We start from the raw sequence: 71,026 nt of genomic DNA on the forward strand, positions 1-71,026 counted from the left end.
TTCATAATCACACCCGTGATCTCATAACACACAGAAACACATGGCCTTTACTATTGGCTTATCTGTACCCTCAAAATACAAGATTTCATGAGAATCCAAGACAAACTCTTATAATCCAATGAACTACTCAATATTTTAATTTCCCAATTTTTTTTTTATACTTATACATATATATAAATTTGGGAAAAAAGATATTTAATACTAAAAGGCTAGTGGTGCCTGATCTTAATATTTTGCTATTTTCAATGTTTAGGTAGATTTATGACAAAGAAGAGCATAAAGGGCCAAAATGAAACAGTGCAAGGGAAAGAGGAGTACTCATGAAAGATAGGAAGATATGATACTACTTTTGGCAGGACTTTCTTTGTAAAGTTATGAAAATATTTGTGGCTGATGAAGATTCTCTAGTTTAGAACAGAGCATTTATTCATCAACAAAATATCCTTATATATCTTTGGTCTTTAACACTAAAAAGATTAATTGATGATGCGCCACTTGCTGTACAAAATGTACTAGCATTACTGCCTTATCTTAATGTACTATCTAGACAGTGACAATCTCATAAGGATATTAGAAAAGAAAAAATCAAATATCATACCTAATATTTAAACTTGCAACCTAAAGCTTAAATCACTTTTACCAATATAGTACAAACTTTTCAATTCAAGATCATTCAGCAACACAAGTAAATTTTATTCTATTCTTACTGTTAAATTTGTTGACGAAGAATCAGCTTTCAAAAACTATGACTTAGGCATGTCCTGCGTGCACTAAAAAATGACATATCCTTACTAGTATATGTGGCTATAGCCCTATATACCAATCCTATGCAATCCACAAACTATTGAAAAAACTAAAATATTGAGCTATGATTATTAGCTTTATTACTAGCTATATAGGTGATATCTGAATATCCACTAAGAATTGAACCACGCCAAGTAACGAGCTAAGGTCTTATTCTTTGTTTTTGCTACTACATAATGTTTCATTTGTTTTTTTTTTTATATCTAGTCATTTTGTTGTCGTTATTTTTTTTCAATCCTGCTTTATTTTCGTACACTTCCTTAGAACTGAGGGTCTATTAATAACAATCTCTCTACTCTACAAAGGTAGAAGTAATATCTGCGTACATTCTACCCTACCTAGCCCCCACCACAATAATATCTACATACATTCTACCCTACCTAGCTCCCACCACAATAACATCTGCGTATATTCTACCCTACCTATCCCCCACCGCATAACTACAATGATTTGTTGTTGCTGTTGTTGTAAGTAACAAGCTAAGGTCAAGTTGGAAATAACAATAGTCATGTTTTGAATTATGAAACACCAAAAGCGGTCAGAATTAATAGTATGCACCATATAAGTAATCTCATATTGGTTGTACTATATATGTGATGATGCCCATTGTTTTTGATTGAAAAGAAAAAAGCAAGGGGGAGATGGGACCAAGTGACAGGAAGGGTGAGCGCGGGGGGGATAGGGCGTGGCTCAGCCTTTTAGTAAACCCAAAAGGACCCTACCAGCCCCCCATACTTGTGCACCTTCTTGAACCGGCAACGCGTGCTTCAATGTCCCTCTCTGCTCTCTCTCTCTCTAATGTTCCATCTGATTGCTATCATGTTGTTTTGATTTTATTATATGGTCACACACACATTCTTTGCATCTTTCTTTTTCTTTTTTAATTTGGATTCTACTACAATCATGATGTTACTATTTTATCATACCACGTACAGTAATAGAGTCAAAATTTTTACTAAAAAATAATAATTTTAAAATTTATATTATGTAAACACAAGAATTAATTGGAGAGATTCAATATTTATTATATATATATAAAAATAATTTTAATTATATATAAATAATATAATTTTTTGACGAAAGAAATTTGAATGGACCTCTGACCACAAGCTAGCTCCACCCCTGGTATCAAATACCAATACCCTAAAATTTTATTTTCGTCTACATTAACTAAACCGCAGTTAAGAGAATGACTTCTTCACGCACTGACTTATATATAACATATCTAACGAATTTATTACCACAAATAGTTTTTTTTTAGCGAAACCTATTTAACAAGAAAGTATAAAAAATGCAAAAATTAGAAGCTTTCCCCTGCGTTAGGGGGATTTGACAATTTTTATTAATACATATAATTTATAGTTTTATTTTATTTTACTTTAATTGTGTGATTTTCTGTCGAAAAGGATTCAATTGAACTTTTTTTTACCATTACCACTCTGGCACTGAAACTTTACATAATTTAAACATATATCCAATGAAAATGGTTAAGAATCTAATTAAATCCATCGATCTCCCTTCCATATATTCTTGGTGTATGTATTGGAATATTATCTTTGGCTTCTTAGTTCTATAATCATCCATCTGTACCAATTGATACAGCTAAAAACACAACAAAGACAGAACCAGCTCTACTATTCTTTTCTCTAAATAATTTAATTGGAGTCTATCCATCCAATCAAGTTTGCCATATCAATGTGCACATGCTTTTATATATTCGAGACCGTATAGTATACGTGACTTTAAACTAAAGTCGTTAATAATATATAAACAATCAAATGGAAAAATCAATGAATCTAAGCCCTTGTTTCCAATTATCACGTAGTTGTAATTTAGTTAAGATGCTCATCACATGGTCGTATTCAATGTCCATAACATTAGATGGTGGGGAGTTGAGGGATCAGATCCAGTTAATTAGAATCAATGGACAATATTTTATATTTGTAATTAATACTAATCCTGGAGATTAAGAATACTATTAAACTAATACTTAGTATGTTTATATTTATGTCATCAAGTTAAATTAAATTTACAATAATAAGTAACTTCATAATACGTTGGCTATATAATCAACATAAAAAATAGTGCAATAGCCTAATATAGTATAAATAATCATGAACTAAGAATGCATATACATAATTTGACAATTGTTTGTTAATCTATAATAATCGGTGGCAAGCCTAATTAATATGGTAATAACTTGGTATTGATAACATAAAGAAAAGGTTTCTACATCCTAATCATAAGTTAAAGAAGACATTATTGGATTTGTTTAATAATATTCGATGGTATGCGTACAATAATTGAGGCGTAGCATGATGTGGGTAAAATGTTGAAGATAAGTTGATAAAACTTTTGGAGTATACGAAAGGGTACCCACAAAAATGTACGGCCAAGATGAGATCTATTGTCGGCGGGCCAGGTGATTGACACCTATATTTCTCTATCTTTGAAGCACACAAGAATGGATGGGGATTGGGGACAATATCAGATACGACTATATATTATTCTTTTACGAGTAGAATATAAGGTAAAGTTTGAGACAACTGTGTATATAACAAAATAAGGTTATATTGTATTCTAGTACTAGTAGTATAGTGCATGTGATTCCTTCCTAAGCTGTTATATTGATGATTGCATTTAATCCCTCCCTCACCCCGAGCCCAACGACCTCCATTTACTAGCGTAGTCACGTATAATGAAGGGTAATTAATCAAAAAATATTTTTTATCAAAAAATTATATGAGATATATAGGTCAAATTATTTTTTATATGCATATATTAAATTTTAAATATTTTTTTGTAAAATTTCTGATTTTATCATCAAGTCCAGACTCAGCTTTGTGGTGTGATCTATAGAGAGAGGGAGGGGTATATATTAATCTTCCCCCTTAGTTTGCATTATATGACAGTACAACTATATATTATTAAGTTAATATGTTATCGTGATTAGAAAATGTTTAAATATGGTGTGCACTGCTGGACTTGTCTGGGGGCATCTCTTTCACAAAACTCAAACCACATTGGCTAAGAGGACTGGATTTGTTTGGCATGCTTCCTCCCTACTACCCTCCCCTCCCCCCTAGATAGTTAGCTAGCTAGTCTCTATCTCTATTTCTCCTTTTCTTCCAAACTCCAAAAATGCAACAACATTTGCTTTGATTTCTGTGTGATAAATGAGAATCTTAAATTCTTCCTCATCAGTCCTAATAATACTATTTTATTCTTTTCTCTTTTAATATATTTTTTTTCCTTATATATATCTTTCGGGGTGGTCACTTTGGCAGTATATACTGGGGAATGTGAAGGCAAAATAAAGAGAGTTTGGTTTTTGCAAGCTCCACAAAAAGTTCCTCTCTTCTCTTCATAAAAGTACTACGTACATAATACGTCGTTACAGGTAATTAAAGCCGCTCAATATAATCAATCTCTACTTATTATCTTACTTGTGTTGGGTGTTTAATTTTGCTAATCATACTTTAAGAGAAACATAATTTTCTTGTTCGCTTTTTCTTCCTTGATACCATGCATAATTTACTTATCATGATAAACAATCAATTTCTTTAGTTGTTAATTTGTTAATGTTATGATCTATCTAATAACAAACTTTGATTTAGATTCTAAAATATTTTATCTGATAACTAATAGCCAGCAATTTCTTTTTAATTTGTTAGGTTTCCTAATAACCTAACACATGAAAATTAAAATGAAATAACGAAAAGGGATAGAAAAAAGTAGTGAAGATCCAGTCAAGGATAAGCATTGTGTTGGCAGAGATGCATGTGGCATGATGTAAACTACTTACTTATAACATAGAACCGGCAAAAGAGAATAGTTTAATTTGTCGAAAAAAATCTGTATTTTCTTGGAATATATGCAGTACTTAATTAATTTTACAAGAATATTAATTGCTGTTCTTATGACAGTGATACATATATCGATCATGGGATGCTCAATATAATAGGACATATCTAGTTGATTTATATATATAATTCTAGTATTATTATTGTTGGTGTGGCCCAAATTGACAGTAATTTGTATGGAAAAGAACGAACAATAAAAACAAACAAAATCATACATGCCAAAAAAGGGGTACTGCATTAATCTCCTTCAGTCATGAGAAATTTGTGCAACAAATTAGGAAGCCTGATATTTTCTTAGCTGGTAGCGTTTGACGTCTATCAACTTATTTGTATTATTATCACAATTAAATGGCTACTGTTTCTTTATTCATTTTTCAATAAATAACTTACCCTAATTTCTGCTTCTTTTAGGTAACAATACGTTCCAATTACGCAGATATTGAGTCTAATTGAAGAAACATCTCCTCCTCTTCTTCCTCTTCCTCGTCGTCTTTTTATCAGAATTTCTTCAGTTTTAAAAAATGGAGAAGCTCATCAATCCATATGATAAGGAATACATGAAGATGGCGATGATAAAGCACGAAGAGATCTTTAGAGAGCAGGTAAATTATTATTTATTAGCACTACTAAGTCTCACATCTCCCATAATTCTGAATCAACTGACTCTGAATTTTGTATGATGCATGAATGTTAATTAGTTACTACATGTTTTTGTCAGGTCTACGAACTTCATCGTCTATATCAAACCCAAAAATTACTGATGAAAAACATGTCGAGTACTAGCCGGCAGCCGCAGCAAGTCACAAAAGATCATCAAGTGGTCAACCATCAACTTAATTTCGACTCAAACCAGGAGGCCAACCATCAATGCATTAACTTGGAAATAAAGCCAAGTGGTGAAGAGCACATTGCAGAATCTGTTGGTGAAGATGAGACTGAACTGGAGTTGACTTTAGGCTTGTCAAGTTATAACAACCGCAGGAGAAAAAAAACTATTAATAATTCTGATTCAGCACCAAGTTTTTCTTCTTCCAATTCAACGGGATCAGCTAATTCAAGCCAAATAAAACACACTACGACAAATTTAGCAAGAAATTATCCGAGGAATGTCGATCTAAATGGAGGCCATAAATGGGGAGTTGAGAATTTACCCGTTGCCAGTAATTTCCAGCTTGGTGGAAGAACGTCGTCACAAAGCAATCAAAATGTTGAAGATCAGCAATATAGATCACAAGATTCATTGAATAATCCTCCTTGGCTTTTTCAAGTTTTGAGTTTGAATATGACTTGAGAAAAAAAGTACTACTAGCTAGTACTAGTAAATCATAAAAGAAACGATTATTTATCGATCATGAGCTGATGATCAGTGGGGTGTGATAAGATTTTAGACTTTCATCCTACTGATGACTACTGTGATTTAATTTGTGTGAATGTTTAGTATGATTATATTTTGTTTCTCCGTTATGGTATCATTGCTCCTCTTTCCTTAATTCGCTAACGGCATTTTTGGGATTCAAGAGCCATCTAAAGTTGTTTTGATTTGAGTTCTTGGATACGTAGATAATTATCTACTTGTATCTGTACTTATTAGCTCATAAAATATCTAGATGTATGGGGAATCTCTCTCTGTTTGTCCTACAAAAGAATTCTGTGTCACGTCAATTCTTTGAAGGTTTCTTTGTTAGAATCATACCTTGTTGACCCAGCTTTGTGTGGATAAAAAAAAAAAAAAAAAAAAAAAAAAAAAGAGAGGGAGATTTAAATTGTTTGGTCAATGATAGAAACAGAAGTAAAGAGCTACAAATTACTGCTTCTACTTATAATTATTGAAAAGATTGGTTAAAACACAATCTACATATCAAATATTGAAATATTCTTTTTAAATAAATTAATCAAATAGAAACAATACGATCTTCAAAAGTGTTATTTCTATTTTGACAAATGCTTTTCAAAATAAGCAATTTCCAAATAACATGGGCAAATTGCAAATATGCTCTAAATTCAACGATGGTTTCACTCGATACCTTTTTTCTTCTAATAATCGACTCTAACTTGATCCTGCAGATTGCAAGTTTCATCAGGTCCCTAAAAATTCCCCTATATCCTTGTGCATGATATGACAGTGATTGGGTAAGTAATCTTATTATATTTACGAAAAAGAGTCAAAAATATCCTGAACTATTTGAAATAGATTAAAAATATGCTTCGTTTATTTTTTGGCTCAAAAATGTCCTTCTGTTTATTTTTTGGGCTCAAAAATTACCCCCGTTAAATTTTTGATTCAAAAATACCCCTCCATTAATTTTTTGACTCAAAAATATCCTTCTCTCTAACGGAATGCCACCAAACACACCACGTAGATAAAAAAAGTCACTTAATCAGTCCACGTCAGCATACACGTAAAAATCACTCCATTTAATCTACCTAAAAATCAACCCATTTTATTCTATTTAAAAATTCAATCCGATCCATATTCAAAAAACCCGAACCAAGAGGCAAAATTCAATTCTTTAATTTTTTTCCTCATATCATCCCTTTCACCGCCTTATATTTTATTATTTTACATTTTCAAAGTTACGAGACTCACTTGAGAAATTCTTGATCTCATTAACTTGTGGTTGTCCTGCATTGCCACTAAACTTTCACTCTTCAAATTCCAATTTCGTCTCGGAATTATCATTTCTCTCACTACAATCAGGTTACTTATTAGGCAAATTCAGATAGGATATCCAGTAGCAATCCGAGCTCTTGAAAATCGGATCAACTATTTGAGGATCCAATTGTTTAGGGTCGACCCTATTAAAATCTGATTCTTTCGGATCAACAATTTAAGGACCTAATTGCTTCCTCATCTTTCGCCTTGATCAATCCACTATATTTGAACCCATCACCTGAAAAATAAGCAATCAAATTCTTCAATATTTTTCCCCTTAAGCCGCATTTTTTTTCAATATGAGTGGGGTTGGGTCTTTAAATAAAAAAAATGGGTTGATGGTTAGATAGAGTAAATGAAGCAATTTTTTGTTTGTATATGTTGACGTTAACTGATCAAGTGACTTTTTTTATTCACGTGACGTATTTGGTAGCATTCCGTTAGAGAGAAGGGTCTTTTCAGGACTAAAACATAATGGAGGGGCATTTTTGAGCCAAAAAATCAAACAGAAAGGTATTTTTTAGCCAAAAAATAAATGAAGGGTATTTTTGATCCATTTCAAATAGTTCAGGGGTATTTTTGATCCTTTTTCGTTATATTTATGTGCTTAGTAAATATCACAAAGCCGGGATCTATCGGAAACAACCTCTCTACTTTTTCGGAGGTAGCGATATGAACTCTGTATATTTTAACCTCCCCAGACCCCAATTTGTGAGAATACACTAAGTTTGTTGTTGTTGTAAATATCACAATGCTGGTAAAATTAGTCAACAACAAATTTATCAGCCTGGCTTATAATTTCTAGACTGATAAACACTTACTCCCTCCGTTTCGTTTTAGCTGATCCTCTTTCTAAAAGTATTTGTTTCAATTTAGTTGTCCCTTTTGATGAAATCAAGAGTATTTTGTTATGTTCTTTCAATACTACCCTCAATATTAAATGACTAAACAAATTATATTTACTCAAATTTATATTTTCAAAGCATAATTAATAAGACTAATTTGGTAAAATACATCCTTAAGGGACGTGTCAAGGGAGCAGTAAATATCTAAATTCCTTTCCATTGAATCTCTTTTCCTTTCAAAAATGATTTTACCTTTATATTTCTCAGAAAACTTTAGGAGGATTTGAGTCATTTAATAGAAACTACTTCAGTTACGCATTGTTAATTTCGTCATTAATAATTTCAGCGTTTTCATTTGTAAAATCAAATTTAAGGTATTTTCAACCCTTGACATTTATCAACTACTTTCAAGAAGTAAGACAACCAGACTTGTATGTCAAAATGGAAAACCACAGCAAAAGGAATCTCAGAAATGCATTATTAAATAAACAAATAGAAGAAGATAAATATTATTGATGATCAATTATTTAGGTTCATTGTACTAATAAAGCTCTTCATCTATGACATAATCTCCAACTTGGATGTGATTTAACAAACATAAAAAGGTTGGAGAGCTAGCTAGATTTGTGATAATATATTTAAGGAATCTGATCTAAACAGACTTTGTTAATTATTTCCACTTAAATGGGACGATGTGATGGGAAAAAAAGAAAGAAGAAAAAGCAAATAAGATGATTCTTAAAATTATGTAATTAATCGTAAGTCGTTTTCCACCAACCACATGGAAACTACTCCTACCAAACAGTTTGAGTAGGAATTGCTATAGTTTTGTCTGCCACCAAATGAACATGAGATTCTCAATCCAAATAAATAAAGGCTTCTCTCTATGCAATAATATACTGAGATGATCATGATCAATATCCCCTTTTCTGGAATATTTTCTGATCTCAAAAGTTAACGGAACATCTGTTATTTCAAAAGCATACCCATTGTACTAGTTTGTTTTTTGGTCATGATGAAAAAAGGTTAATCATTTGCCTTCTCAGTTATCTGTCTAATTACCCGGACCCGCGAGCACGTATTACTCCAATTCCACGGACGGAGCTACCCTGTTCGACGCAAGTGAAACCGTTGCTTTAGGCCCCAAATATTGGTATTATTTTCTTATTGGAATATTGTTTTAAAAAAATGGTACGTTTCTATATTTTCTTGATGACAAGTTTTTATAACCACACAAATGCGAATGCGATGACATGTTTAACACCACTAGCTAGTTTCACAAGTTTTCTTTAATAGTCACGTAACCTTATACGGCATATTTATTAGCTTAGTGGATACATTTATCTAAAAATAATGACGAAATTTAGCATGTTGGGCTAACGAATGACAACATTTGATGAGCTCTCAGAAAATGTCATACGATGCAAATAATGCAATGCAAGCTTGTGATCTAGTCCATGTGTACATATGCAAATAAATTTTAAGATCATCTACATGTGTACATGCAAATAAATAACTCACTAACTCTAGATCATGAATTTTGCCTCCATCCAAAAACTTATGTTAATTTTGAGGAACTGCTGAAACACAAAATATAGTACCTTCGGCTGAAACTATCCAGCATTGAATTAATTAATTAATTTCCATAATCTGTACAAATGTTGGATCCTGAAAGCCTTGTGTTCAACTTCAAGGGGACGTATTAAATTCTACCAAAATCTTCCGTATAAATCTATAAGTATTCAATTGTTATTTGTCAGTCATTAGTTAAGTAACTTTTTTCACTTTTTCCACACAGATGAAACCAAATCTAATCTTGATTTAAATCATGCCCACGTTTCTTGATACTTGCCATTGGAAAATGGCAGAAGCTAAATTACCTAATAGCTATGGATGATCACAACTACTTTTTCAGTGAGACTAGAATATATTTTATTGCTTGTACATCTCAAGACTGCAAACCTTTCTTCATGGTACATTAGACAAATCAAGATTACAAATCTTTCATAGATAACATTTCTGGAAAATATATACTTTGCCATACAAACTTGCATGATTAAATTAAAAACTAGAATTTCGAATCCAGTACCATATTTAGACAATCATGCAAATATAGCTAGCTCGGATCACGATATGGAATGACGTCTATCTTTACTTGGTTTATTTCGGGCTTTGCCTTGCGTGAGTCCATCAGCTCGAATAAATCTTCCCAGTTTTTTCGATACTGAGCTCATGAAGTTCGTGGATTTTCTTGGCAAAGGAGGTTTACCAGCTGATGGATGAGTGATGACCAAAGGGCTGCTTGTAGTTGAGCTGTTTGAATTCGTTTTCTCAATTTCTTTCAGTTTTGTCTTCATTTTCAGCAGCTCGAATTTCAGCTCCTGATTTTCTCGTTTTAGACTAGAGACCTCGTCTGAAACAGGGCGGATATCAGTGGAGAACTGATGATTCATTTTGGAAGGAACAAGAGCTGGAGATTCAGTTGCTACAAGCTGGCTACCATCCATGACATCGCGAAGGCGCTGCTGCTCGTAGTAGAGTACTTGCACAACTGTCTGAACAGGAAGCCTATCATTTTGAGCAGCATGAGCACAAGCTTCCCGAGATAGCCTTTGACAGTCCATAACACCGCAAACCTTTTTTCTTTCCATGTCGCTTAGAGCTGGATGTGCCTTCAGATTGCAACAACAATAACATATTAAACACTCTTCCACAGTTCAATTGATATGTGGTGAAGACATAATTAAGCAAATACAAGTGTGCTCACGTGCTCTATAGTAGTTCACATTTTACCTTAAGATGGCCACACCATTCGACAATAAGATCATGTTTGCTTGGATTAAGGGTTATACACCTTTTATTTTGCGTTTTGAAAAGCTTAAACATTTTTAATCAAGTTCAACACATTGCTAAGGAATATCTATATGATATGTGAAGATCGTCAAATGGGGTACGTGGTTTATAGCTTGTTATTATGTAGCTCGGCAGCAATAAGATTTGGAGCTTCTGCACTGAAAACCTGTTGATTCCACCCTCGTCCTTAGAAAGAGTAACGAAGCCCAGGGGAGGTGCAGGTTGCACATATACAAGCTTCTCCTTTAGGATGGGATACCCTCAATGAACATGTATGGATTCAAGTTTAATAACATCCGTCAGTGCGTAGAACTAAGACTAGTTTTTACACTCAATATCTTATATACCAAGCCTATACAAAGATTAGGATGCAGAGAACTTAATATGTACAGGCATGTCAGTCCTAAAGAATTTGTCAATTTGGCATATGCCTATGCATAGAGTTTAATTTACTATACCATGCCTATACAAAGACTAGTTTTTACACTGTCAATGCATAGAATTTAATATGTATAGGCATGCCAAATTCTTTAGGAAGTTATTTCTCCCTGGTTAACATACAAGTTTGAAATAATAGAGGAAGATCTCAAGTATGAACACGCGGCAAAGCCTGCAACATACAGGATAAAACAAAGCCGTAGAGATGATCCTCTGCAGAAGGGATGGTCCATGATCATTGGAGAGTTAAGATTGTTGTAGGGTAAAGGGGTATAAGACATGGGTGACTGGGTCAAAGTCGTGAGAATGTCTTCGGAGAGTAAAGATGATTGGTTTTCACTGGTGAAAATATTTTCTGGTTTTGTTTATTCTCAAAAATGTTCTCTCAGTCTGAATTAGGCCCATGAGTTTATTGATCAAAGAATACAGAAGGGTGTAAATGTCCCTTTGGACAGTCTATTAGAACATCAGAAGCTTCAGAGTTCCAGATGAATTTACCTAATGAAGGGAGACTATCATGCTAGCACCAGAAGGTACATTGACAAGGAAATTATCTAAATCAAGATTATTAAATTTAGCATCGCAATCACCATGTAGCAGTCAAGACCAAAAGTCTTTTTCCATTACAAAACATGGCCTAAAATTCTAAATCGACAAATATGCTGCTTGTATGCATAAATATGCACAGATAAACTTAGAACTAATCAGGTAATTTCATCGTGCATACCTTCAAGTAAATGTCAATGGCCCTGTATGTTCCATCTTCAGTGATCCTTGCTTGCTCTGGAATGATTTCAGCAAGATTAATGAATTTTATAACGGATAGATTGCGGTCAGAGGCTATTTCAGCAAGGTAATTTTCCATAAGTTTCCCAACCCTCTCCATGTCGCTTAATGAAGGAGACATATGATACTCTTCATCTCCCAATCGATTTCCCTCTATTTCATTGTCAAGGAAATTCATCATAATACGCTGCACGGTTTCAACATCAAACAATGTGTCCCCAGTGAAGGAATATGAGGGAATTAACAGATCATCCAATACAGCCTGTCCAAGCTGCAATGCCATCCTCTTCTCCAAGTCAAGCCTGCAAGCAATCGTTGTCTCTAGATATATTGCAGCTCGGAGAAGCATTGACAGAAAGCTAACCGACAATGCATTTTTCTCCCTTGGCAGAAGACTAACAATGGTTTCTAAAACAACCCTCTTTTCATGTTCTTGTTTTGGTTCAATCTTTTTCCTTCCCTTTCCAAATATTTCCTGTAATAAGCAAAAATTACTACATGCATAAAGATTTCATTTTAACCAATTCATCAAGATTTTATAGTACAAGGCCTCACCAAACCTCGAAGAGACTTCTGTGCATAGATCATTAATATTGGTCCAAGTGCATATTGCTTGAATCCCCTTCCCATCATTGCAATCAGAACCCTTTGGAAAAAATCAATTCTAAGGACGGTTAAATCCTCAGACCACCAGTCAACTATAGGCTTCGGGGTTGAAAATGTGGTGGGATTCAATCCGTTGACACCAGCTTCTGCTCTACTCGATGTGGAGAACTGGTTATCCTTGCAGGCTATATATGCAATTGTGTCTATGCATCGGCTCACCAGTTTTACTTTCTCTGCCATGGGAAGAAGGTTTTCTGATGAATGCAAAATTGTAACTGCACCAGCAAGGCTCTTTATTGCTACTTCAGTAAAATAGGCCTCAGTTCTTCCCACCAAATTTCCAACTGCACAATCTTCTGTCATCTCAAGATATTCCGCTGCGCATCTCAGCAAGGCAATGTTTTCTGTGCTTATCTCAAAATTTATTCCATAACAAAACTTTGCTGCAAGTTCAAATGCCTCTCCTCCACCTGGTATATCAGGGATTTCGATCGTAGAAGCATCAGCATCATTTGATTCTGAAACCAGTTTCCTTATGTATCCACTCTTTGAAACTAATGGAAACTGCATGGAACACAATTAATACATTATATAACCTATTGATTCAATCATCATAAAGAAAATCAAGGTGTGATCAAGGCCTTAACTCCCCCTGTGCGAGCTCGTTCACATTACCAGTCCCAAGCCCAGATAAAGGAGGATGCGTCAAGGGTCAATCGGAAACAGCTTCTCTACCCCATAAAGGTAGGGGTAAGGCGCATACATCTCACCCTCTCCAGACTCCACTAGTGAGATTACACTGAGTTTGTTGGTGTCATTATAGGATGTGACCAAGGCCGATAATTTCAATCCAATTAGGAACTAATTAAACTAAAACCAACAACAATCTTGATTGTGCGCGGAGTTTAGTTGTAACGAACAACTCACCTTGTGCAGTGCAAAGGAGGTTCCTCCTGCATTAACAGTTACATCACTTGGGATCTCTTGGGAGAAAATCCTGTTAAGATTATTATAAAGGTGACTCGTTTATCAGTAACTTGAAAAAACAACAACAGAATGACAGTTCAATAATATTACTAAGCAAAGATGCTACTTTTAGAAAGCACAAAACAAATAACTCAAAATAGAGCATACCATTCCGAGGTCCTCTTCATAGCAGAGGACAGAAGCTCCTTCTTTTTAGTGAACATATTATTAACACTAGAGGGTTGTTCAATCCCCTCTGAATTATGAAGATCAACATCCACCATCGTCTATCGAATCTTTAAAGAACCTTAACCATGTTCATTCGTTTTCCCTTGAGCTATTTCCTAATGAAGCGAAATAAAACAGAAAGAAATGTTCTTTTAGTTCAATTTCTTCTCCAAGAAGAGCAAATAATCAACAGTATCTGGCCCGTAATAATTGCATTATTATTATCAGCTCTCACTATCAAACATGGAATTGTTACAATTCCCATTTTAGGCCTTAATTTAACACAGAAGAAAGTAGACATGCTAGTGGTATAACAGGTATTATGCGAAGGATAGGGGTTAATTATAGTTGAAAAGGATTTAGTTTCAATGTGTGGACGTAGAGCACAGGCAAAATTTCAAAGGAAATATGAGAGAATGGCGCCAAAAGACATTGTAGCAATTTCAATATGGGTGGGGACTAATCTCATCCACAGAGTTGACAATACCTGATTTTTTTTAATTATTTTTTATTTTCATCAATTCTCTTCTTGCCTTTTTAAGTAGTAACAAATTGCATGTGAGGACAGTGAGGTTATGGTGACATTCACCAATTTGTCTAGTCAGTACTAGTTTTTTCAGGCCTTCCACCTCTGCACATGACCATCCAATGTAAATGTTCAAAATCCATTTAAGATTTATACATAATTTAGTGTCTTTAGTCAATTAATTAGAGCTTGGATTTATTTAAGGCAGGACAGTTTTCGAGGCACACATTGGACAAGTTGATATCGAATTCTGTTTCTTGATTGAACACAACGGATTTCGTTTACGAAATTACATATTTATGTTCTTTGCAGAGAATCATTGTCCTAAGGTCTCTCGTTTGAGGTCAGGCGATGGTCATCAACTCAACCAGACTTGCCAAGTTTCAAATCTCAAGTCCCTTTTCCACAAACCACCTCTAGTATTTGAAATTACTGAGTTCAAAGTGGATACAATTTGTGTTAGATAAATACACTCCTTAATTATTTTTTTTCCACATAAATGTGATTTTACAATGTGGACCAAAGTAGGTAGTGATTGCACCTGTTCTATAACCTAAATTCACCAGTAGAAGGGGTTACAAGTATTTGCAACATGTACTACTAAGGTAATTGGACCCTAAACCTGACCTGACTAGGGGAAATGGGGAATAGTCCCGATTGGGATACGCAAATCCACTGAAATTTGTCCTACGAATGATTGCTGCGGCAATTGTTGATAATAAGTAGCTGGTGTAGGACATCAATGGGCTCCTCCAGGAATGTTATTTCACATCATAGAGTTTAAGATCAATCATACATAATTAAATTACTCTGACTGATACATCTCTATCACAAACTTCTTTTGCTGTGTGTGGGATCTTATTTACAGAAAATAATGAGCGGCGGCCATTAGCGTCTCTGGCACCTTGTATTGTCTTCTTCAGCCTTCAATGAGTTCGATTAAAGCAGCATCAGAGACCAAAACAGGAGCGTAAACGTATGAATTCTCCTACGAAATGTTTTGTGTGTCTGGCTAGACAAAAATGATCAAGACCTACACCAAATATGTCTGCAGCAAGATATACAAAGCAACATGAGACATTAAGTGTCAACACAAAATAAGAAGGCATATATATTAATGTTGTCAACCTTGGTTAACCTTCAAGGGCTAAGGAACATCATACTTGGGGTCTCAGAGTAAAAGTTCTAATGCCATATCAGGTTGTTTTAAGCATAACTTGATGCATTCTCAAAGAAATTTCAGAAATATTTTTGATAACAAAAAAAAAAAAATGTTTCTGAAATTTCTTTGAGAATGCATCAAGTCATGCATAAAACAACCTGATTTGGCATTTTAACTTTTATTCCGAAATATTTGGCATCCAATATTACCTTTTTAAATTATTCAGCAGTATACGCATACAACCAGATTATAGAGTGCAGACAGCAGATATATGAAAGAGCTTTCACTTTCATGTCATTTAACGGAAAAGTTAAAAGAGATGATTTAATCTTCAAAATGAATAAAAATGACACAAAGAAAAATTTCTACTGAACACTACTACCAAATCCAGCCAGTGAATCACTCAGTTACAGTTGCGCAAAGACAATTAACAAGGAGCTGAAAACTTTCAAATTAGAAAATTTATGCCACATCTTATCTTCTGTTAGTTTTTTTTCTTTTTGGACAAAACTCGCCTCATCTTGGCTTATTTAATGGACTACAAAGAGTTTACACAAATGTAATCTTAGCATGATTTTGCTTTTTTTACTTGCTGGGTATCAGAAATAATCTTTCTTGTATCTAATATTCGATAAGCAGCACCCATGTGGTGACTAGGAGACAGAGAAGGATGAACAAGGTCCACTACTGCACCAATAATTTTTGGAATGGTCCAGTACAGATTTTTGATGTGGTGGAATCCATATAAGATAAAGTCCAGCACAAAAATGTTCAACACTTACTTCAGACACCTTTAGACCATAGATAAACTGTAATATACTGTAGTCTACACATTGACAAGTCCTGAGTCACTTAAATCTCCAGCTATAAGGATAGCGGAAGCTGCATCGTGGGCCTCCTTTAAGCTAGATGCTACTTTCCTTTGTCCAAACATATAAAAGAGACGCCTAAGTTCGCCATAAAATGTACTACTTATCCATGGACAGAGTCTTCAACTCTTAATTCTCTCAGAAAAATATGCATCATGAAGTGTACTACTTCCCAACACAAGAATGAAAATTGTAAACTATGCTCTTTTAAGTGCAAAATTATAACTTTCCACATCCAACCCAAATTAAAAATAGCTTCTATGATCAGAATGTTCTCCCATTGTGATGTAGAAGAAAGCAAAATAAAACCATCAAACTCTAACATCAGGCAACAAATCAACAAACAAAAGCAAATATCTACCTTATTGAAGTATGCCAGCATATCTGTAAAGAGCTGTTGCTGGGAAGTGTGGACATGTGATTCCTAAGGAAAAAGAGCTAAGCATTCAACTGTTCTCCAGAAAACGAAAAACAAAAATATCACAGGAAATGAAATCTATGAAGTTAAAACATGCATGGAGGTAAGAGAGCGGATGTTGAATAAGAACCATGGGGATTACTGAGTGGCTAAGGTATAGGAGCAATAACCTGGAGACAGTGGCAGATCCAAGATTAAGGGGGAGTGGGTGCTTGTGAGGTTCGAACACATATATTGACGCCCAAAGCTTTAAGATTTCTCCTGAAAACCAAAGCACCTAGCTATCTTCTTGGTTTTTTTGGGTGTTTTTTGGAAGCTTATACCAATTTTTATACTTCTTTTATATAATTATACCTAGTTTGCATGGCCAGGTCTCAAATTTGAATTCCAGTTACAGAACTCAATGAGTGTCCATCTGGTCTAATCTAGTGCACAGATTTTCTGGAAACTGTGCTTTTTAAATGAAGCTAGCTTCCCAGTTTATTAATTGATGTACATAAAGGTTGCTCTGAGTGCCACTCCATTAAAAAAAAAACACAAAAAATCATGTCAAAGCGGCAGAGACATAATCTTCCATCATAGCTCAATACAATTAGCCAAAAAATTAGACAGTCATTTTTATTATATCTCCCTGCATATATATCAACTAAGCCTTTCTCGATCACTTCAATAAAATTAAGACAAAATCTCCATCTCAGCTTCCACCTATATATCAATATTTGCATCTTGAGATCTACCTGTAAAAGCACTTGCTTACAACATTACTATTTGTACTTAAGCACTTAGCTTTGAATAACCAATTTTCAAAAACTTCCCCATAGTATCATCTCCCTCTTCCTCCACAAAGTACCAGGAGCGATCCCCCAGAGCCAAGATTCCTCATTGACAAGTCTGATGTTCACTAATCACTAGCACCATAATTAAGTGAATAACAATCTAAAGCCATTACAGGGAATGTAATACAACAAATGAGTTTGGAGCAATTCATATACTAGAGCAAGCCCTTTCGGAGTGATGAATTCTATTTAACTTGATAACATAGGATGTGTCGTTTTTGTCCAAGAGACTGCACGTGCAACTTCACCTGATAAACAACAGATTGAAGAAGTGTGTGCTGCTTACTAATGGTACCTTGTATGTAAATTTTAAGCCATAAAAGAGCTACACCGTTAACAACTAAACACTTAAGAATTAACATATATGACACTTCAACAGGCCTACTCATGAGGTGTAACGACAAGCGTTTTTTTTAATGAAATATTTGAATTGTATGTTTCTGTGTGAGTTGACTGTTTTACTCCTTCCGTAGTTGTATTGTGTTATTTTGTGGTATGGGAGTGATTGACATAGTTCTCGATGCACTTTGATAGCATTTATGCGAAATTATGGTTTTTGATAGCTTCGATAGCCTTATTTTGGACGTATGTGGATATTTTTTGATCCGTGTGACGGATGGTTGAAGGATTGCACCATCAGCTCCGGAATATAGATTTTTGGCTAGGTAGACCTTTCGTTTGGGTACCGGTGCACCCGAGCTCATTTCGACCTATTGGTCGGAAAGTTAAAAAATTAGAAATATGGGTGTGGGACTCACATTTGATTGGAACGACCTCGCCAGCAGATCCGTATTTTGATTTTAGGGTATTTGGCGTGATTTTACGGCTTTTAAATCTCATTTTGACCCACGATTTGAAAAATTGAGATTTCGAATTTGGAGGGTCAACTTTATGAAAACAACGTTTTTTCAGAAATATAATATATCCATTGAGTGCGAAGCGTCGAATTTAGTGTGGTTACATAATTCGTTTGCGTATATCGGACTCCGAACGAATCCGGACACTCTGTCGAAGTCCGTTTGGACTTAAAAATATGGTGCAACCAAGAAATTTAAAGGGTAAATCGCATTCGCCAAGTGTGCGATTTATGCCTTATTTTACCTAGTACTCGGATACAGTATAAATAGCCATTTTTATCTAGTTTTTGCTCACTCTTTCACCTTTTCTTGAGAGTTAAAACCCTAAAATTAAGATTAGTGTGAGGGCTTAAAGTGAAGCTTATGGGTGCTTGGAAAGTTAGATTAACATCTATTTCTTGATTCTCTTACGGATAAATCACTTCTTTTCTTATTAATTCTTGATTAAATTCTCAAAACCCAAAAATCTTATGACTTGATTTTAAACTCTAATTTTACCCCTTTTTACTTGAATAATATTTCAATCTTATAATTACTAATTTTTCATCAATTTAACCTTCAAAATAAATCCGATTATTAATTTTAACCCGAATTTCAAAGATTTTACCCGATAAAGCTTAAAAATATTTTTTCTTCGATTTAAACCTCATTTTATACTCGATTTGACTTGGGTTTTCAGCTGTAGGTTCCTAAAATCACGGGGAACACATTTTTAAATAAAGTTACGATTTTACCCTTCTTTTCAAAAATCTATTTTGGGGTCCGTTTTCATTCCGAACCAAAAGTAGTCAATATGACTATCGTTGGTTTTGTTTTGATGTGTGGATTTCATATTTGATGTTTTTAGTGGAGTTTGGGACCGTTCGTGAGGAGTAAGGCTTTGAAAACAAAGTTTTGGTAGCGGTATTTTGGCTTTTGAGGTAGGTTATGGCTTAACTCTTTCAGAATGAGTTGGGTAGTAAATGATGGTACAAAATGCATGTTAAGGATAAGAACTAATTATGAAAAATGGCTGTCTATATTTATACCCGTGTGAGGGTCTATATGTGATGTAATTGTTGAAATTGAGATATGATATGATATGTGTGACCGTGTGGGATCCTATGTGGTGTTGATAGCCTTGAATACATGTAAATAATTGTATTGTGTTGTTGAAATGCCTAATGTGGCTTCATTAGTAAATTGTGATATATCTAGACATATGGAATTTCATGGATGAAATTAGAAGTAATGAGTGGATATCGGCTTACGTAATTGTGAAATTGTAATATTGTGGTTGATTGTGGAAATACATCATGTGAATTGATTGTGGAAATACATCATATGAATTGATTGTGGAAATACTCAATTTGAATGGTTGTAAACATTGCATCGTCATTCTCATGTCATCATAAACATCATTTCACTTATTTGTTTTATAGTTTTATATATATTTATTATCATGTATGTGTACTTGATTTGTGTCTTATGTTATGTATGTGCTTTGGAAATTCTGGAAATACTGAAATACTGAATATTGGTATCGGATATTGGATTTTATGGATCATCTCCGAAGGGTCATGTCGGAGAAAAGTTGTGGATATTGGTGATCTTGAGGCTGGGTATCAAATCTGCGGCTATGTGCCAAACCTGAGGCTATGTGCCAATTTGAGGTTATGTGCCAAACTTAAGCCTGTGTACCAAACTCAAAGTTGTGTGCCAATCTCATGCATCATCATCATCATCATATACATTGCACCCGCTTTATTGTGTTTATGTTGTATTTGAATTGCCATATTGACTTGTCATCTACCTATTTATTCTATATCTTGACTTGTTAACGTCTAATTGTTCTATTTTTCTTTAATTGTACTTGATGATCTTGATTATACATGTCCCTCTTCTGTTCTACTTGTATTTGATATTATGTATGTTTGTATCCCTATCTTGTTTGTTGTTGCAAGCGGTGTGGGCTACCGTTGTGAGACATTTTCTGATTGCAGGTGACGTGCCCTTAGTATATATTTTGTATGTTTTATTTACTACTTTGCTTTGTCGGCTTATGATATCTACTGAGTACAAGTGGACCGTACTCATACCCACTGCGCTCTTTCAGTGCAGGTCCTAACTCGAGTGCTCCTTAACTTACTTAACTCGAGCGATCGTTGGAGCTTCCAAGATAACGATTGGACATTTATGCATCCGGATATCTTTTTATAGTAGTTATATCTTTATTAATATTCGGAGACAGATATTATTTCTTTGTGGTTACTTTCTGATGTATTTGATTCCTGAATTATATTAGTAGTTTTTATACAGTTGACACCAGGTTTTGAGAGTTATAGCTACATGTGTTGATTTTATTCTTTCTGATTTTATTATATCTATGTGGTTCGGCTTCGTTCCAAAAGCCTTCTCCTGAGGACATTTCTGTCTTTTCTCCGTGTATTAGTTTGGGTAAGAGGCTTACTTGTCAAGGTTTGTCGCAACAAGTGCCATCAATGACCTATCAATTTTTGGGTCGTGACATGCGGTACGTTATACACTGATTGCGGCTTACAAGAGTCAACGAGTGGAAACCAACTTCATGCAGAATTGGTATACAAGTGGAAACCAACCTCATGCAGATTACCAATTCTTTGGCATTCGTGCAGTTACAAGACAACAACCACCCCTCCAGTGTTATGAGCTTGATGGAGGAGAGGTAAGAGATCACTGACCTCGAAAAGTGTGACTGAATAATAGGGTGGCTACTAGATTACCTTAGCACTTATATGAGGAAGAGTGGGCTTTATGAGGGCAATGCAAGGCAAGTATTGATTGCAAGGAGGGTTTATGAAGTTATCAATAATCTGTTATGATGCCATAAAAATTATTCTAAGAATTGCAACTAGAAGAATGAAGTGATCCATTTCAAGGAGTGGGCACAAAAGGAGAAATAGAGAGAATATGAATCAAACGTAAGCTTTATATTAAGAAACCAGAGGGTATGAAGGTCCATGAGAAGCCGTCTAAGTTCTAAGAATGCTGTGAAAATAAAACACATACAATAAAACAGTAAAACTATTTTCATAAGAGGACCTAAAAACTCCAAAGATTCCCAAACAGCAACCTCCGGTACTAGGATTTTAGCTCCAATTTAGAACACTTAGAAGTAAGTCAAGTACTAAAAACCTACCTATCCAACCAATACTAACATAAAACGACATAAACGAACGCTTCCTTGTATTTCCAAGTTTAGTCTTTCTTTCTTTCTTTCACTTTAGACCCTTAAAGCATCTCATTCTTGATTGACCGGGTATGTCTAATTAGAACTGGTAGCCAAGTGAGCTTATGACATTAGATTGTTGAAAATGAAAGCGGCTTATCCAGACACTAGCTCCTCGCAGTCGAATGAATCTTCAGACAATCAAACCACGACTCCAATCACGGTTTTCAGTGGACTTTATCTCAGGTGACATGGGTAGGAGAACACTTTAAAAAATGCGCTTTAACAGAGAGCAAGATCTTTGAAATTCAATCAAAACAACACTGGGTGAGTGAAAATTTCCATAATGATGCATAAGAGTGTTTAAAATTTTGCATTGCAGTTACTAAATCAGGGTGCACCGAAAAACATAAAGACCTGTCTTCGCATTAATAAGCTCTAACTTTCTTATATCAACAGTAGAACAATACATCACTTCTCCTCCAGCCCAAAAATAAAAATTAATGATCTTTTGAAAATATATGTATAACACATTTGTTACAAATATTTCTTTTTGCAGGTAAAGACTTGGTAAAATTAGAAGTGCCGGTAGAAACATATCTCTCATCAGGAAAAAATTTATGGTGGAAGAGGTGCACCAAATCATATTTGTAAGAGACTCTCCATTATTTGGCACACGGCATGATGGTTGCTATTACTTTCTTTTATTCATATTTATCATCTATTCTTTCTTTCATCTTGGTCCCACCTCATTTTTTTTAAAAATTTTTCCTACTTCATTGTTTTATTAATTTCTCAAGTTTGCTTTAATGTATTCCTTCCGTTTCTAAATAATGTCGTCACTTTTATTTTTATTCTTTTAAAAAAATATTAGTTACATTTTTTACACTACATTAATATCTTTCATATTTATGATTACGAATAAAAATAGAAACAAATAAATAATTATATCATAATTTTATTAAAGAACATGCAAAAATTAACCTAGACTAAGTTTTTGTTGTTTGTTGTAAGGAAAAATATGACTTCTATTTGTTGTTTACTAGTTTCACTTTTGACCTAGACTAACTTTTTAGTTTATCGATGTCATGACTAATGTATATTAAGTGATGAGGGTTTAGGTAATTATAGAAATTAATTACTTGTCATCCCTACGTTTTTAGTTTTGTTAATCCCTCTACGTTATTAATTAGTTGTCATTCTTATTAAAAATAGATATTTTTTAATATTTGTTATTTAATAAAATCAATACATATAATTACTCATTGTTAATTAATTATAGTCCTTACTCCTTACTAAAAATAGATATTCTTTAGTATTTGTTATTTAATAAATCAAGACATAGGGTTTTCAAGAAATTTGAAATTAAAAAAAAAAATACTCTAAATTTTTTTTGTTAAAAAATAAAAAAATGGGGATGGGGTGGGAGTGGGGGCAAGGTAAGGAAAAAGATATTTAAAAAAAAAAATGGAGGTGGGGTGGTGGGGGTAGATAAGAATTTTTCATTATGGCGTGGGGGTGAATTAATTCTGATAGTGGTATGAATATTACAAACTTGTTTTTTCATATTTTGCTAAGGAAGTCATTTTCCTTAGTTTGAAGCAACTTATTTTCTTAGGAAAAATATTTTTAAATTTTTAGTCAAACGAATATGAGAAAATAGAAAAATATTTTTCAGAAAAAAAAAGAACACATCCATATTTATTCAATTTTTCACCTTTATTTTTAGTCATAAATATGGAGAGGTATTAATATAATTAAAAAAAAGGGAGAGAAGTACTTGAGAAATTTAGTATGTAGTTGATATTTTATTTTAAGAAATTGCACACAAAATAATGACGATTATTTAGAAACATAGAAAGATTATTCAGAAACAGAGAAAGTAAGTTAAACGAAACTTTGAAAGTAATTTTTTTTTTTTTAAGAAAATGAGGTGAGATCCGTATGAAAGTGAGAGAATGATTGTAAATATGAGTGAAAGAGAGTGATAGCAATAGAATGTACCACGCCATGTGTCAAATAATGAATGACCTCTTACGAATATGACATGGTGCACCTCTCTCACCATACAACTTTTTGTCTTATCAAATGTAATAGTAAAGGTAACTGAAGCAAACAACGCGAAGATCAAATAACTATGAATAAACTCTAGTCTTTTCAATGGATGAGAATGACATGTAGAATCTATTCCAATTCCAATTTTGAGTAGCTAATTAAAAGAAAGTTTCTTTGAATATACGGAAACCAAGATGACAGGCAGAGTTTTCCACACAATCTACCGGAGACAAGGACCAAAATTGCAGTCCCAAACAATGTGGTTTGGTCCCATACTTATGGCAATCGACAAGGGGCTTCATGGTTCCCTATAGGATATTTCTGATTAAAATTAATTTAGTTGGTTTGTCAAATCAATAAATTTCTATCTATTATCACACCGTAAATATATTTATTTATTTTAATAAATTTTCAATACAATTTTCAAACTTTAGGATATTTAAGTTTCCTCACTTTACATGTTGAACATTCAGAAAAAAGTACCAACATGAGTTGTAGTGCAGTCGATGGGGCTGCTTTATCCTTAACCAGGGATCGAGGGTTAGACCTTGGTTATGAAAAAAATTTTGTTGAGAGTGCTGTCACCTTAATGGGCTCTGCAACGCGTAATCCAGATTAGTCGGGCTCCAATGCAGACACCAAACATCGGATGAAAAACTCCAAAAAAAAAAAAACATCCAAAAATGATCAATCCTTAAAATATCCAATGTACTTAATTATTGAAAAATAGATTTATTTATGTTTTTCTTCCAAAATAAATACCGGATACATGACATAACAAGGGCAATTATGATCCAAAAATTAGATGCCAAGACAAATATAGTAATTTATTTGTGTGAATATACAAATATGAGTCATTTCCTAAAAATAAAACAAAACAAAAAATATACTTAGAAGAATAAATAAAAAAAGTAAATAGCCACTTGTCACCGACCATATAAGATATTTCTGTGTAGAGAGTGAGTGAACAGGGTCTCCATACCAGATTACCTAACAGAGAGCTAAATACCTTTTTCAATCTATGGCTTTTTCCTAATTAATTAAAAGAAAAAAAAAATGTTGTTGTACGACTAAAGCAGTGTTATACTGGCGGTGGCGTCGAATAGAAGCTGACCCCAATTCCTTCTTCGTTGCCCTTTTACCGAAATCCAGCGCGTTAATCCACAGCTCTCCGCTCTCTGATTTCCGATTGCAGCAGCCATGTCTAAAGCTCGAGTATACACCGATATCAATGTGCTTCGTCCTAGGGAGTATTGGGATTATGAATCCCTTACTGTTCAATGGGGGTAAATTATTTTTTACCTTACCTAACCCCTAATCGTATCTGATTTTGTTATTTGGGCTGGGGGTGGGTGGGTGGGGGTTTATGTACTTAATGATGATTGGAATTGTTTGATTATATGCTGTTTGCTATTTTTATTGTAGATTGTTAAGTAAAAAAGCTTGGGTTTTGTTTCCTTGTTTTTTTCGCCTGAAAGAAAAGTGGATGTTATATGGCATAATAGCATCCGTTCCCAGGTGTGTGTGAATAAAAGTTCCTTTCTTGTGTGTCTATGAACAAATTGGATACTCAGTAGTAGATCAACTACCGGGCATACCTGAAAATGAATTTTGGGTTTCTTTTTGCTATTTTTTGTCTAATAGATAATTGGGTGTTTGTATTGTTCTGTTGGCTGCTTTGATGTTCGTTACTTGAGATGCGGTCTTTCGGAAACAACCTCTCTACCTCCTCGAGGTAGGGGTACACTGTACCCTACCCAGACATTGTTTTTTGGACTATACTGGGTTTGTTTTCGTTGTATAAAATTGGGTGTTTATGGAGTACTTGGAGTGCAAGTATAGTGACTTGACTCTTGAGGTCGATGTGGTAGTGAAGATGGATTCCCAGGTAAGAGGGATAGTTTTAAGTACCTTGGGTCTATGATTCAGGGGAATGGAGAGATAGACGAGGATGTCACTCATCATATTGGGGCAGGGTGGATGAAATGGAGGCTGGCCTCGGGTGTTTTGTGTAATAAGAAGGTGCTCCCAAAACTTAAAGGTAAATTCTATAGAGTGGCAGTCCGGCCCGTCACGTTATATGGAGCAGAGTGTTGGCCAGTTAAGAATTCTCATATCCAGAAGTTGAAGGTGGGGGAAATGAGGATGTTGTGTTGGATGTGTGGGCTTACTAGGGGAGATAAGATTAGGAATGAGACTATTCGGGAGAAGGTGGGTGTGGCTTCGGTGGAGGATAAGTTGGGAGAAGTCAGGTTGCGATGGTTTGGGCATGTGATGAGGAGGGGCGCGGATGCCTCAGTTTGTTAGTGTGAGAGGAGGTTAGCTTTGGATGGTTTCAGGCAGGGTAGAAGTAGGCCAAAGAAATACTGGAGGGAGGTGATTAGACGTGATATGGATCAATTACAGCTTATTGAAGACATGACCCTAGATAGGAAGTTGTGGAAGACACGAATTGGGTTAGAGGGCTAGTGCGGGTGGGTGGGGCGTAGCTAGTAGATAGGAGTGCTTTGGGGTAGCCTTGTTAGTAGTCGTAGGAGGGTTGGGGTGGGGGGTGTACGCCCGGTTTGATGGTGTAAAGTACTACTTTGTGGGTGTTATTTTCTGTTATTCCATGCCTGTTTCATGTTTTATTTTGACTTTATTTACTATCTTTGGTCCTGAGCGGGGGGGTCTATCGGAAACAACCTCTCTACTTCTTTGGAGGTAGTGGTATGGACTGCGTACATTTTACCCTCCCCAAATCCCACTATGTGGGAATACACTGAGTATGTTGTTGTTGTTGTTAAGTAGATGCTATTTTGGCAAATTCCTGCTATCTTGAACCGAGTGACGAAATGAAAGCTTTTCTCTTTCACATGAGAAAATGTCTATTTTGGGTCAATTCAAAATCCTCGGCTAGTTTGTTGAGCTGAGAGCAAGTATCCTGTATTTTGTGGCTTCAGATTAGGTTGGGGTTTGAGTCTTTCTATGTGTTTTACTTATCTATTTGCTTCCACATTATACAATGGAAGAAAAATATCAAATATAGTATTACTAATTTGTTGAATTTAAAGATTAATCGTGTTGGTACAGTACAAATTAGGTATGCTTGTGTAATTCTAGTAAAAAGAGTGAGATTTAGAACCCTTATTTGGTGTTGAAAGTCGAATTATTGAGTATTGGAATGAAATGCCCTAAGTGGAGTGGATAATTATATAGGCTTCATATAGTTTGTTATTGTATAGTTCTGCTGCATTATCAAAATGTGAGGGCATTTGGTTTAACGAGAACTATAAACTTGTCTATTTGAAGTGAGAGCATGTAGTTTGTTCATCTAGGCTGTAGAGTGCCTTGCCCCTTGGCTCAACATTTTAATTTCATCTTTCACGAGTTTTGGTTTCAAATTTGGTCCTACTTGACTTGCGCAACTGGTGCTCCACTAGCTACGTTAGATTATTCTCATCAGCACCTATCACATTTATTATTGCAGTGACCAGGATGACTATGAGGTTGTTCGAAAAGTTGGAAGAGGAAAATACAGTGAAGTTTTTGAAGGTATAAATGTTAACAGCAATGAGAAGTGCATAATCAAGATCCTGAAACCTGTTAAGAAGAAAAAGGTATGACGTTCTTTGTATTGTTGAACTTACAAAACTCATACTGCAAGGACTTGGTTTATGCTATATTTTTTCTTTAGTTTTTGGCCGAATTAAGATTTCATTTTTCTGCTTCAAAAGAAAAATGAAAAAGTTTGCAAACAATCCAAAAAAGAGCAGAAGTTTGCAGGAAGAGTTCTTATGCAATGCAATACTTATTTTTGCCTGACTTAGTATCTATAAAGAATTATTAACATTAACAGCCTTAACGGAAAAATCTGTATTTAACTCATAAAAGGGCTTAATATGTACAGATAATCATCAACTTTAACTGCCTTAATGGAAAATTTGTATTCAACTTTGGAAAAATATGTCAGTTATGTTAATAGGAAATACATAATGCCTAAAATTGGTCAGTTTGTGACATAATCTGGAAAAATTAGCCTGCGTCAACAACATTTACTACATTAAAGTAGATTAGTATTTTGATGGCATTTTTTTGACATTTTGGTAGTGTTATATATCCACTCTTCATATATACCTTTTTTCCTCCTCTCCTATCTTTCGCGTAATTTTTCAATTAACACAGTTTAGTTTGTAATGTTTGCTTTCTCTTGGAAAAAACAGAAAAGAATGTGCATGCTTTTGACTTGACATTAGTGGTGTTGTGTAGATCAAAAGAGAGATAAAGATATTGCAAAACCTCTGTGGTGGACCTAATATTGTCAAACTTCTTGATATCGTCAGAGATCAGCATTCAAAAACTCCAAGCTTGATTTTTGAGTACGTGAACAGCACAGATTTTAAAGTTCTGTACCCAACGCTAACGGATTATGACATACGGTACTACATATATGAGCTTCTCAAGGTAAGAGGATAAACCCATTGGATGGCAGTCACAATGACTTTTATGTACATATGCTCCCTCTCCCCTGGTCTTCCTATTTCCTTTTTTTGGGGAGAAAGGTAACAGTTATATGATTGCTGTCCTATGGTCTTTCTTTTATCTCCTTTTTTTCTCTCAGAACCAAGAATAGAGTGGTATTCATGTCTTAATTTGTTATCCGGTCAAAAAGTTGTCTTTCCCCAACACTTCCTTCTATTGCAGCTTTTCAAGGTTTATATGATTATGAGGATTTGGGAGTCTCGGAGTTTTCGTATGCTCACTCACTATTTCTGAATTGGGTGGATGTATTCTTGTATACTCTGATCAAATTTGGAGTTCAAGTTATTCAAGTTATAAGTCCTAAATTCCTAGGCTTATATCAAGTGGAAATTTTGGAGTTCAAGATTCTGGTTCCATAAAATTGCACTAATTTGGATTCAGCCTAGACCTATATTTAGATAATTGGGGGTCTGTTGAGAGTGTCTCGTGATCTTGGGTTAGTGCGAATGACTAAGATTAAAAAACTCAGATTTGTTCACCTTATCCTGCATGCCAATATATTGATTTTGAATGCATCAATGAAAATGTAGATTTTCATTATTGGTATTGTCAGCTTATTCACTGTCTTGGTCATTCCAATTGATTATGTTTCCTCAGCAATTAGGTCTAAGTATAGCTTTTCATTGTGTTACAAGGTAAATGACCTCCTAGTTACGTGCTTGCTCCCAAATTATAGTTATCTCCTGTTATCAGACGGTATGAATTAGATTGACTGCATACCTACTGGAAGTTTTTTTTTTTATATCTAGATGAATGGCTATGCTCTCTGAACTCTTTAACAATGTACTTTTCTTTACTGAGCTTGGATTTCTTAAGTAACTTCTTTGTATTCTTCTGATCTTGTAATTGGTTAACGAAAAAAAAAAATCAGCAATGCCATGGATTTTATTTTTGCCCGTATCACCAGCCTATCTGAGCAGAAACATGTTTTTTCCTTTCTTTTACCCCCCTGCTGTGAAAAAAAATTTAACTTCATGAGCTGTCTGATTATGTATCAGCATCATCATTTCTTGTTTGTCAATTCTTTATGCTGAAAATATATGTAAATTTTTTCATGCATATTGACTTTTTGTTTCACTTAATTTACTTTATTAATTCCCATTTCTTCTTTTGGAAAGAAAAGAAAAACGAAAGACTCACGTTTTTGGCATGGTTGTATTTACTGAGACCGTCAGTTGATCATGGTATTTCATTTGACAGTTTAATAGTCTCTTTGGGACCTATTCTTTTTATATATTTCTTGGCATGCTTACCAACTTATGGAGGAGGTTGGAAACTGAAACTTCTTATCAACTTGCAGGCACTAGATTATTGTCATTCACAGGGAATAATGCATAGAGATGTCAAGCCTCATAACGTTATGATTGACCATGAACTGCGGAAACTCCGTTTGATAGATTGGGGCCTTGCTGAATTTTACCACCCAGGGAAGGAATATAATGTTCGTGTAGCTTCAAGGTGAGAGATAATCTGCTTCCAGTATGGCTGGGCCTGGCATAGTTGCTTTGCCAGCACGACTTCCTGCATATAGTATCTCTATCTCTAGATTCATGCTCTACTTTCAAATTGTTCTCTGGGCAAGTCATGAGTTTTTAGTTAGAAAGCAAGTGATTTTGCTGTAGATTTTTTAAGTTAGAAGAAATAAAGGAACATCATTCACTTACGCATACAACAACAACTACCCTTTAGTTCTAAACAAGTAGGGGTCGGATATATAATTATCACTGACCATGTTACTCTATTTAAGCCCATATTATGCACTTATTCTACAAATGTAGATGAAAAAGTTAGAAGCTGTGTGTTTTCTAGACGTACAAAACCTTTGAATGGCTAAACCACTTCTAGAAAGTGTAGGACCTACAGCCAAACAGTGAAACGGTCAACATGTTAATCATATTCTTGACATTATAGTAGGTCGTTAGAGAACTTCCGTGCATGCGAGTTTAGGTCTACTCCTTCCGTTTTTTAACACCTTCACTCACCAGTCACCATGGTTTCACACCTAGGAATCGGTGCATGAGGAGGTCGATGCAGGACATAGCCAAATCATCTCAAGCGATTGTTTCTCATTTATCACCGATGTGTGCTACTTGAACCTTCTCGCAAATGTGATCAGTTCTAATCTTGTGTGATCACTCATCCATCTTAGCTGCAACATTCATCTTGTGGATGTGTAAAATTTTAATGGCTCAAAATTCTCTCTCATATAGCTTTATTGGTCTTATAAGTGCTATAGAGCTTACCTTTCACTTTGGTAGACATCTTCGTATCGCATAACACCCATTATAGCTCTTCCCCATTCTAACTGTTCGATTTTGATTTTATGTGTAGCCTCTTCTTCTATTACTCTATTCTCCTATATTACTTCCCCATTTCAACTGTTCGATTTCGATTTTTCGTGTAACATCTTTACTCCATTCTCATGGAACAGTGAGCCTAAAGATCTGAATGTTTGCATTTAGGCATAGCAATCTCATCTAATTTCATCTCAGTTTCCCTCTTTTTATGTTGAAGTAAACTTGAATGCATGTATCCACTCTTACTTCCACTTATCCTAAAACCCTTACTTTCTAGATGTTATTCACTTAGGATACTAGCAGTATTAGGTTGCATGCATTTTTTATTGAGGTGAAAGGAACTTTTGGAGTTAACCATTTTGATCAGTCACTAAGTTGGCTTAAAAAGATTGGAAGCTGCTTGGGCACCATACCCAACTAAAGAATACTAAAATAATCAATGTGGTTATAGGAGAAAGTTAGGATTGTTTAGGTCATACTAACACTTTGTCAGCATAGCCGCATATGGGAAATTGATTTCATACTGTAAGTGGTTCTTAAACTATCACGGAAGTTGGAAAAGTTGGATTTCTCGTTGTTGGTGTCCTTGTTTAGTCTCAAGGCTATTGAAGCAAGTCTGAGGTCTTTTCTTGCTTTTCAGATACTTCAAGGGCCCTGAACTTCTCGTTGACTTGCAAGACTATGACTACTCTTTGGACATGTGGAGCCTTGGCTGCATGTTTGCAGGAATGGTGAGAAATTTTATGATCATAATAATATAAGCTTTCAGTTGTGAGCCTGGGAAATTGTAAACATATGAAAGACTTGTTAGAAGTTTGTATTTGTTTGTTTGAAATCAATTTTCTTTTTCTTCCTGTTTTATTTGTGGCTGACGATGCCTTTATTCCTTTTTTGTAGATTTTCCGCAAGGAGCCTTTCTTTTATGGCCATGATAATCAGGATCAGCTCGTCAAAATTGCAAAGGTAATGTCTAGTAACTGACCGATGGTTTTTTATATACCTTAAATTTATTCATTGAATAATTGAGGGGGGAGGTTGATCAACTGTAAACAACCGATACGGTAGTTACTTTTAAGTAAACACTAAATTTGTATAAAAGTAACATATAGCTGCTTGAATGTGGTTGATATTATTGTTGTTATAGGTACTTGGGACAGATGAGCTGAGTGCATATTTGCACAAGTATCAATTAGAGCTTGATCCTCAGCTAGAGGCTATGGTTGGGAGGTATGCTTCTTGCTTTCTTGTTACTACCCTTATCGCCAAGATAAAACTAGGCTAATGCAATTACAACATAACTAAGAGCTGTGACTAAATAGGGTTACTAAATTGATCTCAGTAACTAGCTTTAGCAGTAGTGTGGACTCTCTCATCTATAGCCAAAAATCTTTAGTTATTGAAGGTGAATGCAATCTATCTTTCCCCTGCAGACACAGTAGGAAGCCGTGGTCCAAATTTATTAATGCCGACAATCAGCATCTAGTGTCTCCGGAGGTACTGTTCTCTATTTATATATCCATGGTATTTGTTCTGGATAAGACAAACCAACAATGTTGACAAGTACACCTCAAAATGCCAAGTGTCTGTTTAAGTCCTATCCGTTTGATGATTGATTTCGAGTTCTCATTGCAGGCTATAGATTATCTTGACAAGCTTCTCCGTTATGATCATCAAAGTAGACTTACGGCAAAAGAAGCAATGGTAATCCTTTTTATCCACTCTTTATGAGCTTTAAACTCCTGAGCTTTATCTTTGTTTTCTCAGTTTATATGTCTTGTATAGCTTTTTCAAGTACCTATAAACAATTGTAACTTACTAAAGAAATAGTTTTGGGGCCATTTTATAACATACTTTACTAAAACCAAAATGTAAGGAATATAAATGAGATTCATGAAAGAGATCAGTGAGTGAGAGTGAGTAGAAGAGGCGCAATTGACTGAGTTATTTGTTTTAAAATACTGTTAGAAGCAAGCTGGTGATTGTGAAGTGTGCCTATTGCTTTCTCTTTCTGATCTTGGCTATGTTATTTACATTGTTATAATATTTTCATCTGTATCTTTGCTGGAGTCGATCTACTTCATTATGTATGTATTTGGTTTGTTTTGCACAACTAGAGTATTGTACCCCATATATTTGCGTGTTTAACATCTTCTATTCATATTCATCAGGTGGCTGTGTTGGGAAACCTACTAACTGCTTTCTCTACCTTGTTTCTTAGGCCCATCCATATTTCTCGCAAGTGAGGGCTGCAGAAACTAGCAGGATGAGGACACAGTAGCTTCGTTCTCTTGCTGTCAATGAGGAGAAAAAAAAAAATTATGGTGTAGTGTACCATGTGTATCCATTTAACTGACGTTTGTGAGAACTCGTGTATTTTAAATTGTGGAAGACATCTGAATTCAGGAATTACAGATTTTCATCATTAAACATTTCAAGAAAAAGTGTTCTGTAGATTTCCTGCGCCCCCCCCCCCCCCCCCCCCCCCCCCCCCCCCCCCCCCCCCCCCACACACACACACACAACAGACACAAGTATCCCCTGGATCACATAGAGATTGTTGTTGTTTCTGCATTTTGCTTTGGTGGTTTGCATTCCTTCGTATAAGTTAATTGATATGGTGTTGGAAATTTAGCCTAGAAATACTAACGATATATTTATTCACTCAATAGGGCAAAAGAAAACAGATAAGAAAGAGGCCCTTAGCTAAGAAGAAGCACTAACCTCATGGCCATCTTGCGGAGGGGCCAAAACTCGTAGTTTCTCTCTCTACTAAATTACAACTATCCCCAGTATAACACTCTCCATGTGCATCCAACAAATATTAAATGAAAGTTAACTCTGTAGTTCGCATCTTACATTTAACCAAAATCCAATGACAAATCCCAAATTATACTATATGATGCCAACAATTAAAGAGTGCCAAAACTAAAAAATTTTGCCCTGCTTGTTTCGGGTGTGACCAATCTAAACTAATGGCGACAAGCGATAGCAGATAATACCAACACTTCTATAAGACCCATTTGACACCCAAGTTTATTTTTTGAGATGAGGGGAACAGGTGAGGAGATCAGATTTTGGTTGTTTGGCCTCGGCATGTTCCTTGCACTTCTCCTCTGATGCTGTGCTGAGATGAGGGAAAGAGGTGAGGAGATCAGATTTTGGATGTTTGGCCTCGGCATGTTCCTTGCACTTCTCCTCTGATGTTGTGCACATAAATGTCTGCATGCACACCCTGCACTGCCATCATCCGCAACAATACAGACAAGTTAGTGAAGGATCAAAGCCAACAGCAATCAAGATGAATCTAAACAAACTAATGAATTGGGAGAGGCCCAGAAATCCGAATACACTGGTAAGCATAAAGCCATACACAATTTCAGACTATTGTTAAAACTTGACTGCCATTCTTTACTTAGCTTATCTCCCATTAAAAGCCTAAGAACATTTTTTGGCTTTAGTGTATAAATTATACAACATCACAGAAGAGATCTCAAAAGGGTTTGAAAAAGAAAGACAAAAGAAAACCCAATGAAACATCAACAAGCGTGAGGCCACTATAGCTTCATGTGCAAATAATACAGGCAAATTCCCTAAATTCGGATTTTCAAATTACAAGAGGAAAGACAGGAACAGGAGTGTTGAACCGCATCGCTAGTATCTATAGAAAAAGTATGGACTAAACAGTTCACATGCTCAATGAGCCAAATAGCAGAACAATCAGAAGAGATTACACATTGAAACTCATGCTTGAGGGTTGCCGTTATTGGATTGTCATTATGAAATACAAAGAGTAGTACTTTGATCTCACAAAGAAAGGAATTAAAGTTTAACAACATGACATTACCAGCCCAAACACAATAACAAAAGATTATAGGTGGTATCCAAGTGATTCACACACTTATATCCTTTTAATGGTCTACATGATGGAGATATTTACAATTTCAGAGAATATATACTTCCTATATTTCACGTCAGTATTTCGGTCATTAAGACGTTATACAATTAATCAATTTTATGATCAAAGTGACAGAAGAAATCCCTCTAACATTCAAAGAAGCAGCAATAAGACGATCTTTACAGTCAACCTTCATCATGAACTAATCAAGAATTATCTATGCCTCACTTCAAAAAAATCCTATCCTATCTGTGCTCAACAGCTCACATCGATTATGGGATTTAATAATGAATCACCCATTATATTGTGTAAACAAAAAGGTCTCACCTGGATGCTCATGGCCTTCTTGTTCGTTTCAAGCTGGCTTCCTGCATAAAAATGCAGGCACGATTTAGAGAGTTAGTAGAAAGCCACAGCTTGAAAACACTAGTTCCCTGTTAGCTGTTGCTGGTGGAACGTGGCACGGACACCACGGTATTCAATAAAAAAAAAGAAAAGATAAACGCAAAATAATACGTCAGGCACGTAGAATTCGAACAAGGGGGATCGAATTGGATTAAAGCAAGGGTAAAATCAGGGTAATTGATGAGATGAATAAAGGATAATAGAAAGAAAAAGAAAAGGTACCTTTAGCGGCTTTGGTTTTCTCGAGGTTCTTCTCTCTCGCCATCTTGGCTTTCTGACCATTGCCTCCACCCATTATTATTCTTGTGAATCTCTCTTCTTCTGTTTCAGGCTCAGCACAAAAATACAGGGGACAACTTTGCTCTTCTAACACCCCTTAAATACTTGTCGGTTTTCCTTTTTTAACTTCAACTTTAATTTTGAGTGGAGTTTATATCTTTGGATTTTGTTTTACCCTAAAGTATTCCCCCTTTAAATTTACTCACTAATTATAATTTTTAACAAATCGGAAAAAGACGAATTTTCTTTTCATTCTTTAAATTATTTTTCAATATTATTACTAACCATATCAATCATTATTTTCTTAATAAATATGTCAACTTAAAATGTAACAAGTAAGAGCCCATTTGAATAGGATTAAAATCTAATTATTTTTTTAACTTTTCAAGGTGTTTGATAGAATTTAAAAGTGCTTAAAAAAAAAAGCAAAAACGGATTATAAGAATAAAAAAGTGAGAAGTTATTTTTCTCTTTGCCCTCTTCCCTCCAATTTTCTCTTCATCTTTCTTCTTTGTTTTCATCGAATCTATCATTACATCGGAGGTTTGTTAAAAAAATTTATTTTAGAATTAAAAATTATAAATAATTCACCTTATTTAAGGTGTTAACAACTTTTAAGAACATTTAAGCCATTTTAACAACAAAAAAATGTTTAACATCACTTGTTTACCAAACGCGTCAACAACTTTTTTTCAGTTTCAACACTTTTATCCAAACACTTATCTGCTTAATTTATAAGTATTTATTTTAAATTTTAATCACTTAAGCTAAAAACTATTTTTTTAATTTTATCCAAACGAGCTCTAAATCTAAGTTATGAATTATATTTTAGTATAAGTAAAACTTGTTTTTACCTCTAATTCTCTCACAAAATTTTAAAGACTAACTTCAATTTATATTCAGATCAAATATAATTACTAATTTTAATTTTAAATATAAAAAATTATTTTTTTTATGGCGAAATAGAGTCTTAAAAACGTTCACAAGTAAAATGGAGGTCCCAAAAGCAGTTATTGGTGCACTTACTTACCCTGTACAATTCCTACACCTTTTACTTGTTGGACTTTAATGTGAAATGTCACATATCGGCCCAATGAAGATTCTGACAATCAAAATAATTGAGCTCATAGTCCAAGAAAATTAAACCCGACTGACGAAAAACAGGGAACTGAAACACAATCACTATTCGCCATGAAATCGATCTAAAATCAATTTTGAGATCCAGTGAAATTGTGGTTTGTACATTATTATTATTATTATTATCTTAAGAAATGGGGGTGATCGTGGAGAGCGATGTTTGGGAGCCGAATCCAGCACTGTGTTTATTCTTCTTCGTAGCATGTTGCTTCTCAATCTACTATTTGCCTAACAGCAGCACCACCAGAAGTTCTGCCATTTTCGATCACGCGCCTTCCTCTTCCTTCCTTCGTTTTCAGACAAGTTTTCTCTTACTTTATTCTCTTTCTTCAGGTGACCTCATTTTCCGTGTTCTATCATCTCCGTTTGGATTTGTTTGTTCCACTTTACTTTTTAGTCCTTTTCCAAAAGAACTTAATTTCCTTCTTTTAGTGACATAATATATAAACATGCTTTTTAACTTGTTCTCAAATCACATCCATGACTTCTAACTTTGTATATGTACAAGTAGAGATTTAAACTTGTATAAAGTTCAACAAGTAGACATATGTGGACGTCATATAGGACAAGAATTGACCACTTAGGACGTCACTTAGGACACATGTCTTTACTTGTTCAACTTTATACAATTCTAAGTGCCGTACACTCAAAGTTGGAGATCATAGATGTGATCTGCCAGGTTAAAAGACATGTTTATGTATTGTGCCTTTTTTAATTCTAAGTTTACTTGTGACATCTTGAAGACGAAAAGATTAAAGGATATTTTAGTACATTCTAAATCTTGTTTAAGATGACATTTAAAAGTTTTTTTACTTTCTTAAACTCTATATCAGACAAACAAATTGGAAAGAAGGGAGTATTAGGATATTTCATGTTCTAACTAACTCATAGAATCTACTTGCAGCTGAAATATGGTGCAAAGTAGCAAACTTTACATGTTTCCTTGTTTGTTGACTGTTAGATTTCCTCTGTCCCAAATGTTTGATATTTTACCCTTCCTATGATCAAGTTAAGTGCAGTTGTTTGATATTGTAAACAAAAAAGAATTTTTTTTTTTGCCAAAGGCGAAAAATGAAACTAAGCACTTCTGGCAGGTTCTGAATTTCAAAATTTTAAATTAACAAGAAATGAACTAATTTAGTTTGAAACTTAGCACTTTATTGACTCTCGCCAAAGGAAAGTCTCAAACTAATTGGATAGATGGACTTGCTGATAATATGTGCATTACGACGTTTAGCATTTTATCAAGCTAGAGATGTTCTTTCATTTGTGGATTGCTTGGATAAATGGAGTTCACGAAGTGGAGTATCCTATAGTTATAGTAGATAAATAGTCTATCTATACAAAAAATGAATTCAAATTTTCTCATTCAATCTTGTTGAATATATGGACATTCATGCACGTATACAATGAGGTCTCAGCTTCCAGTACCTACTGTCATTATAAAAAGACATAAATGCACACATACTTCAAGCAATGCCCTCATCAGACTCAAATCATATTCAAGACTAAATGGAAGCTATTTTTACAATTGGAGTTAAATGTGCCGATACAAGAATCTTTACATCGAACATGGAGTGTGAGTTGCGATACTGATACAAATTCTTCCTTTTTTAATCTGTTTATTAGCGTATTATGCAATCTAATCTACAAGAATGCATTTCTAGGCTGATCTGACACCATATAATTGTCAAATACTAATTTAACATGATATTGATATGGTAATACTAATCATAGAACACATATTAAGGGGTATATGCAAATCACATATTGCATCAAACAAAGGCATACTTCCCTTTTTCATTACCTCAATATAGCAAGTGTTTTTTTATCATCAGCTTGGATTTAAAATCATTTTGTTTATTTATTTAACTTTTACAGTGATGGAAGGCTTGTTAGCAGTATTTGGAGAATATGAGTTGGCTTACCGTGGGGTTAGTAGGGAGCATATGGTTATCTCTCTATGTGTTGGATACGCAGCTGCTCTCTTTGTTGGTACCTTTTTGGGAATGCTCTCGGATTTGATGTAAGGGTACTCTGCCTAGTTTTCTATGTTTGCCAGGTTCCTTCTCTATTTGCATAACCATTACAGTGTTGGAAGTTGCTCCATATCTACTTGAGGTCTCAGAAAAATACGTCTTAGTTACAAAGAAAAAGTAAAGGCTACTTTTCTATTGCAACTCCCTCCATTCTATTTTCCTTATGGGGGAGTCTTGTCTAGTTTTTGGAATTAAAGCAGTTATGTTTCACTTTAGATAATTCTGCTATACTGCAAGTTTCCATTTTCATTATTTTGGAGTTCGATAAATCATAACTAAGGTTATTTGGTTCAACTCTTTTAAATGAAATTGAACTTCTTGTTTGGGATAAAGGATGTATCAATCTGATCTTCCGTTCCTTTGATGCATTCTTTTTTGGCTATGACATCATTTTTCTTCTAAACCACAAAGCTTGAACTTGAAGGTTTGTGTTTGACCAGAATATGCTTTCGAAGTAAAGGTATTGGGCCATGATAATTATCATTTATTTTCAATCATTTATTGCTCTCAAAATTGTGATGGAGCACGATAAATCATTTTTTTTGATAAGTCAAGAGTACCATCTGTCAAACTTATCATTATGTTGCCTCTCTTCATGCAGTGGCCAGAGAAAAGTCAGCTTGTTATTTTGCTTGCTGCATCTTTTGGTTGCCCTATGGAGGACTGTTACTGGATATCCAAGTGTTTGGCTCGCAAGCATCTGTCTGTCTCTTGCCTCTATGATATTTTTCTTCAACTTTGAGACATGGATGGTTGTTGAGCATGATAAGGTTTGTCTTCAGAATCTCTTTTTGTTGTTATTATATGATTTGCTATTGCATGGGGGAAGTACAATTGTGAAGACTCTTTAATGAAAAATTCTTATCCATTTCTTGAAATGAATTACTGTAGGAAATCTTATTGTAGCCCCCCCTCCCCCCAACCCCCCAACCCCCCCAAATAAAAAAGAAAAAAAAAAGAAGATGATGATGTATGAATGTAGTAAACGCGAAGGGTCTAGGGTGGGGGTGTCTGGATCTGTAGTCTTTCAGAATTGCTTTCTTTGCCTACTACATTAATCTATTTTGGACCTATTCATGTGGCCGCCATAGCAGCATTTGTGATTATATTTGAACATTTTTCTCGCTTCGGGAGTCTACTGAGTCGGATTTCAGATTTTATGCACGACTCTGAATCTTGATGGTCGACTTAGACTATTTATCCTAATCATTTTGCAGCTTGAGCAGAGGCAGGATTCAGTGAATGACATGTTTTGGTTAATGACTTTTGTTGAATCTTCATCTTTCATTGGAAGCCAAGTGGTTGGTAACTGGTTAATTGGTAGTCATGAAAAGACAAGTTTTCTTGCTCCGTCCAGTGCAGTGGTAATAATGGCTTTTAGTGCTCTTGCTTATGTCAGTCGAGGGTGGAAGGAAGATCCGAAATCAATTATTCTTAAAGATTATCAGACTAAATTTCATACATACATACTCGGTGGTATGAGTCATCCATTTTTGTTCCCATGCACCTTTTCCTTAAGATATTTTGTCCAATTTGTGCACTCATATTGCATATAATGCACCCAAGAGTATTTATTGTGAGCAGGAAGAATGCCATTGAACTTTCTGTTGTCACAACATAACTGCGGGACACATTTCCATAGCTGACTGTGACACTAAAAGAAATATTTAATCAATTTTGTGAATCTCACGATAGGAAGATTCTAAAATAATAAAATCAGATAATGTTTGCCTTCAAAACCATGATTCGAACATCAAAATAACTGGATAGTCACGAGAAATCTTGCTTAACTTACAACAGCAACAACAAACCCAGTGTATTCCCACCTAGTGGGGTCTGGGGGGGGGTAGGATGTACGCAGTCCATACCTCTACCTCTGATGAAGTAGAAAGGCTGTTTCCGAAAGACCCCCGGCTCAAGGCACGAGATACCACACAAACACATAGTAAAGCACAGAAGCAGATTACATAACATAAATACGGCACCCATAAGTATTATAAAACAGAGGAAAGCAAGCACACAGATTCGTAATAAAACATGGAACACGGAACACGGAATCATCACAGGAATAAAACCCCCACCAAGTAATTCCCTACACTAGCGACCCAAACTGGCCCTAGTCCTCTGCCGTGATTCGCGTCCTCCAGACCTTCCTATCTAGGGTCATGTCCTCAGTGAGCTGTAACTGTTCCATGTCCCGCCTAATCACCTCACCCCAGTACTTCTTCGGCCTACCCCTACCCCGCCTAAAACCATCCGACGCTAGCCTCTCACACCTACGGACCGGGGCATCCATGCCCCTCCTCTTCACGTGTCCGAACCATCTCAATTGTGCTTCCCGCATCTTGCACTCCACTGAAGTCACACCAACCTTCTCCCGGATAGTCTCATTCCGAACTCTATCCCCTCTAGTCAGCCCACACATCTAGCGCAACATCCGCATTTCTGCCACCTTCATTTTTTGGATGTGGGAGTTCTTAACTGGCCAACACTCCGCTCCATACAGCAAGGACGGACGAAATCTTGCTTAACTTATTTCCTTAATTTTGGCGCTTTTCTTTCGAGTGAAAGATCTTATTAGGCTCGAATAGAGGTCTTTCCAGTAAAAGGAGGTCATGTACCACAAATTGAGTTTAAAACTTAAAAGAAGAAAGGGGTGGCTTTCAAACGGCTGGTCACGATCTCATAGTAATTGTCACCCTCTGCTCCAATTTCTCCCTCATTCTCTCCACCAAACTATGTGCAGCTACCTTATTTTCCTTACTGTGATCTTATTTTGGTTGGGACTTGGTCAACTTAGCTCAAAAGCAAAAGTCCATACTTGAGACGAGCAAGAAATCATAACAGAGCTGTAAAGCAGAGAGAAAGTTATCCTTTTTTGGTAATAAATACTCCCAGTTTGGTATATCAGACAGTACAAATATGTTAATCTTCTAATACAAAATGAGGTTGTACCTAATTTTGGGCTTATATATTATTTGAAATGTAATGCTTAGGAAAATAAAATGGTCCATTTTCAGAAATTATAAGTTGTGCAACCCCTTAATATGGTATGAGATGGAGAACAGGCATCTGTACAAAATGCTGTTTTTGATGACTAATTGCATAATCGGGAGTTGTTGGATCGACATCCTAATCTTTTCCCAATTGTACTCTTGGCAGATAAAAGAGTTTGGCTTTTGTCATGGACCCAAGCTGCCATCCACTTTTCAATTGCAGTTTTTTGGATTACTTGGGCTCCAACCATTGTGGTATGATTTTGACTAGCTTCCTGGAAAGGATACTGTTTCAGCATGTCTGACTCTCCAATTCCTATTATTGTTTTCTCATGGAAAAGTATTTAAGAGGAGTACTAAATTTGTTAATCGACTTACTTTCTTTTACCCAATTTTGATGAGAGTAGTTGAAGAGTTGGTAGTTGAAGTTATGTATATGAAATCACATGTCCTTGATTGGATTTGGTTAATTATTCTTTTGTACTTTGTGTCTCAAAATTGGAGATGGGAGTGTGTCAAGGAAAAGTAGATAGAGGAAGTATTCTAATTACTACTGTGAGAGACCTTCATAGGAAAGATTGATGAGAATCATTCTTATACCGGCTGTTTGTAAGACAGGTCAGAATGTGGGCTAGTGGGTCTATACAAGTGATTTTGTTAAATCATCTTCCTGTCATTGAAATCCATGAAGTAATCTTTTTGTGGCCAATATCTAGGTCTCTCAAACTTTGTGAATACTGGTTTATCAGGATGAATATTTAACATTACATTTTCTTTCCCTTCTGAAATCCTATCTCACCATATTTGTTCCTGGTCCAAAAAGATTGATATATTTTCTCCTTAAAGTTTGTTCGGATTTTTAGGCAGATGGGAGAAAAGTTTCACTAGGTTTGGTATACCCCTGTGTACTTGGTGCAAAAATGCTCGGAAGCACTGCATTTTCCTGGTTCTCCAGTGGCCCTTTATCACTTCGAACAGAGGAGTGCTTAGTATATGCCTGTATTATTATGGGCTTCGTCACTTCCGTTGTAGCTTTTGATTATCAGGTATTTTACTACTTTTCTTTTCTTCAAGCTGTTCAAATGTCCATTGTCAAAAAAGCTGCTCAAATATCAAGTGATATCGTCAAACTTAATTTGCGATATTGTTGCAGGACATTGAAATTCTTTTGATGCTATTCTGTATATTTCATGCTTGTGTGGGATTGGTTTTGCCTTCACTCGCCAGATTGAGAACCATGTAAACTATGCTGCAGTTATTATTTTCTTTTCAACCATGGCTTTAAGAATTGTGAAACTCGAGCTTATTCTGCTCTCTCATATATTTGGCTGGCAGTTCTCTTTTACTCAAGTTCCGTTCTTCCTATAACATGCAGGTATGTGCCTAATGAACTCCGTGGAGGAATGATGAGTTTATCGATCGCTCCTTCAAATGCCCTTATGTTGTTACTTCTGATTCAGGCATGTTCTGTTTTAACAAATGTATTGTTTAATCTGTTATTTCATCACAAGAGATCCTCTTCATTAATTGTAGTGGCACTTTAGATATCCTCTTCATTAATTGTAGTGGCACTTTATTCCCAGTAAAACCCTTTTAAGGATGTAGTGCTTGGACTATACCTAGATGTTTGTTCCTTGGAAATTTATGGTTCTGGCTAGTATTCACGTCTTCTCAGTTAAGATAAATACGATATCGTTGCTTTATTTTATGTTGAACTTCTAGATAACGTTTTAATTGATTTTATGGTGCCACATGTCAAGCTTCATCTTGAGTTACTTTCTTTTTCTGATGATTTATTGAATATGTAGATAATCTGCTATTTTGAAATTTTGCAGAGAGGTTTCTACCAGAATATGGAAAATTCAACAATTATAGCTATGGCCGCTTTTGGTCTGTTTTCTGCAGCTGGATGCATGTATATGTTAAAGCGGCTTGGAAAGCAGCCACACCAGAACTGGCACAAATTATGATGCCTTTCCATTTGTTTTAAACTCTTCTATCCGTGTGGGTGTAGCCTGTATATAGCCGGCCAGTTAGTTTAAAGATAAAGAAACTGTAGCCTGGAACGTGATGATGGGTGCAAATGAAGCAACATGCTCTGCAAATGGTAAATCAAGAAAGAGCTGTAGCGGTTTTCAACATTCTATTATTCGAAATTGCTTAACTTACGAGGTTCAGTGGGAGTTCTCACTATGGGACCCAATTTTGCCCGCGAGACTCTCTGCAGATGATGTCCTGAACATGCTAGGTGAACAGTTTGCTCCTAATAAGTTTTGGGAAAAAAGTGTAATATCAGAGGAGCAACAGAATGCATAGCTGGCTTAGTTTGCATTATTTAATAGCTCTTTGGAAATTATGACCAGTGGAAAGTCTTGTTTCATATTCAGAAATAACCCATGAGTAAGGATTTTTTTCTTCTTTCTTCATGTACTCTTTGCACATGATCACTAGGTAGATCATTGTGGTATGTCCAATTATTTGGTTGGATTGCAGATATTATAATTGAAGAATGATTACGTAATGAATGATCTCACCTAGGGGCATCTTTCAATGTAAATAAATTTTAGTGGGGCGCTTGTCTTGGAATGTATGTGCCAGATTTCTGCTTCATTTAAAATGAGTGAGGCCGACTTAAATGATAAATTTGTTGAAATTGACGAGTTCTTGGCTAATAGGTTAAAATTTGAGGAAGTGGAATGGTTTGTCCAATTCATCTTGATTATCTCCAGATCTCTCCCCGTCACCCTAAATTTTTGGCCACTCGCCCTCCACCAAATTGATCGACCCCACTAATTTTGTTTTGGTCTTGCATTGAAGTCTAATGAAGTTTGATTTGAGTGTACATTATGTCCAGTTTCAGTGTTGGTAGTTTCTCTTCCAGACAATTTGCACTTTGATCATCATGCTACTGCGTCATGAATACTGCATTTGGTTCTGGCACAAATTTCTGCCTTCTTGTAGTATAATTTTGGTCTTGTTTTGAAAATAACTTATATACATGAAGTTACATCTTCTATGATCCATATTTGTGAGACTACACCGGCCATGTTATTCTACGTGAAGTTAAGTCTGTCTTTATACGTAATATACCTTAATTTGCAAATGGTTTAGTACAATTTCAACCATACTAACAATAGTGAAGATGTCATATGTCAATCATCATCCTATGGAATGGGAAAGGCAATTAATACTGAAATTAATGATTGCTTACTCATTGTGTACCCAACGCATGACATGATAGCAGAAGTACCTATCAAAGTTGATAAACATCATCCATCAATAGCCAACAAAGAATGCCAGTTTTTTCAATGGTCTATTAAGCATTGACCAATGCTCAGAGACCTAACCCAATGCATAGTAACCATTATTTTGACAGATCAATCATTCCTCTGGAGCATTAATGTGTGAAAACATGTGCTAGTGTACCACTAGCAGCATTGTTTTAACAATATTCATAATAGATTAATAGCTATGGATGAATCAAATTCAATATCTTTACCCATCACCTCAAACTGAAGCAAGAGAGGAGAAGACAGTAAACTTTCTGGAGATCCCAACTTTATGAGTAAGCGCGAACTAACATGAGTGGACGTATACTAGATCAGAATAAGTTTATTAGCTCTAACGTAATAGCATAGATACATACTTAGACTAGACATAACAGAAATTGAACTCACATCTCGACTCATTGACATGCTCGATAAGCACCCTCTCTACTTTATTTGATAATTAAGTGGTCTTTGGTTGAACATCATGAGGAGAATATGAGATACAGTTAAAATGAAATCACATAGAGATGTATGTAGGTACAGTTCACTATCAGAAATTCTTATAATACTTGGTATGAAGCAACACTATACAATGAGCAAGAAACTGTAGAGGCAAATGTTTTTTTCATGTTATCCATAAATACATTTGGAGCCAGCTTCCAACTTTTGTGCTGAAATGAAACTTAAAAGCAGAAAAACATGAACTTACATTAAATAAACAGCAGCTATGGCTATGTCTTCATACAATTCATGTCTGAGAAATTGCCACTGGACTACTAACCACATGCTTCCCGTCTGACCACTCAATTCTACCGAATACATTCGTAGTTGAGGACATCGATGGAGCTGTGAAAGAAACTGTATACGATTTCTTCTCATTCATCCGAGTGAAACTCAATGTTTCGGGCTCAACTATAATCTTCACCGAACTACTTGTCGAAGAAACAGTAACTTTGTATGTTCCAGCCGGTCCAACATTTGTCAGCGTCCGGCTGTATTTGATTGTATTTGAACCGTCACTTCCTGCTGCCGGGAATGAAACAGCAAATGAAGGGTAATTCAGATCTGCGACGCTGTACTTTTTGCTTGAATCACATGTGAAGTTTCTTCTTGCTAAGGTGTTGATTTGTGATGGAGTGTATTTCAATGCGCAGATGAAATTGAGGTAGTCATCTGCGTTTATGTCATAAATCAGTCCTGGATTGGCTGCAGAAATGGGATCCACGTGCCCGGCACCGTGATCGAACGGTGTAGATGGTTTTCCAGTGGCGATGTCTAGTAGTGCTTCGCCGTTTTTGTAGGCAGTGTAAGCGGTGGTCATGAGCGCGGAACGAATGGCGGCAGGGCTCCATTCAGGGTGAGCTCCTTTAAGCAAAGCCGCTAAGCCGCTCACGTGTGGACACGACATGGATGTGCCCGAGATAATGTTGAACTCGACCCGTCTATCGTCCTCTTCCAACCCGGTCGGACCGACTGCTCCGGTCCAACCTGCTAAAATGTTAACACCGGGCGCGATGATATCCGGTTTAAGTATCTCCGGGGTGATTGAATTTGGGCCTCTGGAACTGAACGCTGCAACTACCGGTGACGGTTCGACTCCTACCTTTGTTCCTCCAAAAAGAATCGTGGCCGTTGGATTAGGATCTGAGGTTAAATACTTCTTGATTGCGTCGCCTGTTTTCTGACCCACCGCCGTCGCTGGAAGTAAATGGGCGTCAGCCACTAGCTCCTCCCCATTTGCGTCGGTGTTAGCCAAAATCATGCCGGCTCCACCAGCTGCTTTTACCACAGAGCCCTTTTGGACTCTAGCATTAATCCCTCTGTCACATAGCACAATTTTGCCTTTAACTTTCTCAGGAATTAAGGTACCCGTCATACAGAGATTTCCATTGGTTACGTTGCTAGCATTACCAGCATACACAAAGGGAAGCATCTTATTAGGTAATGAATCACCCGCGTACAGTGAAACTCCAGAGAAGTTTTTACCATTGCCAAGGCTTACATAAGCTGGAAAATCACGGTCTAACGTTCCAGCACCGACGGTGGTGATCCAAGGTGCAACGTTGGACAAACTGAATGGACCAGGACCTCCATTTCCAGCAGAGCAAGAAACCAAAATACCCTTCTCCATAGCAGCAAATGCTCCTATTGCAACGCTGTCTTTGTAGTAATCCGATGTGCCTCCACCAAGTGATAACGAAAGCACATCAACGTTATCATCAATTGCTTTGTCCATAGCTGCTAATATGTCGGAGCTGAAACATCCCCCCTCCCAGCAAACTTTGTACACGGCAACTCTGGCACGGTTAGCCATTCCACGGGCAGTTCCAGAAGCATAACCAAGAAGGTTAGCGCCCTGAACGATTGAACCTGCTGCTGTAGAAGCAGTGTGTGTTCCATGTCCATCATCGTCCCTCGGAGATTTGGACTCTTCTGATTCATCAATTGGACCGAGAGTAGTCTCATAACCCCTAGAAAAGTACCTCGCTCCAACAAGCTTTCTGTTACACTTGGCGGAACTGAAATTGGTGCCTGACTCACACTGACCTTTCCACGAAGCAGGAATAGGTCCAAAGCCAGTGTCGTCAAAGCTCTTTCTTTCCGGCCACACTCCTGTATCGAGTACTCCAACGATAACATCACCCATAGCATCCGATTCAGGGAAGAAATCAGCACTTTTTTCAAGACCGAGAAAAGAAGGCGTTCGAGTAGTATGAAGTTCATATTTCAACTCAGGCAAAACAGAGAGAATCCCAGGTTGGGACTCCAAGGATTCAGCTTCTTGAGCTGTAAGCCTTGCTGAAAAACCATTGACAACATTTTTATAAACATACAGCATCTCTGCTGATTCGGAGACTGATTTGAGGGACGAGTCATACCAGTGAGTATGATCATCAAAGGTTGCTGGCATTTGGGATTTAGCCATATGAATGATGTAAGTTTTCTTAATCTCCATTGCCACAGACATGTTGCATAGGCACAGAAGTACAAAAACTAGAACTAGGTATTTAGACATTTTGATTATTTTGTGTGTTTTTACACTCATTCCCTTGGACTGCATTAACAAAGGGAATGGATGAACAAGCAATGAGAAACTTCAGGTAATATATATAGGAAAATAAAATAGAGCTAAGCAGAGTGACTATAGCAGTTACATGGAGTGTGAAGAGTATTGAAGTGGGGCTGCTGGTGGAGAGATTGATATTATTTTCTTCTTATGAATGATTGGTTTCAAACAAAAAAAGATTGGAAAGATCCAGCCTAGCATAACAACTGATAATATAAAATGATACTTCACTCGATTTCAATTTGTTTCTTCAGTTTTGATTTTGACCCGAAGTTTAAGAAAATAAAGAACACTTTTGATTCTTGTGGTCTTATATCATTTAAATTTATAATTAAAGATTTTTCTATCCTGCATCATGTTTCACTACGACCTTGTGTACTATTCTGAGCCGAGGGTCTATCGTAAACAGCCTCTCTGCTTCTTCGAAGGTAGTGGTTTACCCTCCCGAGATCTCACTTTGTGGGAATACACTGGGTCTGTTGTTGTTATAATTAAAGAATTTTCTAAAAAAGGTAAGTAAGACAAGCAAAATTAAAACGGAGTAAATGAAATAAAGATTAAAGAAGGGGAAGAGGAAAAGAAGGAGGACCCTCACAAGAATCACATTTCTTAACGTAAGTAGTCAATAAAAGAGTACAAATTGGTAATGCGTTATTCTACTTCCATCACGTTATCTTCCTTCTTGTGATCCACTTCTTTTTATCTTTTAGTAGTCAGTGCTAACCTCTTTTTCACCTTCCACTTAACCGTTTGCTCATTTGCACAAGAAAGGTCAGAAAAGAAACACAATTCCAAAATTCTTCTAAGTTGCCCATCCAAATAGCCACTAGTTTGGTTTAAGATTTATCGCAAAGATTGTGAAAGAGTGATAAGTACTTTGTTATCTTTACTTATAGATAAGTATTTTTTATCTTACCCCATATTCGATAGCCGTTTAAGACTCGTGACTAATTTGAAGACGCTTCAGAAATTCACACTTTAAGGTAATCCGAAATCTTTGATTAAAAACGAAAACATGCATAACGTTCCACCACAATTTTCAATCTTGAGTGGTACCTCTCATTTCATTTCCTTACTAGTATCTCTTTTTTACAGATTCAGTTGGTAGTGAAATTCATTGCTCAAAGCGACAGTCCAATTTAAATCGTCAGATTAATAAATGCTGTAGACTTCACCACACCAAGGAGATCTTAAAGATTTCCAACTTCCAATTACAATAAATAAAGATAAAAAAAGTGAAAAAATCTTCACCGTTACTGAACAATAGTGGTTCACGGGTCCATACAGAAATAGAGTGATTGTTAAGTGTTAGGAGAAACATTTATTTGTGTGCAAAAAAGGGTAGATGGTTGTGTTGTTAAGACGTCGAAATCCCACCTTTCGAGAATTAATTCAGATGTCCCAAATCCCAATTTAGAGCTATAGATCGATGGTTTGTTTTTCTGGTTTAAGTTATATACATGTACTCATTAAGATTTAGTATGTTATCTATTTTATCTTCCCAATTTTAAAATCATATTTGTTATGATAAAAAAGATATTCCGATAGTATAGAAATAATCTTATTTTTCATGTTTCGCTTCGAGTCAATTTGATTAATCTTTAAAATTAATCTGAATTAGATTAATTCATGAATCTTTAAAATTTGATTTTTAAATATTTAAAAACTATATGAAAGAGTTTATATGCGGACATCCTTCTCATGTTAATATAATTAAAAAATATATATATTTTAAATGTTAGTTAAAGTTCATCAACAAAAGGAGTATATGATTATCAGTGCACATAAACTTGAAAAACAATATTTTAGGTAGTCCCTCTATTCAAACAAGAACAGACAAGGTTCAACTTAGGGTGGGGCTCTAGTACTAAACAAATCAACATTGTTTAATGGTAGATACTCCTAATTATCGATTACAAACAAGACTGTTTTATTGTATTTTGTGTAGGGGGTAAAAGACAATAGAAACACGTGAACCCCCTGTCCCAAAATTAGTTTTCTATTAAGCATGAAATAGAGGGCTGATGATAATAACAATACAAAATAAAGATGTCAGTTTGTGCTAATTCTAAAATGTGATTCTTACTTTAATTTGACCATCAGTTTTTCTTATCCATTTCTGGATTTTATCATAACTACACTTTTGCAGTCCACATTAGAGCCATTTTAGTAAGCCATAGACAGAGTCATGTCCAGCTGCAGAAGCAAGATATCCATCTAAGGATTAATCAAAAAAAGTAGGCATGCTAATAGTGTTATGCAAATGAGCGGTCAGATTAAATATGAGCGAATCGAATCATATATGAGCGAGCTTATATACACCTTCTTAGCCAACAACCAAACAACCCCTTAATCACTTTCAAACTAACATTTATGTTTGCTCGTGAGTCATGGCAAAAGACTCGATGTGATTAAATATAAGAAAATTCCACCTTTATGGTAAATTTTTCGCTCATTCGCCAACACTATTAGCATGTTTATTTTTTCAAACCCCCTAAATGAATATTCTACGTCTGTCACTTGTTTGGATGAATCACCTAGATCCGCCCCTGGTCATGTCTAGTCAATGATCTATCGGTTACTTGTAATGTTTGACACTAACTTTTCTAGTAGCATTGGAACATAATAAAATAATTTTGAAAAGAAAGATGTACCTTTTTTCCATAAAATAAGCAAATCAGAAGCTTTACGTTTTGTTTTTAGTTAAGATTCTGATATGGAACAAGCAAGAAAAAGCTTAATCCAATTGCAGTTTCACTGGCTGGCAAAAATTATAGACATATGATGATATTAAACGTAGCTATTACAAATGTTCAAGTAATCTTCAATTTTCTTCCTTCTTTCAAATTAGGAAAAAACTACGTGTAAGGCACAATGAGCATGCATGTTGGATTGTCCTTATGGTGTTGGGCAGCAACAAGGTATATCGAACATTATGTAAACCATAATATATTATAGGCATTTTGAGTTGTAAATAAGTAAATAACACTGTCATTTGGAATTTCATTTACTTATGGATTTATGGTGTTGCCAGATTGGCAATGAGTTGATGAGCATATATTTCATGTGAATTTAATTTTTGCTGGTCCAACTGTTGATTTTTTAAGTGGAGATATTTTGTACTGGATACATACTTTTCTATATAATGGCAAATATTTCCTGATATTTTCAAAGCCCCCCACCCCCACCCGTGAAAAAAATAGTGTTAGGACCAATATTTGAGCTGTAAGACATAAATCATGTGTGCCTTAATTCTTCTCTAGTATAGTCAAAAAAATAAGGAAATATAATACTGCATGTCGGTGGTACCATAAGATAAATGATGAATATATTTTCTGGAGTTTGCTTTATTATTTCCCTGGCAAAATTTAAGTCCCAGTACTTGTGTCGTGAGCATTTAATATAGAGTAATAACTTGCTAATTACCTTGAGCAGCTAGTTAGTACTATGTGATTTATGATTTAAGCTAACATACACATTGAGATTCAATGTGAAGTCTTTGATTTATGCATGCCACCCAAAAAGCCTTAAAAAAGATAATATTGAGTTAAAATTTCCACGTATTGGTTGGACCAGAAAAGTGACAGAGCCTTTTGTTTCAACTGCCACATGTTATGGTCTCAACCTGATTATTGTTTTTAGGTTTCTCTTTCCTGTCTCCGTTTGTTCACCGGTTTGAGTAACTATTAACTTCACATCTCCCTTTAAAATTTTAGTACCTACAGGCTGTCGAATTAATTTTCAGATCCAATCTTGTGTCCAAGGACATGCAAATTGGGAGAGCAAAAGTCTATTCAAAGCAACCAAATAATAATAATAATAATAGAGGGAGAACAAAATGAAGTACGAAATTAATGGTAAGAAAAACTCTGGATATTTGGAGAAATTGAGTCCCTGACCTAGTGGTATCCTGAACAGAGGTGCATTTGGCATTTCAATTTCAATATTAATTAGGAGGTGTGTGAACTCTTCACTATTTGTTTCCATCAATAGGATAAATGAACTTGGTGTAAACATATATTTTTGATAAATTTTCAATTACTTATATGTGGTTCAAGTTACTGATGACGAAACTAATTCCAAGTCTGATTACAAGGAGTTAATAGTTGTATGCACAAATAGCATCGATAATTTAGAACTTATTAGACGATGTAACTTTTAACAACTAACAAACGTGATCATTAGGAGACCTGCAAATTATGATGAAACTACACTAATAGTGAAACTCTTCCACACTACTATCATCAGTGAATGTAATATAGATCTGATTATATAAGGACCCCATGCATGCAATAATGAAATTGATTTATATGCCTTATTGTACGTAGTTCCAAATTATTGAAATGAGGAAACAGAAAGTATGGTATAGCTGCAAAGTACAAGTGTTGAAGTGACGAAAACTAAAACATACGTGTTCCATAATAGGAAGTATGTGATATCTGTCAAAGTCGTTATTGGCTGCGTATGGACTAGCTAGGTGCATTGGTATTCAGGCAGTGATCAAAATACGCGTATGATTTTAATCATTACTACTACTGATTTCCTACTTGGGAACTTTATGTTGCCCATCTCGCATGGGCATATCGGACCATATCCCACCATTTGCAAGTGGTTAGCATATGAGGACATAATAATACACCACAAATGCCAACCATCAACATGAACAATCATGCAGTAGATGTAGCCTTCCCCAACAGTAGACAGTTATTTCCATTACCACAACAACATACTTTGTGGGGTTCAGAGAGAGTGGCGCAGCCTCATCCTTCATCCTAGCTTGTGAAGGTAGACATTTTCGTGATACTTCGATATACATTTAAGTTATATATACTGATATGTGATAACATATCAGCAGCCATGCTTTACTTTTCAAGGAAAACTTCGAACTAAAAGTAAATTTATTTTGTGTAAACTATAAGTTATGAATTCGAACTATGAAACCAATTAGTTACATCAGGCTAGACTGCATATATTACACCCAAACCCTGCATGGTCACAGGTTACTTCATGCATCGTAATAATATTTTACACTACCAAGTGACAAATATACACACTTTTTCACAGTACTACTGCTGTAATTGATTATAGCATATTCTCGACAACTTTATTAATATGCAGAACAATTTTACCTTGTAGCTAAAAAAACATATTCAGTATGCACTAAATTAAATTCTTTGGATCCGTCTGTGCATAAAAGCCTTTTTAGAAGTATAGGCCCTTTATCATACATGAATAGCAATTCTAGTAGTGTTTCGTGAAAGAGCTTTTGCCTACTGTCTGTTTTGCCAAAGTTTATCCAGTAGTGCCTTTCTCATAGTCCTCCCACTATAGAGAGATGGACTAACAAAAACTGGCAATACCTCTGTGAATTGGCAAAGAAGAGTAGTACTCTTTAAGTTGAAAATAACAAATCTTGGCTTGAATCAAGCTAGAATGGTAGTGATTAGATTTCAGGATTAAAGAAATTGATATCACGTCCATTCAGTGAACATTATTCGTAAATCGTCAAGTTTTTAATCGTTAACAATACTGTAAATACTATGTAATCCTTTGCTGCTGATCCTGACACTCAGAGAGCAGTGTCATTGCAATATCACACAGAGGCCTTTTGATAAGATGATGGATGTTCACTTGATATATCCAATTTCTGGTTATGATTCTCTTTCTTTTGTTCTTTACATACAGATTATCTTATGCGTAAAACATCAAAATTTCTTCTCTAAAGTTATAAGAGCAGGCTCAATTGTACTGATCTTTTGAGCAATCACAGAATTTAATTATAGCTTTCTTCACTTGTCCTCTTATTTTATAAGTAGGTCTTCCCATTTGCAGTACTGTCCACCGGCCAATGCACGATAATACCTATCTCTGCAGTAAACTGGCCTTCCATTAGCTGCTTCAGCAGCAGCTTGTGCCAGATCATCGTCCTCCTTGACTTCCAGTGGCAAGCTTAACAGTTCTTCTTTCCTTTGATTGTATAGCAAAACAACCTAAGCTCATGAATTTTCAGATATACTTCTAAAGTTTTGAATGGAATACCTGAGGGCTAGTTTTGTGCTGTTTGTTGAGGTGGAACTCAATGAGTTCTCTTTTGTTGTGAAAGTATCGCGGATAAAATCTTCTACTGGTGTTGCAAATATGAATAATGTGACTGCTGCAACTAGCAAAGCCCCTGTTCCAACCAGCGTTTGCTTCAGCATTTTTATGACTGGTTTCACCTAGATAAATAAATTCCTTCAGGTTTCTCATGATTGCAAAGATCTAATCTGTGTCATTTAGAATATGATGTAACCTGCTGATGAGTTTTATAGATCAAGGTGAAAATCTACATTTTACCAAGCTGTTCCACGTGGTTTATAGTCAATTAAATGATCACTAAAAAACTCATAGTGTAGAAGTGCAATAACATAAAGCAATAGCATCAACACAGTACCTTATACGAACCGAGCAGCCTATCACGAGCTAGGATCTGCAAGGAATAATCACATTAAATGTCATATGTGCAACAACGTTTCAGATAAGTTTTTCAAGAACTGCTGGTAGTTTTAGTGTACTTTCTTGAATATCTATTGCTCAAAGTTTCACAGTAAGTTAACTAAATTTCTATACCATGAAGAGCCATTTTTATTGAAAACTTTGGCATGGATGGTTGTGCTAAGAAGAAAAGAGTATAATGTTGTATGCAAAGACTGATTCGGCTAAGAGAAGGAAGTAAAGCTCACTGCTTTCACATATAGCTCTTACGTCCCACTCCTTTTTAACATATATTGGACCGTATTCACCTCACTGTTAGTCATTTTGGTGTTGAGGTCTTTCTCTTATCTAATACGTGAATCAATTCTTGTCAAGGGATACTTCAAAATCCATTGAAAATATCTCCATCTCATACAAGGTAGGGGTAAGGTCTAAGTACACCCTATGGGATCACCTTGAGTACGTTGTTGTTGTTGTTTGATTTATTGATCCTTTCTGAAATTGGACGTGGTTCATTAAAGAAATCATCTTTTGTGCATTATAATTCAAGTTAGACCTCTCTCTTTAAGTGTGATATGAAGTAATACTGAGATATACAAAATATAAAAGATAAACCTCCATAGAAAGTGAATCGGAGTAAGAAAAAGGCTAAGAAGTTATATTGGACAGAGTTGAACAATGAGTTGCCTAAGTTTTGTTACTCTATTTCTCCCCTTGCTGCTAACTCTGTAGTCTTCATAATCATGAACGAAGTAAAGAGAACAAACTCTGTAAATTATGTATCCAAAGGAAAGACCCACTAACCTCGGGGGGCTTCACCCACATCTGTCCATCATACCATCCGGTCTCTTCATAAGGTATAACTGCTGATAAAAGTCTATCTCCAACATAGCTCCATCCCTGTTATGGTCAATGCTAGGTATTAGAATGTTAGAGCATTAGAAGAGTGAAGCTACCCAATGTATTATGGTCATTGTGTGAATGTCAGACTATTAGAAGAATTAAGTTTTCAAGTTAAGATATTGTTCCACATTGGACAAATATTTGACACTTATAAATTGGTGTCTTATATTCACCAAAATCATTAAGTCATCAATACATTTCTCTACTTTTATGTTTTCAAGATGATTTACAAGGGAAACTGATACCAAGAGGACAGAAAAAAAATTGTAAAAAGGGGATGGTAATAAAAGTTACTGGTAAGTGCTAACTGAAAGGTAGAATCTCAAGCTTTGACCCCTAGCAACTACATTTTGTGCACATCTGGATGGACTTCAAGTCAAAGTGGCACATTTTGGGATGATTTAGTAAATCAAGTGTACATTATTTGTAGAAATTTTTAGCTTGGCAGCCACACATGCGCACAATTGTAGAGATACATCAATACAAGTCCCTCAAAAATGAAGAAATTACTTATTCTTCTTCTCATACTGTGGATAAAGTCTGAAGATTTGACCAAGCTTTGCAATTAAAGAACTTTACCAGATAAATTCTCAGGACAATCAGTGCAACAATAAAGAGGGTCCCTGAACTTGCTGCCAGGAGAAATCTTAAGGGATCCTGCAGGATTGTGAAAATTTGAATGTCAATGTACGAGCGGAGTTGCTATAAAATATTGTAGCGACTGAGTGGATTGTTTTCTTCTGTGTTTGTCTTAGAAATAAAACTAAAAAAACACTTGAGAGAACTTGCACAAATTTACAATTTACCTTTGACGGATTGAAGCTTGCAGCAGCAATAGGCACTCCCAAAACTGTGAAAGTGACTAACCAAAGTCCACCAAGACGTAAGAAGAATCCCCCTGGACCCAATTCTGCCCAAGAGTATAAAGTTTCATCTTTCAGAGATGAGTACTCATTCACCTAGTAAAAAAGGCATTAGATCAGTCAATACTTTAAACCTTTCACTCATTTCCATATCAAGTTCCCTATCCCTAAGAAACTTCAGAAGTTAAAACCATGTCAAAGGTATGAGTCAGTTTGATTTCAATAATGCTATAACCGGCAGACTGCAGTAGAAGCTTTATCATATAATGGCATGTCTCACCTGTGCGAGTGTCGTGGCCTTCTGAAAACAAGTTTAAGTTTTATGCACTAACAATGGAAAAGACACGCAATCATAAGGTACTTACAAAATGATCTCTACGATTAAGCTAAAGAAAAAGTCCCATCACAAGTTAAATGATTCGGATATCATAAAAGAATCTTTGTAGTATCAGTGTATGTGGGCAATTAATCTGTACTAGTCTGCAAGTGGCATGTGCGGGGAGAAGAGCAAAAGAAAATTTCATACTATGTGACGAAAGATAAGCCTTTTCTATTGATTCCTGCCAATTGGATCAAATGAGTGAGGTGAGGGATGAATCAAAGGAATTGGGAGCTTAATAACTGATACATACCGGCCTTTGTTCAAATGGCACCTCAATTTCCAATCCAGGGTCCCAACTACGACCACCTAATCCACTGCCATTAGTGCCACCATTCATCCCGTCTTTCAGGGCTTTGACACTAATGTTCCTCCTACATAGAATCGTCGCTTTGTTGGTTAAAATGATCCATGAATGGCAGCTTCTGCCAATTTCTTTGACTTCTATCGGACTAGGAACAACGGAACTACATAAATTTAGCCTCAGCATTTCTGAATTCTCTTGCAACCATAGAATTCAGAAAGAAAGAAAAAAAAAAAAAGTAGCTAGATAGAACCTGTTATTGCAGGAATTTTTTTAAAAAATCTTGAAGACCATGCATTATACGTGATGGAAAATAGATCCCTAGTTGAATGTTCTCTGTTATCTTTTGCCAAAATATGACTGTCTTTATAATTTCTTATTTTCGTCCAATTAGAATCAGCCAACTGAGGGCTACACTTTTGGATTGTGTTGTGTTTAACCACCAGTTGGGAACTTTGTGGTCCAGTTATGTGGCTCCTACACAGGATTATCTTGAATTATAGACCCTAAATGTGAAACATTTTTTGTGGTATACAAGGCAAATTCGTGGTTAACTTGTGTTGCAACGAGGAATGATCATCTTTACACGACACTGCTGCGTTCATTTCTCACTGTTCCACGGGTTCTTTTGTGTTCTCTCAACACTAAGGGTGTGTTTGGTATGATGGAGAATATTTTTCATCGAAAATGTTTTCCTCGAAAATAAGTTGATTTTCTACTTATTTTTTCATGTTTGGTTGGTGAATTAAAAATATTTTATGGTGTTTGATTGGTGAGTAGAGAATATTTTTTAATATTTGATTGGTGAGTGAAAAAATATTTTTTAGAAAATACTACTAACTGTTAACTGATATATCAGTGCTTCTAACAAGTCAATAATTTGTAAGAAATAATTTAACCATAATAAATAATATCAATATCGAATTTTAAAATACTACAATCACTAAATTTAAGCAACTATTAATTAACAAATATAGGAGACAATTTTCAACATTTTGTCAGGACAATCTCAAGATATTACAATCAATAGAAATATAACGGAACGACAAGCTTATTCAACTTCGTGAAATAAGTTACATTGATGACAAGATGAAATATTCAATTAACAAGAGTAGCATAGGTAAGTTTTTCTCTATGAATATGGAAATAACAATACATTCAACGAACATTGAAAATGAAAAAAAAATCGGGTTTTACTTTTTTTCATTTCAAGTAGTGAAAAATTGAAGCAAAGCACAGTAAAAAATATTTTTGAGTAATGTAAATTTTTGAAAAATGTAAATTTTTTGAGTCATGTAAATATGAGTGTTATTGGGGTGGGGAAAAGGGATGGGGGTGGGGTCATAAGTCTCATTTTTCATTTTCTGAAAAATGACTTCCCTTGACCCATGAGTGAAGTCATTTTCCATCAAATGGAGGAAAATGAGTTGTTGTGGAAAATATTTTCCCAACATTTCATTACAACCAAACAAGGGAAAATTGAAAAACATTTTTCAGAAAACATTTTCCATCATACCAAACATATCCTAAAACGACATTTTTTTTGCACTTCTAAGATTTTCCTTGGTCACTTGCCTAAAAATATTTTTCCCAAAAAAAAAAAAAAAAACGCTCCTGAGTATGCATATGCAGTATACTATTCCAAAGATGCATATTTGTTGTGAAAGCCTGTTTCTGATACCAATTGTAACGGCTCAGCCCTCTAATGATATTGTCCATTCTGAACCAATGATATTGTTGGTTCTGAACCTAGACTCACACAACTTTAAAACGCATGAAAGACCTGTTTACTTATATACCCAGCATCTCTCCTGTGGGGTGTTACAAAAACGTAGCTAATATACTAAAAAGGCCAAGAATTTAGAGGATAGATCATTGAAATTTTGATTATTATTCCAACTATCGATGAATATAACTTTACCGAAATCAATATATGCTGTTACACATCTACATATTATTATAATATACTATTGCAGTTATAATATGCCCAGCCAACAATGTTTTCAGCCCAGCGTTCGATCTCAAGCACACCAAATCAGCTCCAAATGTGACCAAATTTAGTATGAACTTCCTGAAGGTACTAAAAAATAAAGTTTTGTAACATCTATATATTTCGAATCGAACATCAAAATTACAAGTTTGAAATTACGGATTTCAAATCCTATCAACCAGTAATTGTTTCCTTGGTTCTAAGCTCCTTAAATTTCAAATTGAAGAGTTTCAAACTCAATATAGTGGACCTTCGATTTCCTCGATCAAAGTTCTCCCAAGCAATAGTTAGTTTCTCAGTTCTAATCTCCTTAATCAACAACCAATTAGAACAAAAGGACCAACTTAAGAGTAAAAAGCCCAAAAACTAAAGAGAGGCATACATAGAAAATTAGCATGATTTCTCACAATACATTTGAGCATTTAAAATGTTAGAATTACAGAAACATATGTATCAAAATGTAGAAAAATGTTTTTGAAATCTTACTTAGTGGTAGATTACAAGAGATTACTGCGGCAAAGAAAAATTTGAAAAAAATATTACATTAACTACGAATGTTTCTTAAAACACGACATAGATCTTAACTTTCTGAATATTAATGGCATAATATTACCAACCACAAAAATAGCATGAGCAATACAATTTATGTTAATATTTAATTTATAATAGCGATTTATTTTGTTGACAATTTAACCCCTCAACTAAGATATATACCTATCAAGCCTCTAATTTAACCGAAATTTGATGCCTTTTTTTGTCAATCAGCTAAAGGTATAGAATGTGCTCGCCTGATGTGGCAAAAATGACCAATAAGAAAAAAAAACACATGGCAAATAAATTTTAAAAAAAAATGACTATAATTAAGGCGCACTCTTCTAAAAGGAATGTCATGATACAAAGTGGGCTGGTCATCCTAAATATCCAATTAAATAATAACACATGTCGTCTGTGTGATGAGCCTTCAGGTCATTTTCCATATTTATGCTTATCTTCACCGTTTGAGCTTCTCCATAGCTGCCCCAAGTCATTAATGACTTGCTGGGACTGACGATTCGGTTACCGGGCAGTTCGTTTGGTTTTTAGAGTCAACTCCCTGTTTAGAAGTCTTCGTTGGTTCCAAATGGCCACCGATCAAAAATTTCAGCGAAATGATCTCGGATGAAAATTTTTACTGCGCCAGCATATCTGAAATATCGATTTCAGTTTAGGTAGATCTTTGGTTCGGGTCCCAATGCACCCGAGCTCATTTCGACCTATTAGTCAGAAAGTCATAAAATCAAAACTATATATGTGGACCCCATTTTTTGCCTAAACAACCTTGTATGGAAGTTTGGATGATTCCAATGGATTTGAATTGTGGTTTACACTCAAATTTCACTATTGGATCATATATTTTGGGTCCCGGATGAGTCCCGAGGGTCAAAAATAAGTTTTTGACTTTGTTGTCACGGGGTACCGCGTCTGTTCGCCGAAGGGGTCTATAAATAGACCCAAGGTCGCGATTTTGGGAATTTTTCCTTCACATTTGAGAACATAAAACCCTAAATGGGTATGATAACTCGAAATTGAGTCTTGTGGGTATCTAAGGAGCTTGGTAAACATCTTTTATCATGATTATCATCCGGATTAAGGTAAGATTTCATCACTTTATTGGTAAATTTCATTGTTCTTGACCCAAAACTCCAATTTAGCTTAGGGCTTGATTTATCCCCAAATTTCATTTGTTTGCACCCATCAATTGAGGGTTATGCTTCCTTGGTGATAGATGAGCGTTGGGTTGACCCTAGAAACATGATTTTCATACGTGGGACCCACTTGGACTTTTTGGTGTCATTTTTGGACCTAAAGCACAATAGTGCAATATGGGTATCGTTAGACTAGTATTGATGAGTAGATTATATTTTTGATAGTGTGATGGCATTTTGGGAATTGTGAAGTGAAGACGAGCATATGGTGCGTGAAGTGTGATTTTGCAGTTTAGCCTTGAGGTAGGCTTCTGTCTACTCTTCTTCATGGATGATGTATGATATATATTGTGTGTGAATGTGAATGTTAAGATTGATGTTGGATAGAATGACTTAGTATTGATTATACATACAAGTTTGGGGATTAGATGAGGGCTTTGACCCGTAGGTTGAATTACTTAATACCCTTGTAGAATCCTATTCCCTTCTCCCTAGCTTGGGTAAATTTGTAGCATGGATATGATATAATGTTATGCTCGGAATATGGTTTTAGCATTTAAAGGATGATTTGTATATTTAGCCTTATTGGGCTAGTGTGATAGTTTTGGAACCGTAAGTTTGGTAGAGTTGACTTGAGTACCCTTGTTTCTAGTTAAAGTTACTATCTTAGGCGTTAATATGACTTGTTTGACATCTAGAGGATAAACTAGATACCTTAGCCTAGTTTGGAGCATAGTATGTCTAATTATGGATTAGAAGTGGGGTCATCCGGCCCACTTAGGCTAAGATTTGTGTTAGCCCTTGTAGGCTTAGTTGCAGATAGTAGACCTAGTTGAGACTAATGAGCCTTATTTATGAAATTACTTGGTGAATTGATAAATTGTGATGATTTTTGTTGGATTATGATTAGTGACTCATAGAGATGCATTCTCCTCTTTATTATGATATTTAGCCCTTAGAGATGCATTCTCCTCTTTATTATGATATTTGGCCCCTAGAGATGCATTTTCCTCTTTATTATGATAATTGGCCCATAGAAATGCATTTTCCTCTTAATTATGATATTTTGTTCATAGAGATGCATTTTTCTCTTTATTATGATATTTGGCCCATAGAGATGCATTTTCCTCTTAATTATGATATTTTGCCCATAGAGATGCATTTTTCTCTTAATTATGATATGTTGCCCATAGAGATGCATTTTTCTCTGAATTATGATATTTGGCCCATAGAGATGCATTTTTCTCTTAATTATGATATTTTGCCCATAGAGATGCATTTTTCTCTTAGTTACGATATTTGGCCCATAGAGATGATTTTCTTCTTAGTTATGATTATTGAGCTTATAGCGACGATTTTTCTCTTGGTCATGATGCATAACCTATAGATATGAGATGTCTAATAGAGACGATATGCTTATTGATATTATGTCTCCTAGATATGAGATGTCTCTTATATGTGAGATAATTATAGATATGCTATGGTTTATAAATATGATTATTGATATGAGTGCCGAATTTTATATGGGCCATGATTATGATGTTGTGATTATTTCGGATAAATTAATGGGCCAAGGGCCGTGTTATGGTACTGATTAAATATCCAAAAAGTGTTTATCATTGTGAATGATGTGATTGTGATTTATGAATATGTATATGTTTGTATACACATCTCTCCGGTATGGGATGGAGAAAGATGTGGTATGATGCTTATTATTCCATTTATTGAATACTGGTGATGGCATGCATAGGTTTGGTACGTTCATAACCATTGCATGGTTTTTCTTCTTGTTAGACGATTAAGCTATGTGGTAACTAGTTGTCTATTAGCTAACTATTGCACTTGATGGCTAGGAAGCTAATGTATTAGTTTATGAATCTTGCTTAGTTGGAACATGGTAGCTAATGATGGTCAGTTAATGAATGATGTAATTTAATAACAGATGGTTAGGCAACAAGTAGTAATGTGTTGTCTAGTAATAATTAACAAAAATAGGATGAATAGTTGATAATAATGAATGGGTGATAAATGACAATTTTTGGTCTAATGATAAACCTAGACTAGATGTTAGATGTTGACTATTAAATGAATAGTGGTTAGTTGTTATCTCGTGAATAAGGATTATGTGAAGGATAATGTTTAGGCTAATAACTAGAGGTTATGTGATGACTAGCAAACTAGCGGTTTAATAATAATAAGTATTGGTTAGCTAATAACGAGTAGTTGGGATATATTGATAAGTTAGACATCTTTACGGTTATGAGTATATCGGCTTACGTCTGTGCACCTATTATATGCCTATATTTATGTGTCGAGAGTTATGATGATACATTGATATTCGGCAAGGTCGGAGGATATTATGATGATATTGATACTCGGTTCGAGTTCGAAGGATACTATTGAGATGATATTGATACCCGACAAGGTCGGAGGATATTATGATGATATTGATACTCGGTTTGAGTTCGGAGGATACTATTGAGATGATATTGATACCCAGCAAGGTCAGAGGATATTATGATGATATTAATATCCGGTTCGAGTTTGGAGAATACTATTGAGATGATATTGATACCCATAAGGGCCAGAGGATATTGTGATAATATTGATAACCAGTTCGTGTTCGGAGGATACTATTGAGATGATATTGATACCCGGTGAGGCCGTAAGTTGATGATGATGATGATGGTCCTGATAAAGACAGTTATGATGCATTGTGATATTGATGGTATATTTTGCATTCATTCCTGCATGCGCATCGCCTATCACCAGTATGCACCTATGTCTATCAGTCGGTATGAGACGGTTGCATAGATATGGGTAAAGAATATGTCTTATGTTATTGTTTATTGATTGAATCTTCCGAGTCTGGGGCGGTGGGGGTACGCATAGGCTCGGCTAGGTGTTTGGTTGTCCGGAGTAGCCGGTTATTTACGATGTTATTGATACTGTTATTATCATGGTTATGATCATTATTATGGCTAGCTTATGACAAATTGGTCATGGATCCAATATTGGGATTAAGGTATGTCTTCGGCCTTTGCTATCTTATTATTGCATTACTATGCACGATTATTCTATGTCTAGGCATATGGATTAGAAATCCTGACTATGTTGGTATTGAATCCTGATAGCATTATAATAATGTCTTAAAATGAAAACATGATGATGTAGGTTATGTTGAGATGACCTCTTATATATATATATATATATATATATATATATATATATATAGCTATATGAAGTCATGGTACTATCGGATATCCCTTTCTTCGTTGTTCATATTGTATAGTCGTTCCTTCGCCTTGTATATTACAATATATCTTTCTTTTACTCTTTATTTGTATATTGACCTGGGATATACTGTATAGCTTTGGCATATATTGAATGTAGCTGGAATAAGACAATTCGCCTTGATACTTCCTTAGTCTTATTATGTTAGACTCTTAGACATGAATAGGATAGTTGTCCCTTGTTATTCTCATTGACTTATTACATGATTTATGGATTCTTGGTTGTAGTTTCCATTCTATTTATATGTTGTATATATCTACTTTATCTTTGGAGCTCAGTTGTCAATTGCCTACTGAGTACCATTCGTTTGGTACTCATACTACACCTCTACAGCCTGCAGATCATAGTATGAGTTATCATCGTCGATGTGTGCATCGTGTGGAGTAGCCCTGATTCGGAGATTTAGAGTGAGCTCCTGACGTTTGGAGTATTACTTATCTCTCTCCTATGTATTAGACTAGCCTCTAAGTTGTATTCAGAGGTAAGTTGAATCAGTGTATTTCTCTTTGATATATCACTTTTGTACTCTTATTATGTTTAGAAGCTCTTGTACTTATACCACCAGGTTTTGGGATTCATCTATGTATTGATCTTTATCTCATATATTTCGCATTCTTTTTCTTATGTTATTAAGTAGTCTGTTACTAGCCGTTCCGGACTACAGGTTGGCTTGCCTACTGGTGGGTTATGGTGGGCGCCATCATGACCTGAAAAGTTGGGTCATGACAATCTGGGTCCAAAAATTATTTTAAGACATATTACTCCGCAACAATTAAAAAGAAAATTATTTTAACCCTCCCCACCACCCCACATTCTCTCCCATGCCCCATTCCCACTAGACATCTTGTTCACTTCCCTCCATTTTCACTTCTTCACTCCCCTCTATTCTCCATTTTCACTTCTTCACTCCTCTCTCTTTTTTTTAAGTAAATTTTTGAGATTTTTTTGATGGAAAAGAAAAATTGCATAAAAGAACCAAATCTTTTCAAAGAGCTGTCATCAAATCTTTTTACAAAATTATTCCCACAATGAATATTTTGTTTATGCAACAAAGTCTTGTAATTAACATAAATTTTGTCTTATGAGATGCAGAAACACAAGAAAGTTTCTGTTATAATCAGATAGTAAAATGATCATCTTTATATCCTAAAGTAAAATTTGCAAAAAATAATCATTTTTAACGAAGATGCCATAGCTCTAGCCCAATATTTGATCTGTTCTTTCATGTGATCTTCTGGTCTTCTTATCTTGTCAAATTCTGATAAACCAATTGGTTTCTTTTTGTTCTTGGCCTTCAATCCTGGTGTTTTGTTTGTATAATTTGATGTTAACACCTTTTCATTGTTCAAGTCTAAGTTCTTGAAACTTTGCAAAATTTGGTGATGACGCAGGGTGAGGGTGGGGTGAAGACGATGATGAAACGGGGAGCGGGGGGTTGGGTGTTTTTTTTTCTTTTTTTTTTAAATTAAAAATTATATTAATAAAATAATTTAAGTATAACTTTTTTAATAAAAAAATAAAACATTATTTTTTTCTTCAATTCACGCGTCCAAGGAGAGTATAGAGCTGTCAATACGGGTCGACCCAGCCCATTCGGGCTAACCTACACGGGCTTTGAATTTGATGGGTCAGGACGGGCTGGCCCATCAAAATGATGGACCCAAAAACACCAAGCCCACACTATTACTCTGTGGGCTGCGGGCCTCATGGGCCAGCCTACTTTTAAAAAAATAATATTTTATAATTTAATTTTAGAATATTGATAAACATAAATATTATCAGACAATATTACATAGTGTTAGTACTTGTTAATCAAGTCTCCAACACCCCAAAAAATACTCTTAATAGAGAAATTAAATAACTTTTGTCCTTCAAACCAAATAAAAATACTAATAAGCAATCTAAATCGTTGCATGTATTTGACTTACAGGCCGGCCCACGGGCTAGCCCAACCCACGTTGCTCAAGATCCACGGGCCACGAGTTTATTCGGCCCGAGCTAAAAAGCCTTGTTCTAAAATGGACTAAAAAAACTGAAGCCTAACTCTATTAAATTACAGACTGGGTCGGCCTGGTCCAACAGGTCTGGCCCATATTAATGACTCTAATTTTATACCTGATAGATACATGCCTTAGTTGAGGAGTGTAAGTGAATTTTCAAAAAAAATTTAAGTGTTTATCGATGATTTAAGCTAAATTTATTTTGAGTCTCATACCATCAATAAAAGTTGTATGAGCCCTCGTTATTTGATGGACATATGACTTGTGACTAGCCGTTGTTTGATGCACATGTGGCTTGTGGGTTTGTGGAGAACCATTATTGGCATCTTCACCATTTTTTATCTTTTACGGTATATTTTTTTTTGGCTAAACACATATACAGACTCCTTAACAATTTCACTTTTTCTGCATAGGCACCTCAATTAAACCATCTATTTATTGGACCCTTGGCTCCTTCACAAAATGTGTCTATTTAGCTCAATTGCTGACGTGACGTGGCATGTGTAATGCACTCTCCTAAAGAAGAGTGAGAAATCATTTTTAATTAAAAAAATTAAACATAAGCAATTCCAACCAATTAAAAAAACTACATTAAAGATTTTTTAAAAAAAGAAGAAGAAAATAATCATCATCTTCTTCTCCATATCTTCTCTCCATCAATGGCTTCTTAAAAAATCATTCACATATAAGTTGAGTGACAAAGCATAATTAATCAACAAAATTAAACATAAAAACCCCCAACCAATTAAAAAAACACATTATAAAGAAATTAAAAAAAAAAAAGGAAATAGGCATCATCTTCTTCTCCATATCTTCTTCACCATTAATGGCTTCTTTAAAAATCATTCATATATAAATTGAGTGAGAAACCATAATTAATGACTTCTCGGTATCTTCTACTCCATTAGTGGCTTCTTTAAAAGACACATTGAAGAAATGAAAAAAAATAACCATCAGTTTTCCTTAATAAGATATAATTTTTTTTTTTTACTTTCTTGTTCAATCCGCGAAGGGGGCTTGGGGGAGGAGGGGGCGGGTCAATTGACGAAGAGGGGGTTGTTTGGAAGAGAAGGCTGCTGGGGGGTTCAATCGATGAAGGGAGAGGGGTGTTTGGAAGAGAAGGGCTGCGGGGGGTGGGCAAGGGGGCTGAGGGTGTCCAATCGTTGAAGGGGTAGGGGTGTTTGGAAGAGAAGGGCTGGAGGGGGGGGGGGTTAATTAGTTTATTTATTTTTAATTTAGATTTAATTTTATTAAAAAATTATTTTTATAACTATTTTAAATTAAAATATCACATGTCGTTATTTAATTCGCCACTTTGCCACATCATCAGCGTGTGTATTACACGCAGTTCATATTTTTTGTCACGTCAGCAAATTGGGCTTAATTGAAACCATTTGTGAAGGAGTAAAGAGTTCAATATGTACCTGACTTAATTAAGGTGCCTATACGGGAAAAGTGAAATAGTTCAGGAGCCTGTATATATATTTCGTTTTTTTTTCTTCTTAAAATTCAATGTCAATGCAACTAAAATTAAATATAATTTTTTGTGCAACCTATTGTTTGCAACTATTTTCTGTCTTCCTATCTTTATATCATTTTTTATAAAATTTTCTTGCTGAAATGTTGCAATATCCTTAGAAATTATAGGTAATAATATATATTTTTGTTAAATATTTATTTGACTATGATTATTTTTTCTTTTTTTAAAAAAAAATTATTTCTCCACTTTCTTCTAAATACAATTTCAAGTTGGTGTTTGAATATGAAATTTTCAAATATAATTGAAAATTATATTTAGAAAAATGAAATCAAATAAATTTTTCTCTCTCCTACTTCTTTCACAAAAATTCAAAAACAACTCTAATTTATATTCTTGGTCAAATACAACTTCAATTCTTTCAACATGCAATGCTCTGATAGGTTGTTTACAAATAAACAAAAAGTAAAATAGAATGGAATAATACAAAAGCACGAATCTACAAAAAATGTATATTACAAAATCTTTTCTTGTTCAATTATGTTCAAATTTCAAAATTTGATATGAAATTCTATATGCATATAGATTGTAGAATCAATGAATAAGTTTTTTGAGCAAATAACATGATAAAAAATTTACATAGATTTGAATTGTATATAAAGACATAAGGATGAAGACATGTCATGATTAACACATAAAAAAACCTCTTAACTCAACCATCTAGAGAAATATTCAGTGGGTCAAATCTATTGCATTTGACTGTCAAATAACATTTATCATGAGCTCTACATTGATGCAGGTCTATGAACCGAGGGAGAGGTATATTTGTTTGTGTTTGTATTTATGCAAATTCATTTTTCATGATCTATGCATTGATAAATATTCAGTGGCTTAATCTCGTTGAAAAAATTTGATTAGTAGATCAGAAGAAGGTATATTTGTTTGTTTTTTTTTTTGTGGCTCGATTCGGATCACGCAGGTTAGATTAGGATGCATTTTATTTTTTTTTAAAATAAGATATTTAACATGAATTTAGACTTTTCTATCAAAGAAAAGGTACATGTAAAAAGTTTCTTATTAACGAGATAAATTTAACCACAAAGTATGACATTGAAGGTAAATTTGACCCCAAAATATGATGAAGGATATATCTAACCAACTTTTCAAAATAGAGAGATAAATTTGGCTCCAAATATGTAGTGAGGATAGATTTAACCCAAAGTAGTACTTTAGGGTATATTGATCGTTTCCCCCCCTTTTTTTTTTTTTTGCAAATGAGCTACTTTCATTATTAAATATAAAACAAACCTAGAAGAAAGATTGAATAAACATCATAAATAAAGTTAAAACTAGAAAAAAAAAAAAAACAAATTAAACAAGAAGAAAAAATACTGTAATATCCTGATTGTGGACATGCACGTAATTTTATAGAAATAACACAATACGTTTTTGTACAATTAAAAAAAAGATACACAGCAAGTAGGATAAGCAATAGTGTCGTAATCTAAGGACTTGGGATTGAGCAAGCTTCTTATCCCTAACACTATTGATTTGTATGAAATTTGAATTTTTTTCAGCAAGAAGCCTATTTGTGTTAATAAAAACAACAATATTAACATTGATTAATTCATAATAAATAGTAGGCCATTTTATACACGGCTATTTAAGTTATCAAAATCGATTTTTTTTCCCAATTATCTAACAAGTAGGAGTTTGACAATTTTTTGCTCATCTTGCTGTTACTTTCGCCTTCTTCGCCTCCTCATCATGAAGAAAACTAGCTAATATGTATGACTCTATAAGTATTGCAACTTGATCACAGTAATTTTGAATATGGAATTAATTTTTACAACTTCGATCGTATACCAAAATTTAGTTCTGAAAATAACTATATTTTATGTGTCTAAATTTTTCTGCTTCCTCACTCGTGTAAGAGCCAAGTAGTGTAGTTAATTTGAGTTTGGAACTTTGATGAAATTAATTAGTGCCTGTTTGGGATTACTTATTCCCCAAAATAAGTATTTATTTTGAGAAAATAATATTTTTTTGAAGCAGAAAAACTGTTTCTACTTATTTTTAAAAGCACATTTACAAGTTGACCAAACACTCTTTTTTCTTTAAATAGCTTTTCAAAAAAAGTAGAAGCAGAAAATTATTTTTTTATGACAAAAATATCCTTATCATACAAACAGAAATATATATATATATATATATTCCTTATTAATTAATTAACATATCTTACAAGTTTGATTAACGTTTGATTTTTAAAATTTTACATTTCATATTTACGCAATAATGTTTTATGATTAATATATTGTTATTCATTTTCACTCATTTTCTTTAAATAAATTTGAAAATATCTCTGATGATGATGACTAAAGAATATATAATTTTTTTATTTTTTATTATTAATGATAACAATTGACAGATGAATCACGTTACAAGATTGTATTTTGGCAGCACATATAAATTTTCTCGAATGTTTAATTTTTAATAAATAATTCATGAAAAGTGACATTTTTGTTACATTGTAGTGTATATATATGATTATGATGATTGCTTATTCGTAGTAAATTTTAACACAGTAAAAATATATCCAAAAAAAAAAAGATAACAAATAATAGATAGAATTTTATTTTAAATATTTGCTATCGTGTAGTATACGTATATGAATGTGATTACTTAGTTTTAGAATTGACACAGTAAAAATATATCTAAAAAAAAAAGGAGCAAATAACAGATATAATCTCATTTAGATATTTGTAACATGTTGTGCATGAAATTCAAATAAGACTTTCAATTTTTTTCACTCCAGTTTGAGATGTACAATTGAACAAATATTTGGAGTTTGGAAAAATAAATTTGCTCTCCTACGTTCAATGTCATCTTTTAAATTCGACACTCAAGTTCATCTTGTTACAACTACTATGGCTATACATAATTTCATATGACAACGCTCTACTACTGATAAAAATTTTAACTATTATGCTAACAAAGACATCATCACAAGGATCGAAGAAGCAGACCAACCTTTTGGTATACCTTTAGAAATATAAGACAGATCTCCTACTAGTATGAAGATATTGCGTAGTAAAATTAGAAATGAAATCGTTGAGAATTTTTGTGATGTGTGAAGGATTAATTATTTTATTGTTAATTTTTTCAGATATAGTGATTTAATTTATGAAATGATTTTTATATTCATTTTTGCTGGATGTTTTTAAGTAATATTTGAATTATTTAAGTAATGTATCAAAGTACGTACTTTTTAATTAAATAAAAAATTAATTAAAACTATTGTAATAGATATTTAACATAAATTTTCACTATAAATTAATTTTAATAATAAAAGTCTATTGATAAATTCCCTTTTTGGTCATTTGTTTCAAAAAAGAATTTCTTAAAAAAGATTATTCAAACACAATTTATTTATCAAAAATACTTTTCAAATGAATTTACAACAACAACAACAAACCCAGTGTATTCCCACTTAGTGGGGTCTGGGGGGGGTAAGATGTACGCAGTCCATACCTCTACCTCTGATGAAGTAGAAAGGCTGTTTCCGAAAGACCCCCGGCTCAAGTTACGAGATATCAAACAAACACATAGTACAGCACAGAAGCAGATGACATAACATAGATACTGCAGCCATAAGGAATATAAAACAGAGTAAGGCAGGAATGCAGGAATATAAAGCAGAGGAAAGCACACAGATTCGTAACAAACATGGAACACGGAACACGGAACAGAACATTGAATACGGAATCATACCAGGAATACACCCCCACCAATTACCTCCC

General features: G+C 34.9%; 7 protein-coding genes and 1 long non-coding RNA gene across 9 annotated transcripts; 3 read left to right on the top strand and 5 right to left on the bottom strand.

The window, feature by feature from the left end:
- Positions 1-3,733: 3,733 nt before the first annotated feature.
- On the top strand, positions 3,734-6,139 carry LOC107860207. The gene is made up of 3 exons (XM_016705480.2): positions 3,734-4,204; positions 5,079-5,269; positions 5,386-6,139. Exons 2-3 carry the CDS (start codon positions 5,189-5,191, stop codon positions 5,956-5,958), a joined length of 654 nt encoding a protein of 217 aa, XP_016560966.1. The 5' UTR covers positions 3,734-4,204; positions 5,079-5,188; the 3' UTR covers positions 5,959-6,139.
- A 3,933-nt stretch (positions 6,140-10,072) lies between these two features.
- On the bottom strand, positions 10,073-14,455 carry LOC107860208 (BTB/POZ domain-containing protein SR1IP1). Its single transcript, XM_016705482.2, has 5 exons — positions 13,983-14,455; positions 13,776-13,845; positions 12,798-13,412; positions 12,184-12,717; positions 10,073-10,837 (listed from the first exon to the last, which is right to left on the bottom strand). The coding sequence occupies exons 1-5, from the start codon at positions 14,096-14,098 to the stop codon at positions 10,292-10,294; spliced, it is 1,881 nt and encodes a 626-aa protein (XP_016560968.1). The 5' UTR covers positions 14,099-14,455; the 3' UTR covers positions 10,073-10,291.
- Positions 14,456-15,025: 570 nt separating this feature from the next.
- LOC124896078 lies at positions 15,026-15,892 on the bottom strand. The gene is made up of 2 exons (XR_007052498.1): positions 15,697-15,892; positions 15,026-15,616 (listed from the first exon to the last, which is right to left on the bottom strand). It is a non-coding gene; the product is annotated as an uncharacterized LOC124896078 (long non-coding RNA).
- Positions 15,893-24,831: 8,939 nt separating this feature from the next.
- Positions 24,832-33,211, top strand: LOC107860209 (casein kinase II subunit alpha-2). Its single transcript, XM_016705483.2, has 10 exons — positions 24,832-25,238; positions 27,422-27,551; positions 28,201-28,395; positions 29,774-29,931; positions 31,411-31,501; positions 31,668-31,733; positions 31,915-31,997; positions 32,201-32,264; positions 32,403-32,471; positions 32,989-33,211. The coding sequence occupies exons 1-10, from the start codon at positions 25,153-25,155 to the stop codon at positions 33,046-33,048; spliced, it is 1,002 nt and encodes a 333-aa protein (XP_016560969.1). The 5' UTR covers positions 24,832-25,152; the 3' UTR covers positions 33,049-33,211.
- Positions 33,212-33,576: 365 nt separating this feature from the next.
- LOC107861381 (uncharacterized protein At2g23090) lies at positions 33,577-35,567 on the bottom strand. Its single transcript, XM_016706719.2, has 3 exons — positions 35,293-35,567; positions 34,993-35,033; positions 33,577-34,007 (listed from the first exon to the last, which is right to left on the bottom strand). Exons 1-3 carry the CDS (start codon positions 35,363-35,365, stop codon positions 33,804-33,806), a joined length of 318 nt encoding a protein of 105 aa, XP_016562205.2. The 5' UTR covers positions 35,366-35,567; the 3' UTR covers positions 33,577-33,803.
- Positions 35,568-36,411: 844 nt separating this feature from the next.
- LOC107860210 lies at positions 36,412-44,042 on the top strand. The gene is made up of 9 exons (XM_016705484.2): positions 36,412-36,819; positions 38,368-38,512; positions 39,127-39,295; positions 39,743-40,001; positions 41,688-41,776; positions 42,385-42,567; positions 42,675-42,760; positions 42,897-42,981; positions 43,357-44,042. Exons 1-9 carry the CDS (start codon positions 36,621-36,623, stop codon positions 43,489-43,491), a joined length of 1,350 nt encoding a protein of 449 aa, XP_016560970.1. The 5' UTR covers positions 36,412-36,620; the 3' UTR covers positions 43,492-44,042.
- Positions 44,043-45,397: 1,355 nt separating this feature from the next.
- Positions 45,398-48,346, bottom strand: LOC107860211 (subtilisin-like protease SBT1.7). Its single transcript, XM_016705485.2, has one exon. The coding sequence runs from the start codon at positions 47,849-47,851 to the stop codon at positions 45,539-45,541; it is 2,313 nt and encodes a 770-aa protein (XP_016560971.1). The 5' UTR covers positions 47,852-48,346; the 3' UTR covers positions 45,398-45,538.
- Positions 48,347-53,463: 5,117 nt separating this feature from the next.
- LOC107860212 (protein CONSERVED IN THE GREEN LINEAGE AND DIATOMS 27, chloroplastic) lies at positions 53,464-57,374 on the bottom strand. 2 transcript variants are annotated; one of them, XM_016705487.2, is made up of 8 exons: positions 57,034-57,353; positions 56,730-56,850; positions 56,041-56,193; positions 55,814-55,891; positions 55,136-55,231; positions 54,291-54,326; positions 53,897-54,075; positions 53,464-53,824 (listed from the first exon to the last, which is right to left on the bottom strand). In XM_016705487.2, exons 2-8 carry the CDS (start codon positions 56,814-56,816, stop codon positions 53,659-53,661), a joined length of 795 nt encoding a protein of 264 aa, XP_016560973.1. In that variant the 5' UTR covers positions 56,817-56,850; positions 57,034-57,353; the 3' UTR covers positions 53,464-53,658. The 2 variants fall into 2 exon arrangements, with proteins under 2 accessions (XP_016560973.1, XP_016560972.1); XM_016705486.2 differs by having other exon boundaries at positions 56,730-57,374.
- Positions 57,375-71,026: the final 13,652 nt, after the last annotated feature.

This window comes from Capsicum annuum, chromosome 2 (assembly GCF_002878395.1).
Source record: "Capsicum annuum cultivar UCD-10X-F1 chromosome 2, UCD10Xv1.1, whole genome shotgun sequence".
Lineage (NCBI taxonomy): Eukaryota > Viridiplantae > Streptophyta > Magnoliopsida > Solanales > Solanaceae > Capsicum > Capsicum annuum.

What these genes read in the sequence shown, in the direction of transcription:
- LOC107860207 (XM_016705480.2), top strand. Translation starts at nt 5,189, where the DNA reads ATGGAGAAGCTCATCAATCCATATGATAAGGAATACATGAAGATGGCG. An exon ending in AAGAGATCTTTAGAGAGCAG is followed by an intron (nt 5,270 to 5,385) that starts GTAAATTATTAT and finishes TGTTTTTGTCAG; the next exon opens with GTCTACGAACTTCATCGTCT.
- LOC107860208 (XM_016705482.2), bottom strand. Translation starts at nt 14,098, where the DNA reads ATGGTGGATGTTGATCTTCATAATTCAGAGGGGATTGAACAACCCTCT. An exon ending in AGAAGTCTCTTCGAGGTTTG is followed by an intron (nt 12,718 to 12,797) that starts GTGAGGCCTTGT and finishes TGCTTATTACAG; the next exon opens with GAAATATTTGGAAAGGGAAG. An exon ending in CCATTGACATTTACTTGAAG is followed by an intron (nt 10,838 to 12,183) that starts GTATGCACGATG and finishes TGCAATCTGAAG; the next exon opens with GCACATCCAGCTCTAAGCGA.
- LOC107860209 (XM_016705483.2), top strand. Translation starts at nt 25,153, where the DNA reads ATGTCTAAAGCTCGAGTATACACCGATATCAATGTGCTTCGTCCTAGG. An exon ending in TCCCTTACTGTTCAATGGGG is followed by an intron (nt 25,239 to 27,421) that starts GTAAATTATTTT and finishes TTATTATTGCAG; the next exon opens with TGACCAGGATGACTATGAGG. An exon ending in ACATATATGAGCTTCTCAAG is followed by an intron (nt 28,396 to 29,773) that starts GTAAGAGGATAA and finishes ATCAACTTGCAG; the next exon opens with GCACTAGATTATTGTCATTC.
- LOC107861381 (XM_016706719.2), bottom strand. Translation starts at nt 35,365, where the DNA reads ATGGGTGGAGGCAATGGTCAGAAAGCCAAGATGGCGAGAGAGAAGAAC. An exon ending in GAAAACCAAAGCCGCTAAAG is followed by an intron (nt 35,034 to 35,292) that starts GTACCTTTTCTT and finishes ATTTTTATGCAG; the next exon opens with GAAGCCAGCTTGAAACGAAC. An exon ending in AGAAGGCCATGAGCATCCAG is followed by an intron (nt 34,008 to 34,992) that starts GTGAGACCTTTT and finishes GGATGATGGCAG; the next exon opens with TGCAGGGTGTGCATGCAGAC.
- LOC107860210 (XM_016705484.2), top strand. Translation starts at nt 36,621, where the DNA reads ATGGGGGTGATCGTGGAGAGCGATGTTTGGGAGCCGAATCCAGCACTG. An exon ending in ACTTTATTCTCTTTCTTCAG is followed by an intron (nt 36,820 to 38,367) that starts GTGACCTCATTT and finishes TAACTTTTACAG; the next exon opens with TGATGGAAGGCTTGTTAGCA. An exon ending in TCATACATACATACTCGGTG is followed by an intron (nt 40,002 to 41,687) that starts GTATGAGTCATC and finishes TACTCTTGGCAG; the next exon opens with ATAAAAGAGTTTGGCTTTTG.
- LOC107860211 (XM_016705485.2), bottom strand. Translation starts at nt 47,851, where the DNA reads ATGCAGTCCAAGGGAATGAGTGTAAAAACACACAAAATAATCAAAATG.
- LOC107860212 (XM_016705486.2), bottom strand. Translation starts at nt 56,966, where the DNA reads ATGCTGAGGCTAAATTTATGTAGTTCCGTTGTTCCTAGTCCGATAGAA. An exon ending in TGTGGGTGAAGCCCCCCGAG is followed by an intron (nt 54,327 to 55,135) that starts GTTAGTGGGTCT and finishes TATTCCTTGCAG; the next exon opens with ATCCTAGCTCGTGATAGGCT. An exon ending in AGCACAAAACTAGCCCTCAG is followed by an intron (nt 53,825 to 53,896) that starts GTATTCCATTCA and finishes ATACAATCAAAG; the next exon opens with GAAAGAAGAACTGTTAAGCT.